This window comes from Triticum urartu, chromosome 4 (assembly GCF_003073215.2).
Source record: "Triticum urartu cultivar G1812 chromosome 4, Tu2.1, whole genome shotgun sequence".
In the NCBI taxonomy this organism is placed as follows: domain Eukaryota; kingdom Viridiplantae; phylum Streptophyta; class Magnoliopsida; order Poales; family Poaceae; genus Triticum; species Triticum urartu.
In genome coordinates, this window is record NC_053025.1 from 445,824,459 (window position 1) to 445,896,547 (window position 72,089).

The following is a 72,089-nucleotide window of genomic DNA, read 5'->3' on the forward strand; positions in this document are numbered from 1 at the left end:
CCGCTCTTCCTCCTTTTTTTCTTCGCTCTCCTCCTCATCTTTTTCATCCAATGAGCTCACAGTTTCATCAATTCCTTCTTCCATAGATTCCTGCAAAATATTAGTCTCTTCTAGGACAGCGGAGACTTTCTCAATAAACGCATCAATATCGGAATTGTATTCATAATTCTCATAACAATATTTCAATATAGCAAAATTTTCAGGCCTATAAACATCATCATCAAAAGCTTCATACTTTTCAAACAAAGATTCAATTTCATAAGCACCCTTAAAAGCAACAAATTCTTATATTTGTTCCACATCATAGTAATCATATATACCTCTAGCATAAGAAGCCAAGGTTTCATTATCATTAAATTTGCATGGAAAGGGAAGGTGTGGAGCCTTCGTCCTAGACCAATAAGTATAATCATATCTCAAGCATAGTTGCCTAGCATACCAATGCAACATATAAATTTGATCCCATAATAGTTTCCCTTTTTGAGTCAAGCGATAATCCCTAAAGTATTCACGTTGATCCAACGTGTCTCCCATTACCAAATTGAATGGGGTTTTCTCTAGATTATCAAAGTAGTACATAATATCCGTCACATAATGAGCATCGAGGGTTTTATGCGGTTCCTCATCTCCATGAGCAGCAAGTACACCTATTTTTTGGTATTTCGTGTTCCATATCCATTACTAAAGATAAAGAATAACTTATAACAGCAAATAAAAACTACTTAGTGATAAAGCAAACAAGCACACACGAGAATATTCACCCCACGCTATTGCTCCCCGGCAACGGCGCCAGAAAAAGGTCTTGATAACCCACAAGTATAGGGGATTGCAATAGTTTTCAATAAGTAAGAGTGTCGAACCCAACGAGGAGCTAAAGGTAGAACAAATATTCCCTCAAGTTCTATTGACCACCGATACAACTCTACGCACGCTTGACGTTCGCTTTACCTAGAACAAGTATGAAACTAGAAGTACTTTGTAGGTGTTTTTGGATAGGTTTGCAAGATAATAGAGAACGCGTAAATAAAAAGTAGGGGCTGTTTAGATAAAGACACAACTAAGTTAGTTTTAGTAAAGAGCTTTTTGTTACGAGAAAGTTATTTGTCCCTAGGCAATCGATAACTAGACCGGCAATCATTATTGCAATTTTATATGAGGGAGAGGCATAAGCTAACGTACTTTCTCTACTTGGATCATATGCACTTATTATTGGAACTCTTGCAAGCATCCGCAACTACTAAAGATCATTAAGGTAAAACCCAACCATAGCATTAAAGTATCAAGTCATCTTTATCCCATACGCAACCACCCTCTTACTCAAGTTTGTGTTTCAGTCACTCACGCAACCCACTATAAGCGAATCATAAATGTATTGCAACACCCTACAGCAGGAATCCCTCACGCTTGCGCGACACGGAGAGCACCATAGGACAGCACCAATAATAAAACATGCAACTCAAACTAATCGCGATCATCAAATTACCCATAGGACAAAATGGATCTACTCAAACATCATAGGATAGCCATACATCATTGGGATATAATATATAGCGTTGAGCACCATGTTTAAGTAGAGATTACAGCGGGTAACAGAGATGTTACACTGCTGCATAGAGGGGGGGGAAGAGTTGGTGATGATGGCGGTGAAGTTGTTGGTGAAGATTGCGGTGATGATGATGGCCACGACAGCGTTCCGGCGCCACCGGAAGAGAAGGGGAGAAGGGGGACCCTTCTTCTTCTTCTTCCTTGACCTCCTCCCTAGATGGGAGAAGGGTTTTCCCTCTGGTCCTTGGCCTCCATGGCGTGGGAGGGGCGAGAGCCCCTCCGAGATTGGATCTGTCTCTCTATCTCTCTCTGTTTCTGCGTTCTCAGATTCTACCCTTTCACCATTTCTTATATTCCCGGAGATCTGTAACTCCGATTGGCCTGAAATTTTAACACGATCTCTATCCGGATATTAGCTTTCTTGCGGCGAAAGAAGGGCATCAACTGCCTTACAGGGTGGCCACGAGGGCCCAGGGCGCGCCTGACCCCCTGGGGCGCGCCCCCCTGCCTCGTGGCCCCCTCGGGCATCGTCTCGCGTGGATTTTTTTCCCCAAAAATCACATATATTCCAAAAAAATCTCTGTCAGTTTTTATCCCGTTTGGACTCTGTTTGATATGGATTTACTACGAAACAAAAAACATGCAACACACAGGAACTGGCACTGGGCACTGGATCAATATGTTAGTCCCAAAAATAGTATAAAAATTTGCCAAAAGTATATGAAAGTTGTAGAATATTGGCATGGAACAATAAAAAATTATAGATACGTCGGAGACGTATCAGTCCCCACCTCATCCTCCAGTGAGGTTTTGAGATGGAAGCCCCTGACTAGCGGCTCAGATACAGAAATCCTCGTTCTAACTCTCAAACAAGTGCCCCAATCAAAACCATCCTTGTGCACATCAACCTTCACCATCGTCCCAAGCCAGTTGCCTAGGGCATTACCAATATTCCTAGTCCTTTTGTTAGGGAGAAGATCAGTGACCCGGACCCAAATATCCATAGTGTGAAATACCATTTCCGATGGCCTTGTATGTCCCTCATAATCCTTCATGATCACCACATTGAAATCAAATTGCCAAGGGCCACTGTGCATAGCATATTTCCAGTCACCTTCACTTCCAAAATGTACCACAAAAATATTGTCCCCCATGTTCCTGAACTGGGCAACCTTGTGCAGTCCCCAAGCCTTGATCATGGCGTGTCCATGGCAGAAAAAATCATTGGGTGAGGAGAGCACACCTTACCCGCCGCCGACCATTTAACATTCTTCGGCATCGTGTTCTCTGGATCCACAAAAAGGAAGCCTTGCACCTCTTTGTCCATCAGCATCATGCCTCCTAGCCTCGCCGAGAGGTTCGTAGTAGGGTCCGGAGTCCTGCTCATGATCGGGTATTTGGAAGAACCCCCATCGGACGGACCACCAGCATTCTTCACCGGCATGGACACCGCGCCCCGGCCTCTACCGCCGGCGCCGTTCTCATGTGGATGCCCCCCCCCCCGACGAAACATCCACCGGAGGAGACTTTAACCCTGAAGCACTTGCCGCTGTCTTCCCAGATGCGATCTTGTCAATGGAAATCACTCCTTTCTCCATTGGCGTCTCCGCTATTGGCACCGCCCCCTAGCGGAGTCTCTCAGTCGGTCTACACCCAAGGGCTATGTAGCCGCCTCCCTCGCTGCCACCGAATACACACCACCCCCGCGAGAGAACCCCTAACCCTAGCATAGGAATTTGATCACCATGCAATCGCCCCCTGTCGCCTTAGAGCTGCACTATATGGTGGACCCGCTCACCGCATTTAGAACTTGTTATTTTGCTAACAAGACATCTAACTTAATACGTAAAACATTTTAAGAATGAACTGGGCTAGAGCGCGATCGACCGTCGTGTCCCCAAATCTGGCCTCTCTCCATCCTCATCCTATTCTTCTCCCCAACGAGAGTAGAGCCTACACTAAACATAAGCTGATCAAGCTTTTTGATGATTTCAGGAACAGTCATCATGCATTGCGGCCATTAGCATCTATCGGCTTTTCTTCTTTTCCCTTTGGGAAAAGACTGCAATGGTTTCGATTGCTCCGGCATCAGGAAGGAAGCTTGGGATCTGATCAAGATGGAGTTTAATATGTAGTTTCCAGATACTGTACCAACAAATCATAGCAAGGCAGATCACCCTATGACAGTGTCAGTATGGGTTGATGGTATGTGTAACTTTCTTTTCTTTTGTGTAAGTTCACATCGACCCTGCTCTACCGAGTCTTTCTTCGTCATTGCAAATGGGTCCAGAACTAGTTTTTCTTTTTTTGAGAAAAGCCCAAATCTAGCCGGGGAGTCTCGATTTGGGCTTTGGAGCCTGAATTGTGCATCTCTCTTTGCCTTTTCTCTTTTCCTTTTGCTTTTTTGAGATAGAGATATAGTATAATAAAAACCACGGGTCAACTTGCAATTTTTTCACGTAACTCACTTTAAGTTATCTTATATATAATATATGAATATATTTAGAATGAAAAAGTAGTATATATAGTACCACATGGTAGTATATGAGACAGCTGGGAGTATGTACTCCTATCTTCAATATACCTCGTACCACCCCCCCCCCTCTCTCTCTCTATATATATATATATGAAGAGGTATAAAAGATTCATCTATATGGTATGTGACGAGCGGGAGTACACATACTGCCCGCAGCCGCCTCCACCTGCCGGACCCCGTCGTTTAGCCACAGCCGCTCCTGGTCATGGCGGCCGAAGCCCGTCTGTGCGCACTCGCCTGTCCCGGTCTGCGTCGGCGCCAGCATCCCGCGCCGCTGCATGCCCGCACGCAAGCGCCGCGCATGCCCTGCGCCGCATCCGCCTGCCTGTGGCCACACCCCTGCCACACTCCACGCGCCCGGCCACCAAGCCACGCCGACCACGCCCTGCACCTAGTCACGCCCGTTGCCCCTGCCCTTGTGAGCTGTCGCGCCGTTGCCTGCAGCTTGCCCCCCCCCCCCCCGCTACACCGCTTGCCACCGTTGGTCGCCACTTCTGTTGGCTCTAGCTGTCGGTGACCCTTAGCCGTGCGTGCCCGCATACAGAGCCCGTAGAGCCGGGTGTGCCACTTCCTAGTGGGCCCTGCCTAAATTTAGATTAGGGGCTAATCCTTTTTTATTTTAAAACTAACCCCACTGACCCGTGGGCCACTCGTTTGCTAACTTAATTAAAAGTAATAAAACCCCCTGTTAAAAGTTATGTTTCACTTACACGTGGGCCCCACTGGCCCTGTTGACCAATCAACGTTGACTGGTTGACCTGCTGACTAGGCAGTTGACCTGGTCAATAGGGGCCCACTGCCAGCCTCATAGCCCTCTGTTGTGTACATTTTTTGTGTGCACCTAACAATTTAACCATTTAATTTCGAAATTAAAAAAATTACAGTAATTCATGAAAATGATTTAAACTTTAAAATATTCATATAAAATAATCCTTACGCCAGATAAAAATGATTTAGATATGAAAGTTGCTTAGAAAAATACAACGAATCCAAATATGCAATCCATTCATCTTTCACATGCCTCTAACATGATGAACATGGATCCTTCCCCTCCGATTCATCTGTCCGAAAATTGCCAAATGCGGGAAAACATTCCCAGATGTTTTCTCGCTTCGTCTATAATGTGTAGCACTACGTTAGGTCATCCCTAGCATTGCATATTGCCATTTCATGCATCATGATACATTTGATTGCTTTTATATTGACTGTTTCTTCATCCTCTTTTATGCGGTATACACCGAGACTGACGCTGCTCCTGTGTACGACTACACCCCTGACGTCCATCCACTTACAACAGAGCTTCCAGGCAAACAAAACCCCCTCGATCATTCTATATCACCCATTTCCTTCTCTCTCATCCTTGCATTAGATTTTGCTATTGCATTTAATTGATCCTATTCTGATGCATAGCCTAATTTTGTAACCCGCTATTGTTACCTTACCTATTATCCTATATGCTTAGTATAGGTTTGTTAATGATCCACCAGTGACCCCTTACCTTGTCCTTGCTGCCCCCGCTTCGTGATCGATGGCTCGATCAACGTGATTGATGTCCAGAGCCCGACACATCACCTCACACCCCTTTAGTTGTGTGACTCTGCAGAGCTACTATTGAGTGCCGAGGGTGATACCTCACATAGAACTTCTAATGAGATCTATGTAGTGTACCTAATCGGTCATGGTCTACGGAGGGTGATTTCTCCTTCACCGCTCCCGATAATGACTCATGCAACACCTCAAGTGTGAACCCTTAGAGGGTGATTCCTTCGAGTTCACCTTGACGGTTATATCGAGTAGGAATCCATCGAGGGTGATTCCTCGGGTTTCCCCCTTGATGTTATGGACACACGGTTACTTTGACTTTACCCCAGAACCATGATGAAGTCGGGTCGACTCCGAGGGGTACTCGCAAGAGAAATGTGAAGTCGGGTTCACCGTGAGGGTACCCGCGAGTGATGTGGAGTCGGGTTGATCTAGAGGATACCCATGAGTAATTGCACAGTACGACCGAGCATTCTTAGCCATTTGCTGTAAGTCCGTGAGACGGGGCGACGGGACCAAATATTGTGGATCATTGATCGTCTTCGCGCGCTCCCAAGACACTGACGGTTTGGATATGTGATCCGAATAGGCCTTTAGCCTTTTTCGCACTAACTGCACACGGGAATAAGCATGGGCACTCTGCGTCATACGATTCTCCGAAAGCTCTTCGGATGTTAGAGATTGAGCGGCACACGCCCGGGTGGTTCGCGCAAGCACCTGGTTTGTATAAAGAGGTAGCCAGGACTGATCCCGGCCATCCACGCAACGCGCAGGAGTGCAAAGGGTGATGGGCCCAAGACCCCTGAGTGCTTAGGATGTAGACCAGCGTGCCGGCCTCTATGTTGAGCCTAGGTAGGACTACGATGTGTCGATCAGCCGAGGCCGACATGACCCAAGAAAGTGTGTTCGGTCATAGTTAATCGAGCATGTTGGGTAAGTTTGTGCACCCCTGCAGGGAAGTTAATCTATTCGAATAGCCGTGTCCACGGTAAGGACGCTCAGAGTTGTATCCTGATCTACACAACTAGAACTGGATGCTGGAGATGATAATGGATATGATGGCTCCGGGATTGCTTTCTCACAGGGAGTCGAGGAAGGATCTCTGGGCGATACCACAACATACTTGGTACTTATATTATGCTAATTGCACTCTTCTAATGCTACAAGATGCTTCAAGATCCCAGTCTTCGATAAGCTAGGCCTTCCCTTCTCTTCTGGCATTTCTGCAGTTCAGTCCAAATATATAGCCCCATTCCTTGATACAGATGCATACTTAGTATAGATCTGATATAATTCTTGCGAGTACTTTGGATGAGAACTCACGGTTGCTTTCCTACCTCTTTTCCCCCATACCTGATTGTTGTGTTCAGATGACAGAGTCCAGGAGCCAGCTGATCCCGCTGACGATTACTACTAGCCCGCGGAGCCTACTACTGCGTGGAGACCGCCGACGACCAGGAGTAGATAGGTGGCTCCCATGCAGGAGGTCTGCGCCTTTAGATCCACGATGTCTTTGTTTTGCTAGCCTTCTTAAGGCAAACTTGTTTACTTATGTATGTACATTGATATTGTTGCTTCCGTTGACTCTTGTGTACTCGAGCTTATGTATTTGAATCCTCGAGGCCCCTGGCTTGTAATATAAAGCTTGTATTATTTTAATTTTTGTTTAGAGTTGTGTTGTGATATCTTCCCGTGAGTCTCTGATCTTGATCGTGCATATTTGCGTGTATGACTAGTGCATGGTTAAGTCGGGCATCACAGACGATGGCTCCCCCAGGCGTTGTCACCGGCCACGAGGGCCGAGCACTGATGGATCCTATGTTGTCTCCCCCATGCACTGTCACTGGCTAGGAGGGCAGGGTACTAGCGGCTCCTATGCTGGCTCCCCAGGTGCTGTCATCGGTCAAGAGGACCGGACTTTGGCTCAAGCGGCCCCTGCTGACCTTGGCCAGGAGGGCCAAGGGTTGGAGGACGTGGGCCACACCATCCAGCGTGCGATTCATGAAGGAAATATGCCCTAGAGGCAATAATAAAGTTATTATTTATTTCCTTATATCATGATAAATGTTTATTATTCATGCTAGAATTGTATTAACCAGAAACATAATACATGTGTGAATACATAGACAAACAGAATGTCACTAGTATGCCTCTACTTGACTAGCTCGTTAATCAAAGATGGTTATGTTTCCTAACCATGGACAAAGAGTTGTTATTTGATTAACGGGATCACATCATTAGGTGAATGATCTGATTGACATGACCCATTCCATTAGCTTAGCACCTGATCGTTTAGTATGTTGCTATTGCTTTCTTCATGACTTATACATGTTCCTATGACTATGAGATTATGCAACTCCCGTTTGCCAGAGGAACACTTTGTGTGCTACCAAACATCACAACGTAACTGGGTGATTATAAAGGAGCTCTACAGGTGTTTCCAAAGGTACATGTTGGGTTGGCGTATTTCGAGATTAGGATTTGTCACTCTGATTGTCGGAGAGGTATCTCTGGGCCCTCTCGGTAATGCACATCACTTAAGCCTTGCAAGCATTGCAACTAATGAGTTAGTTGCGGGATGATGTATTATAGAACGAGTAAAGAGACTTGTCGGTAACGAGATTGAACTAGGTATGGGATACCGACGATCGAATCTCGGGCAAGTAACATACCGATGACAAAGGGAACAACGTATGTTGTTATGCGGTCTGACCGATAAAAGATCTTCGTAGAATATGTAGGAGCCAATATGAGCATCCAGGTTCCGCTATTGGTTATTGACCGGAGACGTGTCTCGGTCATGTCTACATTGTTCTCGAACTCGTAGGGTCCGCACGCTTAAGGTTACGATGACAGTTATATTATGAGTTTATGCATTTTGATGTACTGAAGATTGTTCGGAGTCCCGAATGTGATCACGGACATGACGAGGAGTCTCGAAATGGCCGAGACATAAAGATTGATATATTGGAAGCCTATGTTTGGATATCGGAAGTGTTCCGGGAGTACCGGGAGGTTACCGGAACCCCCCGGGAGCTATATGGGCCTAAGTGGGCCTTAGTGGAAAAGAGAAGGGGCAGCCCAAGATGGGCCGCGCGCCCCTCCCCTCCCTTGGTCCGAATAGGACAAGGAGAGGGGGCCGGCCCCCCTCTCTCTTTCCCCCCTCCACGAATCCTATTCCAACTAGGATTGGGGGGGAATCCTACTCCCAGAGGGAGTAGGACTCCTCCTGGCACGCCTCTCCTAGGCCGGCCGCACCCCCCCTTGAGCCTTTATATACGGAGGCAGGGGCACCCCAGAAAAACACAAGTTGATCCACGTGATCATATTCTTAGCCGTGTGCGGTGCCCCCTTCCACCATAGTCCTCGATAATATTGTAGCGGTGCTTAGGCGAAGCCCTACTGCAGTAGTACATCAAGATCGTCACCACGCCGTCGTGCTGACGGAACTCTTCCCCGACACTTTGCTGGATCGAAGTCCGGGGATCGTCATCGAGCTGAACGTGTGCTAGAACTCGGAGGTGCCATAGTTTCGGTGCTTGATCGGTCGGGCCGTGGAGACGTACGACTACATCAACCAAACGCTTCCGTTGTCGATCTACAAGGGTACGTAGATCACACTCTCCCCCTCTCATTGCTATGCATCACTATGATCTTGCGTGAGCGTAGGAATTTTTTTGAAATTACTACGAAACCCATCAGTGGCATCCGAGCCTAGGTTTTATATGTTGATGTTATATGCACGAGTAGAACACAAGTGAGTTGTGGGCGATATAAGTCATACTGCTTACCAGCATGTCATACTTTGGTTCGGTGGTATTGTTGGACGAAGCGGCCCAGACCGACATTACGCGTACGCTTACGCGAGACCGGTTCTCCCGACGTGATTTGCACATAGGTGGCTTGCGGGTGACAGTTTCTCCAACTTTAGTTGAACTATGTATGGCTACGCCCGGTCCTTGCGAAGGTTAAAACAGCACCAACTTGACAAACTATCGTTGTGGTTTTTGATGCGTAGGTAAGATTGGTTCTTGCTTAAGCCCGTAGCAGCCACGTAAAACATGCAACAACAAAGTAGAGGACGTCTAACTTGTTTTTGCAGGGCATGTTGTGATGTGATATGGTCAAGACATGATGCTGAATTTTATTGTATGAGATGATCATGTTTTGTAACCGAGTTATCGGCAACTGGCAGGAGCCATATGGTTGTCGCTTTATTGTATGCAATGCAATCGCGCTGTAATGCTTTACTTTATCACTAAGCGGTAGCGATAGTCATGGAAGCATAAGATTGGCGAGACGACAACGATGCTACGATGGAGATCAAAGTGTCGCACCGGTGACGATGGTGATCATGACGGTGCTTCGGAGATGGAGATCACAAGCACAAGATGATGATGGCCATATCATATCACTTATATTGATTGCATGTGATGTTTATCTTTTATGCATCTTATCTTGCTTTGATTGACGGTAGCATTATAAGATGATCTCTCACTAAATTATCAAGAAGTATTCTCCCTGAGTATGCACCGTTGCGAAAGTTCTTCGTGCTGAGACACCACGTGATGATCGGGTGTGATAGGCTCTACGTTCAAATACAACGGGTGCAAAACAGTTGCACACACGGAATACTCAGGTTATACTTGACGAGCCAAGCATATACAGATATGGCCTCGGAACACGGAGACCGAAAGGTCGAGCGTGAATCATATAGTAGATATGATCAACATAGTGATGTTCACCAATGAAACTACTCCATCTCACATGATGATCGGACATGGTTTAATTGATTTCGATCACGTAATCACTTAGAGGATTAGAGGGATGTCTATCTAAGTGGGAGTTCTTAAGTAATATGATTAATTGAACTTAAATTTATCATGAACTTAGTCCTGGTAGTATTTTGCAAATTATGTTGTAGATCAATAGCTCGCGTTGTTGCTTCCCTGTGTTTATTTTGATATGTTCCTAGAGAAAATTGTGTTGAAAGATGTTAGTAGCAATGATGCGGATTGGATCCTCATTGCTGCACAGAAGAATTATGTCCTTGATGCACCGCTAGGTGACGGACCTATTGCAGGAGCAGATGCAGACGTTATGAACGTTTGGCTAGCTCAATATGATGACTACTTGATAGTTTAGTGCACCATGCTTAATGGCTTAGAATCGGTACTTCAAAGACGTTTTGAACGTCATGGAGCATATGAGATGTTCCAGGAGTTGAAGTTAATATTTCAAGCAAATACCCGAGTTGAGAGATATGAAGTCTCCAACAAGTTCTATAGCTAAAAGATGGAGGAGAATCTCTCAACTAGTGAGCATGTGCCCAGATTGTCTGAGTACTACAATCGCTTGAATCAAGTGGGAGTTAATCTTCCAGATAAGATAGTGATTGACAGAATTCTCTAGTCACCATCACCAAGTTAGTAGAACTTCGTGATGAACTATGATATGCAAGGGATAACGGAAACGATTCCCAAGCTCTTCGTAATGCAGAAATTGACGAAGGTAGAAATCGAGAAAAACATCAAGTGTTGATGGTAGACAAGACCACTAGTTTCAAGAAAAGGGCATAGGGAAGAAGGGGAACTTCAAGAAGAACAGCAAGCAAGTTGCTGCTCAAGTGAAGAAGCCCAAGTCTGGTCCTAAGCCTGAGACTAAGTGTTTCTACTGCAAAGGGACTGGTCACTGGAAGCGGAACTACCCCAAGTGATTGGCAGATAAGAAGGATGGCAAAGTGAACATAAGTATATTTGATATACATGTTATTGATGTGTACTTTACTAGTGTTTATAGCAACCCCTCAGTATTTGATACTAGTTCAGTTGCTAAGATTAGTAACTCGAAATGGGAGTTGCAGAATAAACAGAGACTAGTTAAGGGTGAAGTGACGATGTGTGTTGGAAGTGGTTCCAAGATTGATATGATCATCATCGCACACTCCCTATGCTTTCGGGATTAGTGTTGAACCTGAATAAGTGTTATTTGGTGTTTGCGTTAAGCATGAATATGATTTGATCATGTTTATTGTAATACGGTTATTCATTTAAGTAAGAGAATAAATTGTTGTTCTGTTTACATGAATAAAACCTTATATGGTTACACATCCAATGAAAATAGTTCGTTGGATCTCGATCGTAGTGATACACATAATCATAATATTGAAACCAAAAGATGCAAAGTTAATAATGATAGTTGAAACTGCAACTATCCCTAGGTGGTTTTGGTAATTCATAACAACATATAGCTCATTGAGCTAATGCTATTCCAAGATGATTATTTCAGGAAAGCTCAATGATTGGCATGGCATGGATGTGAAAGTGGAACCCTCAAAATTCTAAGGAAAAAGGATTGGCTCAAGCTCAAAAGCTCAAGACTCTTCATTTTATATTTTAGTGATCCAAGATCACATTGAGTCTTTAGGAAAAGCCAATACTATCAAGGAGGGATGAGGTGTTGTTTAATGAGCCTCTTGCTTCATGTGCTTAGTGATATGCTCCAAAAACCCTCAACTACTTTCCCATATCCACATTTGACCTAAACCCTAAGCCAAACTCGGTCCTACCGATTCTTCCTATCCGGCGCCACCGAGTTTCACTTGTCATTAGCCACTGCCAAACCCTAGCAATTCGGTTCTACCGATAGGGATCTCGGTCTCACCGAGATGGGATTGCAAACTCTCTGTTTCCCTTTCGTAACTTTTCGGTCTCACCGAAAGAGCGAATCGGTCCCACCGAGATTGCAATGTAAATTCAGTGTTTCCCCTTTGTAACTTTTCGGTCTCACCGAAAGAGCAAATCGGTCCCACCGAGTTTGCCTGACCAACTCTCTGGTTAGCTAATTACCAAATTCGGTCTCACCGAGTTTGTGTAATCGGTCTCACCGAGATTACGTTATGCCCAAACCCTAACCATATCGGTCCTACCGAGTTGCATGTCAGTCCCACCGAAAATCTCTAACGGTCACTAGGTTTACATTTTCGGTCCGACCGAGGTTGTTGATTCGGTCCCACCGGGATTGGAAAACTGTGTAACGGTTGGATTTTGTGTGGAGGCTATATATACCCCTCCACCCCTCTTCATTCGAGGAGAGAGCCATCAGAACACACACACAATTCCTACTCATATGTTCTGAGAAGAGAACCACCTACTCATGTGTTGAGACCAAGAAATTCCATTCCTACCATATGAATCTTGATCTCTAGCCTCTCCAAGTTGCTTTCCACTCAAATCTTCTTTCCACCAAATCCAAATCCTATGAGAGAGAGTTGAGTGTTGGGGAGACTATCATTTGAAGCACAAGAGCAAGGAGTTCATTACCTACACACCATTTGTTACTTCTTGGAGAGTGGTGTCTCCTAGATTGGCTAGGTGTCACTTGGGAGCCTCCGACAAGATTGTGGAGTTGAACCAAGGAGTTTTTAAGGGCAAGGAGATCTCCTACTTCGTGAAGATCTACCGCTAGTGAGGCAAGTCCTGTGTGGGCGATGGCCATGGTGGGATAGACAAGGTTGCTTCTTCGTGGACCCTTTGTGGGTGGTTGCTTCTTCGTGGACCCTTCGTGGGTGGAGCCCTGTGTGGACTCACGCAACCGTTACCCTTTGTGGGTGGAGCCCTGTGTGGACTCTCGCAACCGTTACCCTTGGTGGGTTGAAGTCTCCATCAACGTGGATGTAGGATAGCACCACCTATCCGAACCACGGGAGAAACATCTGTGTCTCCAATTGCGTTTGAATTCTCCAAACCCTTCCCTTTACATTCTTGCAAGTTGCATGCTTTACTTTCCGCTGCCAATATACTCTTTGCATGCTTGCTTGAATTGTGTGATGATTGCTTGACTTGTCCTACATTAGCTAAAATCTGCCAAAAACTAAAAATGTGAAAAGGTTAAGTTTTTATTTGGTCAAGTAGTCTAATCACCCCCCCTCTAGACATACTTTCGATCCTACAAGTGGTATCAGAGCTTTGGTCTCCATTTGCTTTGATCTCCATAGCTTTTGGTGGTCGTAGCCTTGGTTTCACAACCTAGGAGAGTATGGCGTCTAGCAAGGGAAATTATCACCGTAGAGGTCCCTACTTTGATGGTACTAATTTTGCTAGTTGGAAGCATAAAATGAAAATGCATATTCTTGGACATAACCCCGCCGTTTGGGCTATTGTGTGTGTTGGTTTGCAAGGTGACTTCTTTGATGGGAGAGAACCAAACCGTGAAGCTACCGCGGATGAGTTGAAGATGTTGCAATACAATGCTCAAGCTTGTGATATTCTCTTCAACGGATTGTGCCTCGAAGAATTCAACAAAATCAGCCGTCTTGAGAATGCGAAGGAAATTTGGGACACTTTGATTGATATGCACGAAGGTACCGACTCCGTCAAGGAATCCAAGTTGGATGTGCCTCAAAGCCAACTTGACAAGTTCAGGATGAAGGATGGTGAAGGTGTCGCTGAAATGTACTCTAGGCTTGCTCTCATCACAAATGAGATTGCCGGCTTAGGAAGTGAAGAGATGACCGACAGATTCATCATCAAGAAGATTCTAAGAGCCTTGGATGGAAAATATGATACCGTGTGCACATTGATCCAAATGATGCCCAATTACAAAGATCTCAAGCCAACGGAGGTGATTGGAAGAATTGTTGCTCATGAGATGTCACTTAAGGATAAAGAGGAACTTCACAACAAATCAAGTGGTGCCTATAAAGCCTCATGTGAAGCCCCTACATCATCAAGTGAGAAACAAGACTTCAATGAAGAATTGAGCTTAATGGTGAAGAACTTCAACAAGTTCTACAAGAGTAGAAGCAAAGATAGAAGCTTCAAGTCAAGGTCCTACAATGACAAAAGATCTTCTAGTCGAGAGCGAAACTGCTACAGTTGTGGAAGACCCAGACACTATTCCAATGAGTGTACGACTCCCTACAAGAGAAGAGAAGATTCTCCAAAAAGAAGAAGCAAAGAATCACCACCAAGAGAGAGGAGGAGTAGAGATGATCGTTATGAACGAAGATACTCACGGAGAAGCAAGGATTCGGAAAGGAAGGAAAAATCATCAAGGAGCTACACAAGACGAAGACATCAAGCTCATGTTGGTGAATGGGTATCCGGCTCCGACTCCGACAGCCACTCCGAGAGGAGTTATCACTCCGACTCCGAAGATACTCAAGATGAAGGTGTTGCCAGTCTAGCACTTGTGTCAACCAACTCCTACGACATATTTGACTCATCAAATGAAGGAATTGGAAGATGCTTCATGGCCAAAGGTCCTAAGGTAACACACCCCGAGTATGTTGATTTCAATAGTGATGAAGATGACTTGTTAGGTGATGATTTGCTTGTTGACAACTCTAGTGATGAATACTATGATGAAACGTCAATTAAACATGCTAATCAAGATAAAACGAATGATAATGATAAGGAGAAGATTGAGGCTCTAACTAAAGAACTAAACACTCTTAAGTTAGCTCATGAAACTATCTTCGAAGATCATCGAGAACTTTTAAGAGCTCATGAGAGATTACGCTTTGAAAAGCTCAATCTTGAGCAAGAGCATGAGTTCTTAAAAGCAATCAATGATGATCTCCGCAAGAAAAGTTCTTCTCACATTGCCAAGCGTTTACTCTTATCCACTTACATGCCTCAAGTCAAGTCTAGTAACAAGAACAAGAAAGATTCTTCCTCTAGTAGTAACAATGATCATGCTAAATCCAATATTGTTGCTTCTAGTAGTTCTCTTGATTCCACTAATGATTCTCTTAGCCAAGTTACACTTGAGCAAGAAAATAGCTTATTGAAGGGAATTATAGAGAAAGGAGTGTACAAAAGCCTTGCCGGGAGTAAGCAATTCGAGGAAATTGTGCGCAAGCAAGGAATGCACCGGAAGAATCAAGGTGTTGGTTTTGAACGAAAGTTCACTGTCAATGGAGTTGAGTGGGAAGAAGATCAATACCCCAAGACAAAGTTTGTTCCTCAACAAGAGAAGTATGCTACTTCTTTCAAGGGGACACAAGCTCAAGATGATCTTCCACCACAAGACTACAAGCAAAAAGGCAAGGACAAGCTTCAAGAGGAAATTGATGCATTTGAAGAAGCTCCTAAGACCTTAGTCAAGTGGATTCCCAAGACTACTTCAAGTTCCACTTCATCAAGTACGACTACAACTCCAAGGATTCCCATCAAGATGGTGTGGATCCAAAATAAGAAGAACTAGAGAGTTCTTGAGGGTGACTCCGCCAACATACTTCACTCTTATCATTTTGGCAAGAACAAGTGCAATCAACTTCCACATCTTGCACTAGTTCAAGGAGTCACAAACCCTCTCGTTGGTAAGACAAGGGACAAGGTAACCTAAAAGTTTTCATGGACATCATCTTGTGTGCATCACTCTATGTCTATGGATATCCTTGTTTGTTCCTTGTGGGACTAACCCATGTAGGTATTGAAAGTGCAATTCACTCAAATGGATAGCTCCAAGTGATCTACATCAACATTGAGCATCCACATCTTCAACATCTACATGAAGTCATCATCGACAAAACCCAAGGTTAGTTCATCCCTCTTAGGGGGGATATCACATCTAGGGGGAGCTTTACTCTAAGACTTGAGCTAAAGCAACTCTAAAGATATGAACACAACAATGCTTTATGTAAAAGTGGTAACCCCACTTGAGCTTAAACGATGAGTATGACCTATGATCAAGTGCTCTCACTTGACTCCTAAGTCAATATACTCATATATAGATGACCTTGTCATCGCAAATTGCTTGATAGATGCTAGAATTGGTTGTGCATGCCTTGCCACATATTTCATTTGCCATCTTATTGTGTGAGCATGCTGGTTGCATATTTTACTCATTCGAGGACATCCACTTGTTTTTTTGATTGTTTAGTTTTATTTCTTTTGCCAAGTGGATGGACAAGAATGCCTAAGTACCTCCTCTAGCTATCTATGCTTTTCTCGTCTCAAACTCTATTCATGCTGCATCACAAAATTTGATCAAGTCAGATTCGAACCACTCTGTGTGAGGAGCACTCGGAGTCCCCGATTCATCATAGACTTAAACTTCCAAAACCTCTTTATGATTCTCGGTCTGACCGATACCCCACTTTCGGTCCTACCGAGATCATTAAGTTGATCTAGGTTTTCGATCACGGTGCAACCGATTTGAACATTTCGGTCCCACCGAGTTTCAGTAACTGCCTGTAGTTATGAATCTTGGTGCCACCGAGTTGTTCCACTCGGTCACACCGACAGGGTCGGGCTATATATAGTCACGGGCAAAATTTGGAAATTTCTCCGAACCCCTTCGCCCGCGCGATAGCCTGCTCTGCCAACGTGGTCTCCGGATCGTCTTCTCGCCGCCAGCCGCCTCCAGTCGCTGGTCTCCGTCGCCGTCAACGGGAATTCTGCCCCGCCGTTGCCGCCGTAGCGAGTCTCCGCCGAACTAGGGTATGGACTCGATCACAGTGCTATTCCCCGTCCGATTCCTAGCACATTGTGTTCTTCATGATTCTTGCCACGATTGAAACACTCCTATCCAGTCAATACACCCGTAGATTAGCTTTGATTCGAAAATTTTAGGGTTAGGTTTCCGCCGAAACCATCTCGGACCCACCGAGTTGAAAAACTCGGTCCCACCGATTTGGCTTATGCCATTGCACAAGTGAGACTCGGTCTGACCGAGAATTACTTATTGGTGTGACCGATTTTGGAACTCTGTGAAACCCTAGCAGTCTCGGTGCCACCGAACTGTGACTCGGTCCTACCGAGTTCACTAGTTTAGGTTCCAAAACTGCTTCGGTATCACCGAGTTTGAAAATCGGTAGATCCGAGATGATTTCAGTGGGAAACTAAAACTAAGTTTTTGGATCATTCTTTTTGCAAAAATCTCTGCATTTTGTGATGCTCATCTTTTCTACCTCATCTATAAACTGTTCACAGGGTCAGCAGTCAGAGTTTGCAGCATGTCTGATCAAAGTGACAGCCAGAACATGTCAGAGCAGCAGGTGCACATGAGTGAGGGCACTAGTCCCTCCAGCTCTTCAGATGAGGGCAGCAGGAGCACCCCTAGCAACTTGCCAAAAGCTGCCACCAGACAGAGGAAGAAGAGAACTTCTGATTCCGAAGATGAAGATTATGTGGCAGAGGAAGAGGCCACATCCAAGAGAGTTGAGCCAGCTCAGGGGACAAAGCCAGGGCTGAAGATCAAAAGGCCAGCAGGCAGGCAGCCAATGTCAAAGGCCAGAATGTCAACTGAGAAGCCCATAGAGCCAGTTGCAGCTGAGGGCAAGAAAAGAAAGGAAAGGGTGAAGAAGACTATGGCTAGAGTGCTTGGCAAGGCTTCCATCATGGAAGAGGAAGAAGAAGAAGAGGTAGCTGCACCAGCACCCAAGGAACCCAAGCTGATGGGTGATGCCATAAGATCAGGGGCTACTGCATCTAAGCCCAAAGCTGCCTCCAAACCAAAACCAAAGAGGAATACAAGGAGCATTCCTGCAGCTGAGAAGAACAAGGCCCCAGTGCCTGAGACTGTTGCTGAAGAAGAGGATGAAGAGCAAGTTCTTAGAAAGCTCAAGCCCAAGATCCCAGACCACAATGATGCTCATCCTGTGGCTGAGGATATGAAGCTCAGGAGAGATTCAGGGCTGAGGAAGTGGAGAGAAGCAAACCCGTATGCTTCAAGGAGAAGGACAGCGGTTGACTACAGGTTTCACACCAAGGAGCAGCAGGATTTTTGTGAGACAGTGCTGCTAGATAAGAAGCCCATTGTCTATGATATGCGATGGGTTGATTGGCAATACATTAAGGACAATGAAGAGTACTACCCAGGAGTTCAGGACAGCTTCAAGGCGTGTGGAGTAGAGGACTTTGTTGGGCAGAAGCTCACAAAGTGGAACGAGGAACTCATCATGCAGTTCTACTCCACAGCTCACTTTTATCCAGATGGTAGGATAATTTGGATGTCAGAGGGTACAAGGTACCAATCCACAGTTGCTGAGTGGGCACAGATCATTAATGCCCCAGAGGAGCATGATGATGATTTGGACATATATGCCAAGAAGAAGATGGACCATAACTCTATGTCCAATATGTACAAGGAGATCCCAAATGAAGCACTTGATACTTTCAAGTTTGGCTCAGTGCATTTCCTTCTGTCAGGTCTGCCTACGATCAATTGGATACTAAGGCACACCTTATTGCCCAAGTCTGGAGATCACAAGATGATCAGAGGCCATGCTATCAACTTGCTACATGTATTTGATGTGCCTCAGAAGTTCAAGGTGATGAGCCTCATAGTGGAAACTATCAAAAGGACTGCAGTAGATCAGAAGAGGAGTTGCGGATATGCCCCTCAGATCCAGGAGCTCATTAACTCCAAGATGGGCACGGGCATATATTTATTGGACAAGGAACACCTGCCCATCCGTCCAGATTTTGAGGACAATCAAGTTGTCATGACTGAGAACGAGCCATCATCTGCCCAAGCATACGCAAAGAAGGAGAAGGCAAGGAAGGAGAAAGCTGCCAAGATGCCAACTCAAGAGGAGGCATCTGAGTATTTCTTGAAGACCAAACAAGAGCAGCTTGGTTACCTGATTGCATCCACCCTGCGGATTGAGCAAGGACTAGCCACCCTAACTCAAAACCAGGCAAGCCTAGAGAGAATCATGGAACAAAAGTTCTATGACTTGGATGTCAAGGTAACGGAGATTCAGTCTGTAGTGGAGCAGCTCCAAGATGATATGCAGGAGAGGAGAGGCATGACTACCACTCATGCCTTTGCCAGAGTGCCACGAGGTCCGAGGTCGTCTGCTGTGCCAGTTGCTGACACAAGAGCCACCACCTCAGCACCAGCTACAGCCTCAGTTCCACCAGCTCCAGCATCTACTTCAGCTCCAACTCCAGCGTCTACTTCAGCGTCTACAGAAGTCTTCGTCCTTGGAGTGATCCGGACTCCACCACCACCAGAAGATCAAGCCTGAGCGTCGATCTAGCACTATGCATTTTCTAGGAACTTTTTGGTAACTTATTGCCAAAGGGGGAGAAAAATGTATAGATCATAGGCTTCGAGAGAGAGAGTGTTGCTTTTCTCTCTTGCTTTATTTGGTGGTTTTTCGAACTTGTTTGATTTTGAGTGCTTGAGATACTACGTCATTATTTGTGAGACATTGATGATCATGTGTTTGATCATAAGCTACACTTAATGCTTGCTTAATGCTGCTATCTTATCTATCTTATGTGATCTTTCACTATTCTTGGTGATGAGTGCATGTATTTCATTCTTATCATTATTAAGCGCTCCACCAAGATGTATGTGACATGGAAGAGTAAACCATGACTCTAACTCCTTGTGCATTTGCAGTCCAAAGCAAATTTTAAATATGCACAAATTTAGGGGGAGCTCTTACTTATCACATACTTCTCAAAGCGACGATATATTTCATGCTTATTATCATTTGTCGAAGCTTTGATCTATATGTTGTCATCAATTACCAAAAAGGGGGAGATTGAAAGTGCAACTATCCCTAGGTGGTTTTGGTAATTCATAACAACATATAGCTCATTGAGCTAATGCTATTCCAAGATGATTATTTCAGGAAAGCTCAATGATTGGCATGGCATGGATGTGAAAGTGGAACCCTCAAAATGCTAAGGAAAAAGGATTGGCTCAAGCTCAAAAGCTCAAGACTCTTCATTTTATATTTTAGTGATCCAAGATCACATTGAGTCTTTAGGAAAAGCCAATACTATCAAGGAGGGATGAGGTGTTGTTTAATGAGCCTCTTGCTTCATGTGCTTAGTGATATGCTCCAAAAACCCTCAACTACTTTCCCATATCCACATTTGACCTAAACCCTAAGCCAAACTCGGTCCTACCGATTCTTCCTATCCGGCGCCATCGAGTTTCACTTGTCATTAGCCACTGCCAAACCCTAGCAATTCAGTTCTACCGATAGGGATCTCGGTCTCACCGAGATGGGATTGTAAACTCTCTGTTTCCCTTTCGTAACTTTTCGGTCTCACCGAAAGGGAGAATCGGTCCCACCGAGATTGCAATGAAAACTTCATGTTTCCCCTTTGTAACTTTTCGGTCTCAACCGAAAGAGCAAATCGGTCCCACCGAGTTTGCCTGACCAACTCTCTGTTAGCTAATTACCAAATCGGTCTCACCGAGTTTGTGTAATCGGTCTCACCGAGATTACGTTATGCCCAAACCCTAACCATATCGGTCCTACCGAGTTGCATGTCAGTCCCACCGAAAATCTCACGGTCACTAGGTTTACATTTCGGTCCGACCGAGTTTGTTGATTCGGTCCCACCGAGATTGGAAAACTGTGTAACGGTTGGATTTTGTGTGGAGGCTATATATACCCCTCCACCTCCTCTTCATTCGAGGAGAGAGCCATCAGAACACACACACAATTCCTACTCATATGTTCTGAGAAGAGAACCACCTACTCATGTGTTGAGACCAAGAAATTCCATTCCTACCATATGAATCTTGATCTCTAGCCTCTCCAAGTTGCTTTCCACTCAAATCTTCTTTCCACAAAATCCAAATCCTATGAGAGAGAGTTGAGTGTTGGGGAGACTATCATTTGAAGCACAAGAGCAAGGAGTTCATTACCTACACACCATTTGTTACTTCTTGGAGAGTGGTGTCTCCTAGATTGGCTAGGTGTCACTTGGGAGCCTCCGACAAGATTGTGGAGTTGAACCAAGGAGTTTGTAAGGGCAAGGAGATCGCCTACTTCGTGAAGATCTACCGCTAGTGAGGCAAGTCCTGTGTGGGCGATGGCCATGGTGGGATAGACAAGGTTGCTTCTTCGTGGACCCTTTGTGGGTGGTTGCTTCTTCGTGGACCCTTCGTGGGTGGAGCCCTGTGTGGACTCGCGCAACCGTTACCCTTTGTGGGTGGAGCCCTGTGTGGACTCTCGCAACCGTTACCCTTGGTGGGTTGAAGTCTCCATCAACGTGGATGTAGGATAGCACCACCTATCCGAACCACGGGAAAAACATCCGTGTCTCCAATTGCGTTTGAATTCTCCAAACCCTTCCCTTTACATTCTTGCAAGTTGCATGCTTTACTTTCCGCTGCCAATATACTCTTTGCATGCTTGCTTGAATTGTGTGATGATTGCTTGACTTGTCCTACATTAGCTAAAATCTGCCAAGAACTAAAATTGGGAAAAGGTTAAGTTTTTATTTGGTCAAGTAGTCTAATCACCCCCCCTCTAGATATACTTTCGATCCTACAATAGTGCAACTTATTTGTAGCACTGCCATTTAAGTCATATTGGTGTAAAGCGCATGAAGAAACTCCATGCTGATGGGATTTTGGAATCACTTGATTATGAATCATTTGATGCTTGCGAACCATGCCTCATGGGCAAGATGACTAAGACTCCGTTCTTCGGAGCGAGCAACTGACTTATTGGAAATAATACATACTAATGTATGCGGTGCGATGAGTGTTAAGGCTCACGGCAAGTATCGTTATTTTCTGAACTTCACAGATGATTTGAGCAGATATGGGTATATCTACTTGATGAAACATAAGTCTGAAACATTTGAAAAGTTCAAAGAATTTTAGAATGAAGTGGAAAATCATCGTGACAAGAAAATAAAGTTTCTACGATCTGATCGCGGAGACAAATATTTGAGTTACGAGTTTGGTCTTCAATTAAAACAATGTGGAATAGTTTCACAAACTCATGCCACATGGAACACCACAGCATAATGGTGTGTCCGAACGTCATAACCGTACTTTATTGGATATAGTGCAATCTATGATGTCTCTTACCGATCTACCACTATCGTTTTGGGGTTATGCATTAGAGACAGCTGCATTCACGTTAAAAGGGCACCATCTAAATCTGTTGAGACGACACCGTATGAACTGTGGTTTGGCAAGAAACCAAAGTTGTCGTTTCTTAAAGTTTGGGGTTGCAATGCTTATGTGAAAAAAATTCATCCTGATAAGCTCAAACCCAAATCGGAAAAGTGTGTCTTCATAGGATACCCAAAAAGTTACTGTTAGGTACACCTTCTATCACAGATCCAAAGGCAAGACATTCGTTGCTAAGAATGGATCCTTTCTAGAGAAGGAGGTTCTCTCGAAAGAAGTGAGTGGGAGGAAAGTAGAACTTGACGAGGTAACTGTACCTGCTCCCTTATTGGAAAGTAGTGCATCACAGAAAACTGTTTCTGTGACACCTACACCAATTAGTGAGGAAGCTAATGATAATGATCATGAAACTTCAGAACAAGATACTACTGAACCTCGTAGATCAACCAGAGTAAGATCCGCACCAGAGTGGTACGGTAATCCTGTTCTGGAAGTCATGCTACTAGATCATGATGAACCTACGAACTATGAAGAAGCGATGGTGAGCCCAGATTCCGCAAAATGGCTTGAAGCCATGAAATCTGAGATGGGATCCATGTATGAGAACAAAGTGTGGACTTTGGTTGACTTGCCCAATGATCGGCAAGCAATTGAGAATAAATGGATCTTCAAGAAGAAGACTGACGCCGACGGTAATATTACTGTCTACAAAGCTCGACTTGTCGCAAAAGGGTTTCGGCAAGTTCAAGGGATTGACTACGATGAGACCTTCTCACCCGTAGCGATGCTTAAGTCTGTCCGAATCATGTTAGCAATTGCCGCATTTTATGATTATGAAATTTGGCAGATGGATGTCAAAACTGCATTCCTGAATGGATTTCTGGAAGAAGAGTTGTATATGATGCAACCGGAAGGTTTTGTCGATCCAAAGGGAGCTAACAAAGTGTGCAAGCTCCAGCGATCCATTTATGGACTGGTGCAAGCCTCTCGGAGTTGGAATAAACGCTTTGATAGTGTGATCAAAGCATTTGGTTTTATACAGACTTTTGGAGAAGCCTATATTTACAAGAAAGTGAGTGGGGGCACTACAACATTTCTGATAAGTATATGTGAATGACATATTGTTGATCGGAAATAATGTAGAATTATCTACAAAGCATAAAGGAGTGTTTGAAAGGAATTTTCCAAAGAAAGACCTCGGTGAAGCTGCTGACATATTAAACATCAAGATCTATAGAGATAGATCAAGACGCTTGATAAGTTTTTTTCAATGAGTACATACCTTGACAAGATTTTGAAGTAGTTCAAAATAAAACAGTCAAAGAAAGAGTTCTTATCTGTGTTACAAGGTGTGAAATTGAGTAAGACTCAAAACCCGACCACGACAGAAGATAGAAAGAGAACGAAAGTCATTCCCTATGCCTCAGCCATAGGTTCTATAAAGTATGCCATGCTATGTACCAGATCTATTGTATACCCTACACTGATTTTGGCAAGGTAGTACAATAGTGATCTAGAAGTAGATCACTGGACAGCGGTCAAAATTATCCTTAGTGGAATAAGGATATGTTTCTCGATTATGGAGGTGACAAAAAAGGTTCATCGTAAAGGGTTACGTCGATGCAAGTTTTGACACTAATCCAGATGACTCTAAGTCTCAATCTGGATACATATTGAAAGTGGGAGCAATTAGCTAGAGTAGCTCTGTGCAGAGCATTGTTGACATAGAAATTTGCAAAATACATACGGATCTGAATGTGGCAGACCCGTTGACTAACTTCTCTCACAAGCAAAACATGATCACACCTTAGTACTCTTTGGGTGTTAATCGCATAGCGATGTGAACTAGATTACTGAATCTAGTAAACCCTTTGGGTGTTGGTCACATAAAGATGTGAACTATTGGTGTTAAATCACATGGTGATGTGAACTAGATTATTGACTCTAGTGCAAGTGGGAGACTGAAGGAAATATGCCCTAGAGGCAATAATAAAGTTATTATTTATTTCCTTATATCATGATAAATGTTTATTATTCAAGCTAGAATTGTATTAACCGGAAACATAATACATGTGTGAATACATAGACAAACAGAATGTCACTAGTATGCCTCTACTTGACTAGCTCGTTAATCAAAGATGGTTATGTTTCCTAACCATGGACAAAGAGTTGTTATTTGATTAACGGGATCACATCATTAGGTGAATAATCTGATTGACATGACCCATTCCATTAGCTTAGCACCCGATCGTTTAGTATGTTGTTGTTGCTTTCTTCATGACTTATACATGTTCCTATGACTATGAGATTATGCAACTCCCGTTTGCCAGAGGAACACTTTGTGTGCTACCAAACGTCACAACGTAACTGGGTGATTATAAAGGAGCTCTACAGGTGTTTCCAAAGATACATGTTGGGTTGGCGTATTTCGATATTAGGATTTGTCACTCCGATTGTCGGAGAGGTATCTCTGGGCCCTCTCGGTAATGCACATCACTTAAGCCTTGCAAGCATTGCAACTAATGAGTTAGTTGCGGGATGATGTATTACAGAATGATTAAAGAGACTTTCCGATAACGAGATTGAACTAGGTATGGGATACCGACGATCGAATCTCGGGCAAGTAACATACCGATGACAAAGGGAACAACGTATGTTGTTATGCGGTCTGACCGATAAAAGATCTTCGTAGAATATGTAGGAGCCAATATGAGCATCCAGGTTCCGCTATTGGTTATTGACCGGAGATGTGTCTCGGTCATGTCTACATTGTTCTCGAACCCGTAGGGTCCGCACGCTTAAGGTTACGATGACAGTTATATTATGAGTTTATGCATTTTGATGTACCAAAGGTTTTTCGGAGTCCCGGATGTGATCACGGACATGACGAGGAGTCTCGAAATGGTCGAGACATAAAGATTGATATATTGGAAGCCTATGTTTGGATATCGGAAGTGTTCCGGGTGAAATCGGGATTTTACCGGAGTACCGGGAGGTTACCGGAACCCCCCGGGAGCTATATGGGCCTAAGTGGAAAAGAGAAGGGGCAGCCCAAGATGGGCCGCACGCCCCTCCCCTCCCCTCCCTTGGTCCGAATAGGACAAGGAGAGGGGGCCGGCCCCCCTCTCTCTTTTCCCCCCTCCATGAATCCTATTCCAACTAGGATTGGGGGGGGATCCTACTCCCAGAGGGAGTAGGACTCCTCCTGGCGCGCCTCTCCTAGGCCGGCTGCACCCCCCCCCCCTTGAGCCTTTATATACGGAGGTAGGGGCACCCCAGAAAAACACAAGTTGATCCACGTGATCATATTCTTAGCCGTGTACGGTGCCCCCTTCCACCATAGTCCTCGATAATATTGTAGCGGTGCTTAGGCGAAGCCCTGCTGCAGTAGTACATCAAGATCGTCACCATGCCGTCGTGCTGACGGAACTCTTCCCCGACACTTTGCTGGATCGGAGTCCGGGGATCGTCATCGAGCTGAACGTGTGCTAGAACTCGGAGGTGCCGTAGTTTCGGTGCTTGATCGGTCGGGCCGTGGAGACGTACGACTACATCAACCAAACGCTTCCGTTGTCGATCTACAAGGGTACGTAGATCACACTCTCCCCCTCTTGTTGCTATGCATCACTATGATCTTGCGTGAGCGTAGGAATTTTTTTGAAATTACTACGAAACCCATCAATTCATGGCTAGGAGGGCCAATAGTTGTTGCACCTGGAAGTTTTCAACCCCTCACAGGCACTAATTACTGCTACCGGTCACCAGGGATGTCCTACTGGCCAGGAGGGCCAGGGGATCCATCCGCTGGGTGTGGTTGGCCTTGCCCCTGCTGTGGTTGTAGCTACTTCCTACCAAAACCAGCTGATGTTCAAGCCAGGAGTGCTAGAGGCCTTGTCAAGGGTTGTTGCTGCTAGGCTGGTTGATTAGGCCATGGCAAATGACACTGCATCGTTTATTTTTACTGCTGAAAGAAATCCCAAGCAGGGCTAGCCTAAGAGGAAGGAGAGCAAAAGTAGAAAGAAGGGAGGGAGTGAGAGATCAGAGAGTGCACGTAAGGAAATAATAGGTAAAAAAAGGAGAAATCCCTTTGGTGCCCCACCTACAGGTAGCGATTTACACTTTTCTTTTGAGAAAGAGATGCATAGCTATGAAACACATGTTGTATGGTGAGGTGAGTGTTTCCTCAAAGCGAAGATGCATGGATAGGGTAGAATCTACGAAGGATGTTAATGGGGTAATCAAACATGAAGCAAAGGAAATAGAGGAGGAGGAAGCCTACATGCAACAGAGAAGGGAATCTATTGGAGATGATGGCGCATCAGTGAAGATCCTAGGCTGGAACTGTCGTGGTATGCAATCCCCCATGGCAGCTCACTAGCTCTTCGAGCTCCAAGGGCGTATCAAAGTGGATTTGATTTTTCTTTCAGAGTCGCACTTGAATAAATGTAAAGCTGATGAGCTACGTCATTTGTTATATTTTGATTCAATGATTGTAGAGGAGAGTGATGGTCAGGCCGGTGGCCTAGTCTTTTTTTATCATAAGATGAGTAAAGTTATTTCGAACTATGTGTCGCCTCATTTCATTCATATTGTTTTTATGAATGAAGATAATATACAGTGGTGGTTTACAGGTTTTTATGGTCATCCGACTTGGAGTGAGCATAACTTGTCTTGGGATAATATTCGAAACTTACACAATAAGGGTAATCACCCCTGGGTGGTCTTAGGACATTTTAATGAAATTTTGTTTTCAACGGAAAAGGAAGGCGGAAATGTGAGACCTAATGCTATGATGAGAGATTTTCTTAATTGTTTAGGGGAGTGCTTCCATGAGGAAATGGGATGTATTGGTGAGCCTTTCACCTGGAGGAGAGGTGAAACTAGGGAGAGACTCGACTGAGTGGTTTGCAATGTGGAATGGGAAAATAAATTCCCTCGGGCTACGATCATAAACGAGGACCATGTTCACTCTGATCATCGTCCCCTCGTCCTGGATACCGAATATTTTGATGGCAATATTTTTAATCGCCCAATGGGATGAGTGAAACAATTAAGCTCGATGGCTCAAGGAAGAGACAGTTGGAGAAATTGTATGTGCAACATGGGAAAAAGCAAAGATGAGGGGTATTCGGCCATCTCTCATTGAGCATACATGAGCGGTACAGGCGGATCTGCACAGTTGGGACTGTAATACTCTGAAAGGACCAAAAAAGAATTGATAAATTAAAGAAGGAATTAGAAAAGCTACGCAGAGGACCTATGTGTACGGATTCCCTAGCACGACAAAAGGAGATTCTTGCCCTTATTGAAAATCTTTAGAAACAAGAGGAGATTTACTGGATCCAACATGGTCGTGCAAACTGGCTATTGCATTGGGACCGTAACACCTCTTTTTTCATAATTTGGCAATAGCCAGTAAAAAAGAAATCAAATTAAAAAATTACTTGGTGACAATGGGGTGTGGGTGCAAGATATGGAACTGGAGGATCACATTAGAGGGTATTTACATCAGAAATCTCCCAACCGAATCCGGAAGTTCTATCTCTTGTCAAAAGGAAAGTGACAGATGATATGCATAATGCCCTTATGGCCCCATATACGGCAAAGGAAGTTAGGAAGGCCCTTTTTGATATTGGTGATTTAAAGCGTCAGGACTAGATGGTCTACACGCTATTTTTTGCAAGATATTTTGGTCTATGTTGGGAGAAGATCTAAGAGGGGAGGTCCTCCAGGCGGTGAATACATGTTCTATACCAGCAGGATGGAATGATACTACAATTGTAATGACCTCGAAGGTTAACTCTCCGGAAAAGGTAACACAATTTAGACCAGCCAGTTTGTGCAATGTGGTGTATAAGGTTATTTCAAAAATGATTGTTGCTCAATTGAAGATAGTTCTATCAGATATTATCAGCCCAACTCAGAGTGCTTTTGTCCGTGGAAGAATGATTGCAGACAATATTTTAGTGGCATATGAGTGTTACCACACAATAAAAAAGAAAAGGGCGGGTGAAGAAGGTTTGTGTGCAACCAAACTAGACATGCGCAAAGCATATCATCGAGTGGAATGGTCTTTTTTAAATGATTTTTAAAAAAAACTGGGTTTCCAAGAGAATTGGGTGAACCTAATTATGCAATGTGCTTCCTCTGTGGAGTATCGGGTCCGTTATATTGTGTGGAATATATGAGAGTTTTAAAACCACTAGAAGACTGAGGCAGCAGGATCCTCTATCTCCTTATTTGTTCATGTTATGTATAGAGGGCTTAACTGCCCTCTTAGCAAACGCGAATGAGATGGGCAATATTTCCGGTATTAAGGTTAACAGAGAAGGCCCTTCCGATTCCAATCTCCTCTTTGCCTATGATTCTTTGATCCTTATGCGAGCAAATGCCATGAATGTGGAGGCTTTGAGATTAGTTCCGGGTTCTTATTGTGCCGCCTCGGGGAAAATGGTGAGTGTAAAAAAATCTAGCATATTCTTTAGCCCCGATATAAAAGTGGAAAACAAGGTGTAAATTTGTGCTATTTTGAGAATTATGACTGAAGCACTCAATGACAAATATTTGGGTTTACCTGCCAATGTGGGTATGGACATGTTTTCAGTTCCTGATTGATCGGATTATTATGAAAATTAGTGGATGGAAATAAAAATGGTTATCTACTGGAGGAAAGGAATTTTTGCTCAAATATGTTGTTCAAGCTATTTTAACTTATGTCATGTCCGTCTTTAAAATTCCTAAAAAAATTGTAAAGGAATCATTAAACATGATGTTGCATTTTTGGTGGGATGACGAGGACAACCAGAAAAGGATGCATTGGATGGCGTGATGGAAGATGTGTGTTCTGAAAGACCAAGGAGGAATGGGTTTTCGGGACATACACTATTTAATCTGGCTTTGTTAGCCAAACAAGCTTGTCATCTCATTGATCATGTTGATTCCCTATGTGCCACAATCTTATGAGCCAAGTACTTCCTAGAGAGTGATTTGATGAATGCAACTTTAAAGAAGGGCTCCACTTTTACTTGGCAAAGCATTATGGCAAGAGTAGACTCTCTTAGAAATGGTTATATATGGCGAGTTAGAAATGGGAAAAATATTGATATATGGGGAGATGCATGGATCCCGAGTAGTGCAAATAGAAAAATTATTACCCCTAGACGAGGGCATCTTCTATCAAAAGTTGTTGATTTTATTGATCCAGTCATGAATGTTTGGGATGAAGATTTGGTGAGACACACATTGTGGCAAATTGATGCCCAGCGAGTCCCGATGATCCCTCTCCCTATGCATAATATGCCAGATTTCATTGCTGGGAGCTGCAAAAAAATGAGTTGTTCACTGTTCAATCAACTTATTTGGAGGAATGGAATAAACAACACGGGAGAAAATTGGGATACACAAACGGTATGGGCAGAGTAAGGTCAATCCTATTTGGGGTAAGATATGGAAACTAGCTTGTCCAGCGAAGGTAAAAATCTTTATCTGGCGTATGTTACATGGGAGCCTCCCATGCCGTGTTACGCTCGCCAATAGACACATGAAAAATTCGTCCATTTGCCCATCATGCTCGAATGGGCCAGATGATACAAAATATGTGTTGTTTCTGTGCCAAAAGGCTACAGAGGTGTGGGATAAGTTGGGTATGTAAGAAGCGGTTAAAAATGCTTGTGTTGTTGATCATGCGGGAGAGGCAGTTTTTGAATTTTTACTCCGCATGACATATCAAGAACTATCTATATTAGGCCCTTAGAACGCATAGGAGCTCATTGCTATAACCGCATGGTATTTGTCGACATTCTGGGAACGGGGGTCCCCAGACTTGCCTGCCTGCGGCCCGCAACGTGGCTCCTCCAGCGGCCCTGTACGGCCCATCTTCACCAGCAAACACCCAAGACCCTCGCGAGGGGCCAAGCCTCGCGACCGGAACCCGAAATCCGACAGTATTGATGGAAATATGCCATAGAGGCAATAATAAAATGATTATTATTATATTTCCTAAATCATGATAAAGGTTTATTATTCATGCTAGAATTGTATTGACCGGAAACTTAAATACATGTGTGAATACATAAACAAATACCATATCCCCAGTGAGTCTCTACTAGACTAGCTCGTTTATCAAAGATGGTGAAGGTTTCCTAACCATGGACATGTGTTGTCATTTGATAATGGGATCACATCATTAGGAGAACGATGTGATGGACAAGACCCATCCGTTAGCTTAGCATAATGATCATTCAGTTTTATTGCTATTGCTTTCTTCATGTCAAATACATATTCCTCCGACTATGAGATTATGCAACTCCTAGATACCGGAGGAATACCTTGTGTGCTATCAAACATCACAACATAACAACATAACTGGATGATTATAAAGATGCTCTACATGTATCTCCGAAGGTGTTTGTTGAGTTGGCATAGATCGAGATTAGGATTTGTCACTCCGAGTATCGGAGAATTATCTCTGGGCCCTCTCAGTAATACACACCATAAGCTTGCAAGCAAACAACTAAGGAGTTAGTCATGAGGTGATGTATTACGGAATGAGTAAAAAGACTTTCCGGTAACGAGATTAAACTAGGTATGAAGATACCAACGATCAAATCTCGGGCAAGTAACATACCGATAGACAAAGGGAATAACGTATGTCGTCATAACGGTTCGACCGATAAAGATCTTCGTAGAATATGTAGGAGCCAATATGAGCATCCAGGTTCTGCTATTGGTTATTGACCGAAGAAGTTTCTCGGTCATGTCTACATAGTTCTCAAACCCGTAGGATGCGCACGCTTAACGTATTCGAAGACGATATTGTATTATATGAGTTATGTGATTTGGTGACCGAATATTGTTCGGAGTCCCAGATGAGATCAAGGACATGACGAGGAGTCTGGAAATGGTTGAGAGGTAAAGATTTATATATAGGACGATAATATTCGGACACCGAAAGTGTTCCGGAGTGTATCGGGTATTTATCGGAGTACCGGAGGGGTTACCAGAACCTCCAGGGGGAATATATGGGCCATATGGGCCATGAGAGGGGAGCACACCAGCCCACAAAGGGGTGGCGCCACCCCCTATGGCATGTGGCCGAATTGGAGAAGGAAAAGGGGGGGTTTGGCCCCCCTTCCTTTCTCCCTTCCCCTTCCCTTTCTTCTTCGATGAAATAAGGAAGGGGCGCCACTCGAGGAAACCCCAAGTAGGATTCGGATCCTACTTGGGGCGCCCCTCGTTGCCTCTCCTCCCCTCCCACCTATATATATATACACTAGCAAAAGGGCCCGTGCGTTGCAACGGGAGAAAAATATTCCCAAGAATCAGGCTCTCTTTTCTTAGTGAAAATTCACTGGTCAATGCTAATATGTGTTTCCAGGCAGGTGCATGATGTTTAGATCATAAGATATTTAATAGCGTAAAACAAAAAGGTCATTGCTAGCAATTTTAATTACAAAAAGTAACTTCTTTTAGGATTTGTCTTGTGTTTTCAGGGATTAGAAGTATATGAAAATATAGGAATGCATCAATATATCTCATCCGAGATAAGGACAATTCTTGAGAAAAATGATTGAAAATTTGAAAAACAAATGTTAGTCATGCATGCTTGCATAGTTACCATAGATGGATGAATGCACTGATGCATAATTTTTTATCAGTTATCACTTCAACGTTAATAGGTTGTAAACATTTTGCATATACCAAACTCAAAGCCTATTTGAATATTGTAAATGGTATATAATTGACTCAACCAATATCATAACACCAATAACTATATTAGCATAGATATGTATTCACCCGCAAAAAAAGCATACATATGTATTGGCTGAGCAAGTAACAAAAGAATTTAGTCCACATATGTATGTTTATGCACAAAAATCGGGGAAAGTTGTTGTCATAACAGGCATAACAATAGGAGTTCTGTACCAACATGGGTGTGTACTAACATTCAGAATGCATGGCAAAATGAATAGCTACAACACCTACACAAAATTCACTCAAACTGAATAAAGCTACTTTTGAGAACACTAAAGTTCTTTTGAGCTCCTCAATTGATCTCTCCAATAGCTTGACTTCTTCATCCTTCTCCTTTCACCTGCTATTTGTAAGAGTACAAAAGAAGGGTTCTAAAAGAAGAAAAATGGAAGCATTATTAAGAGCAGAAAACATTAATCAAATAGCATGAACACCTGGCTGGCGTCCGTAGCAATTACTTCCCTTTTTTGCCACTGGCAAAGCATCTCCAGCTTTTCTCTCAGAGAGGCACCTGGGAGTCACATTATTGCTTCTCTTCTGAGAGCTTGGAGAAGTTATTCTGTAAATTTTGAAGCAAATCGTTCCTTTCATCGTCAAGTAAATTTCTCAGCTCAATCAACACTTCCTCCAATATTGGAGTGGCATTTCTATATGGGCTAACTCCTATTTCACAGAGCAATAAATCCGTTCAATATGGCTGAGCTGAGGTCGCAAATCAGTGTTCACTATAGAAACTGCATTTGGTTTGCAAACTACACTTGCTCGCTGCTCCTCCAACACCAAAATCTTTTTTTTACTCTTCATAATTTAAGAATGTGCAGGATTAATCAATTTAAACTCACTAGATTGGATGGATGGAGTGTCTAAATAGTAGGATTAAACAATTTGTCCTTTACTGATTGATTAATTAGTGTACTAAACATTTTTCTGAATCTTTGCTTTAATGGATGTGCATGATTAATCAGTTAACACTACAGTGGGGGAGGACATCCTGATGGAGCGGCGCAACCTACTTGACCAGCAAGCCCCACGCCTTCAAATTATTTTAGGAGATCTAACAACATTAAACAAGAAGCATCATCTCATTAAAGCCCTCTTTGTTTATTTTATCGGAGGCTCAGAAGAACTTAGTCTCTTCAAAATAAGGAGCATCATCCATGGTCGATTTCTGGACCAAAATAACTACATGCATAAACGGACTCTCATGCCAAGTTGCAAACAGATTAGGGAAAACACCCACAAACTTGAATAAAACGTTGTGATTTTTCAGCAAAAATAATGTTATGTGATCGAAATGAAACAATTGTTGTTTAGATATATCAGTTTCGATTGAATCTACTATGGCATTGACAGAAGCAGTAGACATCCAGCCATAAACATATCACTGGCCATAGGTTTTATTTTATTTTTTGGCATGCACTGGCTATAGGTAGATAACATAAGAGCTAGGATCCAACAGTTAGGCAGAACAAGTAAGACACTAAGTCGCATAATCAAACTATGCCCATTTGCACACATGTAAATAGTTTGAACATACTGAAACACAAAGAAAGTAAATAGTAGATTATATTGTCCTAAGGTGATCTTGCTTGATAGCATTATCTAGAGAATATCAGAAGGAGAAACATAACTAACCTTGACCTGTTTGTAGCGATCCAGATTTTACACACTCTGGTCGTTTCATCTAAAATCACATGAAAAAGTGTTGCTTTTGTTTGGCCGCTGAAAGGGAAAGTACCAATCTCCACTTCGATCCTCCCTCTGTAATATTAAGAAAAGCAGTCAACAGAGCATCGCCCTCCCACCATGCCTGTTCTGATAGACACACAAAAGAATACACAAAGCATCTTCCATCAGTTTTTATAACTTGCTAGAAATACATGCAAACGTCATCCAACAAATGAACGGCTTGTGCAATTTGTTTGCAAGCAAATAGAACGAATTATTGCAAACCTAAACATAATTCTATTGTCTATGCATCTTTTCTCTCAGCTCTACAAAGAAATTCGTCTAGCAATTTCTAAAAAGAATTTGAATGAAGCTACTGTACGTTTGTAGACAGCCACACAACAAATTGAAGGTCACAGGAGCAACAAAGCATCAGGGATCCTCCTGCGGTCCACACGGTCCTCAACGATAGAGTTGCCTGGTCAGTGGGCTGCCAACAGAGCATCGACCAGAGCGTGAATAATCAATGGAGTTTGTAATCGTAGCCCTACACACGAAATTCCATGAGCATGGATAAACTGATCTTGTGATTTGGTAGAAGCAGCAAATTATAGTACCGGCTGAATGAACAGCTTGTGCCATTTATAGATAAACTGAAACCCTCACGTAGTCAGCCAGTACTATAATATGGTAGTAGCAGCAGGCAGCTCACCATCTGGAACCCAGCCACCAAGGTACCACCGGTCTCCGCTATACCGGGGCTCGTCCTGGAACTCCTTCGGCGCACTTCTGGAGGAACCTCGCCAGCTTCTCCGGCAGCGTCACCGGTGGCAGCTCCCCCTCTAGTCGCCGGATCCCTTTGTAAAACAGACTCAGTTCGATCAGAGAGGAGGAAGCTAGGGACGTGGTGCGGTGCGAGTAGTAGCGAATTAGCGCCGTCTCTTCCATCCTCAGCCGCCAGCTCGCCGACCGCCCTCTCCATCCCCGGCCTCGATCTTGCCGGCACCCGCCCACTCCATCCCCGTCCGCGATCCCGCCGGCGCCACCCTCCAATCCCCTTACTCGAGCCCGCTCGTCTCGAGCGCAGCACGCCATGCCATGCCTCCCGCGAGGTCGCCGACGCGCAGATCGGCCCTCTCGAGCTCCTGGAGCCGGACGCCAGCGCCGCACCCTCCCATCATCTGCCTCCCACGAGGTCGCGACCAGTAGATGGAGGGGAGCGGTGAACGGCGAAGAAAGCCGCGGGTAAGGAGGAGATGGGATTGAGAGGCAGGAGAAGGCCGGCGGCGCGTGGTGAGGGGCCGAGCGGGGCAGGAGGCACCCGGCGGCGCAAGGGGCGTAGCAAGAGGTGGGCGGGGCGGGGCGGAGCGGAGCGGAGCGCCACGAGGAGGGGGAGTCTGGATAAGATGAAACAGATGAATCGCGGGTTGAATACATACAGATGTAGGTTTTTTTCTTAAACGAAACGTTTTTTCAATGCCACGGGCACCCGAATTAGTACCACCCCGGGTATATGTTTTAAATTCGAACTGAAAGTGTAAATTCACGGAAAAAAACATATTGTGACGGTGAATCCGACAAAGTCAATTCGTGCTTTATTATTAGGGAAAGATATATGTGGGGAGGGGGCACCTAGACACACAACAACAATTGTTAGCAGTGTGCGGCGCCCCCTCCACAGTTTACACTCATATTTTCGCAGTGCTTAGGCGAAACCCTGCGAGGATCACTACACCATCATCGTCACCACGCCGTCGTGCTGACGGAACTCATCTACTATCTCGACACCTTGTTGGATCAAGAAGGCGAGGGACGTCACCGAACTGAATGTGTGCAGAACTCGGATGTACCGTACGTTCGGTACTTGATCGATCGGAGCTAGAAGAAGTTTGACAATATCAACCGCATTGTCAAACGCTTCCGCTTATGTTCTACGAGGTTACGTAGACACACTCTTCCCTTGTTGCTATGCATCTCCATGAATAGATCATTGCGTGTGCGTAGAATTTTTTTATTTTTCCATTCAACATTTCCCAACAGTGGTATCAGAGCCAGCTCTATGCGTAGATGATATGAATGAGTAGAACACAAAGAGTTGTGGGCGGTGATAGTAATACTGCTTACCACCAACGTCTTATTTTGATTCGGCGGTATTGTGGGATCAAGTCGTCCGGACCAACCTTACATGTCCACGCACATGAGACTGCTACCTCTTGAGCATGCGTTGGTTTTCCCTTGAAGAGGAAAGGGTGATGCAGCAAAGTAGCGTAAGTATTTCCCTCAGATTTTGAGAATCAAGGTATCAATCCAGTAGGAGACAATGCACAAGTCACCTAGTACCTATACAAACAATCAAGAACCTTGCAACCAACGCGATAAAAGGGTTGTCAATCCCTTTACGGTCACTCGCAAAAGTGAGATCTGATAGAGATAATATAATAAGAGACCCGGGGGCCATAGGTTTCACTAGTGCCTTCACTCAAGATAGCATGTATTACAGTGGGTGAAAAAATTACTGCCGAGCAATTAATAGAAAAGCTCATAGTTATGAGAATATCTAGGCAATGATCATGAATATAGGCATTACGTCCGTGTCAAGTAGATCGAAACGATTCTGCATCTACTACTATTACTCCACACAACGACCGCTATCCAGCATGTATCTAGAGTATTAAGTTCATAAGAACAGAGTAACGCTTTAAGCAAGATGACATGATGTAGAGGGATAAACTAAGCAATATGATATAAATCCCATCTTTTTATCCTTGATGGCAACAATACAATATGTGCCTTGCTGCCCCTACTGTCACTAGGAAAGGACACCGCAAGATTGAACCCAAAGCTAAGCACTTCTCCCATTGCAAGAAAGATCAATCTAGTAGGCCAAACTAAACCGATAATTCGAAGAGACTTGTAAAGATATCAAATCATGCATATAAGAATTCAGATAAGAACCAAATAATATTCATAGATAATCTAGTTCATAAACCCACAATTCATCGGATCTAGGCAAACACACTGCAAAAGAGTATTACATCGAATAGATCTCCAAGAACATTGAGGAGAACTTTGTATTGAGAGTCAAAGAGAGAGAAGAAGCCATCTAGCTAATAACTATGGACCCGAAGGTATGTGGTAAACTATTCATGCGCTTCATCGGAGAGGCTATGGTGTTGATGTAGAAGCCGTCCGTGATCGATTCCTCCTCCAGCAAATCGCTGGAAAAGGCCCAAGATGGGATCTCACGGGTACAGAAGGTTGCGGCGGTGGAAAAATGGCTTTGTGTCTCTCTGCGATCAATCTAGGGTATAAGAGTATATATAGGCGAAAGAAGTACGTCGGTGGAGCTACGTGGGGCCCATGAGGGTGGGGGGCGCACCTACCCCCTAGGCGCGCCCTCCTGCCTCGTGGCTGCCTCACGGAATTCCAGACTTCAACTCTAAGTCTTTTGGTTTGCTTTCGGTCCAAGAAAGATCATCGCGAAGGTTTCATTCCGTTTGGATTCCATCTGGTATTCCTTTTCTACGAAACTGTAAAATAGGCGAAAAACAGAAACTAGCATTGGGCCTGCGGTTAATAGGTTAGTCCCAAAAAATAAATGAAAGAGAATATTAAATCTCATTAAACTTCCAAAACAGATAATATAATAGCATGGAACAATAAAAAATTATAGATACGTTGGAGACGTATCAAGCATCCCCAAGCTTAATTCCTGCTCGTCCTGGAGTAGGTAAATGATAAAAACAGAATTTTTGATGTGGAATGCTATCTAACATAATTATCAATGTAATTTTCTTTATTTTGGCATGAATGCTCAGATCCGAAAGATTCAAAATAAAAGTTTAATATTGACATAGAAAATAAAAATACTTCAAGCATACTAACAAAGTAATCATGTCTTCTCAAAATAACATGGCCAAAGAAAGCTATCCCTACAAAATCATATAGTATGGCTATGCTCTATCTTCATCACACAAAATATTTAAATCATGCACAACCCAGATGACAAGCCAAGCAATTGTTTCATACTTTTGATGTTCTCAAACTTTTTTAATCTTCACGCAACACATGAACGTGAGCCACGGACATAGCACTAGAGGTGGAATAGAATGGTGGTTGTGGAGAAGACAAAAAGGAGAAGATAGTCTCACATCAACTAGGCGTATAAACGGGCTATGGAGATGCCCATCAATAGATATCAATGTGAGTGAGTAGGGATTGCCATGCAACGGATGCACTAGAGCTATAAGTGTATGAAAGTTCAAAAAGAAACTAAGTGGGTGTGCATCCAACTCGCTTGCTCACGAATACCTATGGCATTTTGAGGAAGCCCATCATTGGAATATACAAGCCAAGTTCTATAATGAAAAATTCCCACTAGTATATGAAAGTGACAAAATAGGAGACACTCTATCATGAAGATCATGGTGCTACTTTGAAGCACAAGTGTGGCAAAAGGATAGTAGCATTGCCCCTTCTCTCTTTTTATCTCATTTTTTATTTTTTATTTGGGCCTTGTCTCCCTTTTTTTATGGCCTCTTTTTTTCGCCCAGCGTCTCATCCCGACTTGTGGGGGAATCATAGTCTCCATCATCCTTTCCTCATATGGGACAATGCTCTAATAATGATGATCATCACACTTTTATTTACTTACAACTCAGGAGTTACAACTTGATACTTAGAACAAAATATGACTCTATGTGAATGCCTCCGGCGGTGTACCGGGATGTGCAATGAATCAAGAGGAAGGTAAATGATGGGTTTATGAAAAATTATGAACGGTGGCTTCTCCACAAATACGATGTCAACTACATGATCATGCAAAGCAATATGACAATGATGGAGCATGTCATAATAAACGAAACGGTGGAAAGTTGCATGGCAATATATCTTGGAATGGCTACGGAAATGCCATAATAGGTAGGTATGGTGGCTGTTTTGAGGAAGGTAAATGGTGGGTTTATGGTACCGACAAAAGTTTCATGGTACTAGAGAGGCTAGCAATGGTGGAAGGGTGAGAGTGTGTATAATCCATGGACTCGACATTAGTCATAAAGAACCCACATACTTATTGCAAAAATTTATTAGTTATCAAAACGAAGTATTACACACATGCTCCTAGGGGGATAGATCGGTAGGAAAAGACCATCGCTCGTCCCCGACCGCCACTCATAAGGAATACAATCAAAAAATAAATCATGCTCCGACTTTATTACATAATGGTTCACCATACGTGCATGCTACGGGAATCACAAACTTTAACACAAGTATCTCTCAAATTCACAACTACTCAACTAGCATGACTCTAATATCATCATCTTCATATCGCAAAACAATCATAAGGAATCAAACTTATCATAGTATTCAATGCACTTTATATGAAAGTTTTTATTATACCCATCTTGGATGCCTATCATATTAGGACTAATTTTATAGCCAAAGCAAAATACCATGTTGTTCTAAAGGACTCTCAAAATAGTATAAGTGAAGCATGAGAGATCAATAATTTCTATAAAATAAAATCACCACCATGCTCTAAAAAGATATAAGTGAAGTACTAGAGCAAAATTATCTAGCTCGAAAGATATAAGTGAGCACATAGAGTATTCTAACAAATTCTGATTATTGCGTGTCTCTCTCAAAAGGTGTGTACAACAAGGATGATTGTGGTAAAATAAAAATCAAAGACTCAAATAATACAAGATGCTCCAAGCAAAACACATATCATGTGGTGAATAAAAATATAGCCTCAAATAAAGTTGCCAATAGACGAAGACGAAAGAGGGTGTCGGCGTTCTGGGAACGACACTACAAAAAAAAAGACACATCCGTGACATTTTGGGCCGAACGAATTTTTTTTCTGTCATACATATGACACTTCTATGACGATAATTGTGACAAAACCCGGTATCATCATAGATGTGGTGGGCTCCTACTTCTATGACAAAAAATCATGACAGAAAATGGGCTTTTCGTCCTGGGCGGGTCGGAGACGCAGCTGCATGACATTCTTTGGTCCGTCCATGACGGAAAAAACCGTGGTAGAAGCGAAGGGGAGGAAAATTTCGGGGATTTCCCGGTTACGGTGGGAGGTCGGGGGCCGAGCGATGCACGTTTCTCTCGTACACGTACGCGCGTGTGTGCAAGGCGTTGGCTCTAACTGAACCCGAGCGAGGCGTTGGGCTCTAACTGAACCCGAGCGATTGCACTGCAGGCTACGCGTTACTGAACCCGAGCGATCGATCGATGGATGTTAACTGAACCCGATCGAGCGATTCCTTCGCTACTGCTGCTAACTGAAGCCGATCGATGCTGCCTTTGGGATGAACAGTGAGCGTTGCGGGGGGGTTTGGATGAACAGTGAGCGGTGGCGTTGCCTCTGGATGAACAGGACCCCGTGGTGTGGTGGAGGGCTGGATGAACAGTAGACGGTGGAGGGGTGCCCGTGGAGGGGTGGTTGAACAGGACCCCGTGGTGTGGAGGGCTGGATGAACAGTAGACGGTGGAGGGGTGCCCGTGGAGGGGTGGTTGAACAGTAGCCGGTGGAGTAGCATGGGGTGGAGGTTGTATGAACAGGAGCCCGTGGAGGCTGGAGGAGGTCGACGGTAGCCCATGGAGCCTGGAGGAGGTCGACGGTGAAGATGAACAGTATCCCGTGGAGTCTCGTTTTGCAGCACGCCGCACCCCTCCCGATGAACAGGACCCCTGTTTCGACCGTAGCGCTCCAACACAAGTCCATTTCGTCCGTTTTGCGGTACGCCACACCCCTCCCGATCAACAGGACCCCCGTTTTGACCATAGGAGGTCCGTTTCCTCCATTTTGCGGTATGCCAGACCCCTCCCGATGAACATGATCCCGTTTCGAACGTGGCCGGTCGAACACAAGGCCGTTTCCTCCGTTGTGCGGTACGCCAGGCCTCGTTTCCATCGCCTGTTCCGTCCAAGCTCTTCCGATGAACACGACCACGCATTCCGTTCCGACCCAGCCGGTTGGCTCCCACGCATTCCGTTGCCTCCCGATGAACACGACGCATTCCGTTGCCTCCCCATGAACACGATGCATTTCGTTGCCTCCCCATGAACACGACGACGATGCTGTTTCTCTGTTTCCACCCAGCCATGTACACGAGCCCTGGTCGTATGTATGCGCGAGTAGGCGTTCGAGACCCCGCCCGTATGTACACATACATGGCCGTATTTTATTTCTTCCATCCTGGCCGCTGTACGTACGTGTACATGCTACGTGCGCGCCTCTACTACGACACGTACGCGCCTCTACTACGACACGTGCGCGCCTCTACATCCACCAGTATATATGTACGTACATGTTCGCGACCAGAATGACAACGCTACGTACGCTTCGACTAGGTGGGTCCCGACTGTCAGGCACTTCTTTGCGTGCGAAGATGTAACTGGTGGGTCCCAGCAGTCAGGGGGGCGAATCGTTTTTTTTGCCCGGACGCACTTCCTTGCGTGCGAAGATGTAGCTGGTGGGTCCTAGCAGTCAGGGGGGCGGATCGTTTTTTTTGCCCGGATGCACTTCCTTGCATGCGAAGATGTAGCTGGTGGGTCCCAGCAGTCAGGGGGAAATGTTTTTTCACAAAATACGATGGTCCGTCCGGTGGGTCCCCGCTGTCAGGTGGAGGAATCATTATTTTGCGCGTAATAAGGAGGCATTTCCTTGCTGCGGTCGTGGACCCAGCTGTCAACCTCTCCATGCACAGTCCACGTCCGATGGAAGTCGTTCCTTGACCACGTTGACCACACCGTGCCGAGAGCACCACGGCGGTGGACGACGGCGAGGACTAGTAAGGGGACGGCTCAGAGCCGGGGAAGACGCAACAGTGGATGCCCATGCGAAGAGGAGTACGAGGGTTCACTAGTTCGGCTGCGGTGTGAGGCTGCTGTCGCCGCAGAATAACAGGGGATGTGGGTGAGTAGAGGGATGGCCTGGCCAGCGATGGGAGTAGTAGGGGCGGTGAGGCCTCCGCGGCATCACAGCCGGCCACGGGAGGCAGGAGCACGCGGCACGACCGACACTGGTTTGGGCGGCTGGAGCAAGAAGACCAGAGGTTGAAGAAGCACTACGGCCGTTGGATGAACATCGTACGGTAACAGGAGCTAGAATCGTTCATATTGACTAAGTTGACAAAGCCCTCCGTCCCCGTCAACTTGGTAGGCCCACAAGTTAGCCTCCCACTATGTTGGGTTCCAGCTGGCAGGGGGAATATTCATTTTTTTGTGCGTAATAAGGAGGCACTTCCTTGCGTGCGAAGATAGCTGGTGGGTCCGACATGTCAGCGGGGGGCACGTTATTTTCGCAAAATACAAAGGCCCTTCTGGTGGGTCCCAGATGTCAGGTGGAGGAATTATTATTTTGTGCGTAATAAGGAGGCATTTCCTTGTGTGCGGCCGTGGACCCAGCTGTCAGCCTCTCCACGCACAGTCTACTTCCGATGGTGTCGTTCGTTGACCATGTTGACCACGCCATGCTGAGCGCATCTAAGGTGGTGGACGACGGCGAGGCCCCGGACAGCAACGAGCCGGAGATGGGAAGACGCGGGAGTAGAGTCGCAGATGGAGAGGTGTACGAGGGTTAACTGGTTCTAGTGCGGTGTGGTTCGGTAGTCGGTGGAGAAGAACAGGAGGTGTGGAGGGGTGGAGGGGTGGCCTGGCCAACGGTGGAGTAGCGCTTCATATCGAAGCGTGCTAAATAGAGCTGCTAGTAGCAGGAGGCGGGAGGTGGTCCCGGCGGCGCTGGAGGAAGAAGATGAGAGATTGAAGATGGATGCCGGTCATTGGATGTAAATCCAACGGCTAACATGTCAGAATCATTTGTTGACTAAATTGACAACGACTTGCGTTGGCTTCGACCTATTGGCCCACATTTCAGCCTCCAAAAATGTGGCACGCATTCAACCCATTTTTTTTAGAATTTACAGTCTTTTTTTGCGCGGTAGAATTTATAGTCAATTTGATCTTTTTTTGAATTACAGCCACTAGCTGGGCTGGGTGAACAAATAATGTAGCGTCCATGCGGCCCATTTATTTTATTTCCTAAAAAATTACAGGCCATTTGCACTTTCTCGAAATACACGATTTTGCTGGGCTGATTCTGATTATAATGTTGGGTTAGGCCAGCAATGTTATCAAAAAATAAAAAGGGGCTGAGCATTTTGTTATAAATATATTTAAATAATAAGTGATATTATTACATTCGTCCTTAAATATTATCAAGCTTTTGTACACAATCACTAGGATTTTCGTGCCAAAACAATCCAGGATTTTATTTGTTAAGAAATTATTTTTATAAGTTAATAAGATGTGGGATATTGTTTTCTTACATATGTAAGTATCTGTTAAATATATGATGACAGTAAAATTAATATATAATAACATATAAAATAATTTTTTAAGAAAAACAGGGAGCATCTCCCTGATTCCATTGCTGAGAACGAAACCACAACATATTCTGATACAGCAACTCAAAGAGCAGTTCGAAAGCAAAGGTAGAAAAGCTACAAACTAGGGGGGTGGATGAACAAGTTCTCTGAATAACACAAATCACCCGAGCGGTGCCAAAGGAAGAGCGGATAGAGCACTCAGATGACACAAGGAGGGTCCAGCGAAGCCTTCATGGTCTTCAGCTGAGGGGCCGTGTCAGCCTGCGGCGACCAGTAAGCAAGCGGAGACACCGGTCTGGAAGGCATAGCATGGTGGATGTCCCTCTTTTTCAGCGCCAGGTGCCCATCATCTTCATCAGAGATCTTGAGACGAGCCCACGGGTCCAGCCCCAGAGCAGGTCGAGCCTTGTTCAGCCACAAGTGATCGCCAACGGTTTCTGGAGGGATCTTGTTAGGGTTTCCACGAAGCTCATCAATTTGTCCTTGTCCGATCCGGAGGAGAGAATTGCCCAGTTCCTCACCATGTTCCTGATCAACCTCAAGACCTGCGGAATGGAAATCCAGGAGGTGTTACTGAAAATCATAGCATTTCTATATTTCCAGAGGCACCAAAGGATAGCTGAGCTAACAGTATTTAAAATTGAGCACTTTTTGGTAGCAATCCAGAATCTGGCGACAAATTCAAAGGATGAGCCAATCTGACTAGAGAAATATTCCTCAATGTGGGCCCAGAGATGTTTAGCAACTATACATTCAAAAAATAGGTGAGAACAAGACTCTTGTTCCAAGTAGTAAACACAATTAAGGGGTTTGATGATGTGTCTCTTCCTAAGGTTATCCCTAGTCATCAATTTGTTTTTGGAGAGAAGCCAGAGAAATACATGAATTTTAGGGGGAACTCTCAATTTTCAGAAAGCAGGGATAAACACGTGTTGAACCCCTCTAAAGTTGATAACATGATAGAGGGAGCTGGAGGAATACTTCCCCTTATTGTCCAGCTGCCAATCAGGAGATCCGGCTCGGCAGTAAAGGTAATGCTTTTGGCAATTTCCTCTAACTGGAACCATTGTTCTATGAGGCTACCACTAAAGTTCCTTCTAAAAGAGAGTTTTAGGCATTGACCGTCCCAAACTTCATTGACACTTTTGTTAAGATCATTGCAGACAGAGTAAATAGGTCAAAATTGGACTGCTAGGGGGGATGTGCCAAACCAAGTATCTTCCCAGAACCTGGTTCTGCTCCCATCCCCTATGTTCCATCTGTAGCCAAATTTCACAGCATGCATAATAGATTTTAATCCTTTCCAGAATCTAGAGGTCTTAGGGTTGGAGGAAGGGACAAAAATATTAGGTTTATTTCCTAGGTATTTATGGGCAATAAGAAACTTCTAGGGTTTCAGGTCTTCCTCATAGAATCTTTTAATCCAAGACCCTAGAAGACAGATGTTAATTTCTTGGAGGTTAGGTATGCCTAGGCCTTCAAAATCTTTTTTCATAGAGACTAGGGCCCAATTAGCAGGGTGTAGCTTCCTATTTCCCTAAAAATCATTCCACAAGCAATGAGACATCTAACAATTGATGAGGTTCACTGCCCATTTAGGGAACTTGAAGATGGAGAGGAGATACACTAGAATGCTAGCCAAACAAGCTTGTATGAGGATCAATCTACCTCTGTAAGAGAGAAGTTTGCCCCTCCACCCAGCAATCCTTTTAATAATTTTATCTAGAAGGGGTTGGATATCCTCTCTCCTCAGTTTATCATAGTGGAGAGGGATACCTAGGTACTTAATGGGGAAGTTACCTTTATTACAGACTAGAATAGAGAGGAAGTCAGCTAACTCCTGATCATCCATGTTGGTAGGGATGAGTTCACTTTTAGAGTAGTTGATTCTCATGCATGAGACTTGTTCAAAACAGGTTAGAGCAGTTTTCAGATTGCTAGCATGTGTGGAGTCATTGTCTAAGAAAAGGATGGTATCATCTGCATATTGAAGGCAGATGATGCCACCAGGGCAGACCTCAGGACAGAGCCCTGCAATCAGACTATGATCAGTAGCTTTGCTCAGGATTTTAGTAAGAACGTCCACTACTAAATTAAACAAAAGTGGGGAGATGGGGTCACCTTGCCTAAGGCCTTTACCAGCAAGGAAAAAATCACTTTCACAGTTATTTAACTTGACCCCAACAGGCCCCCATGAGTAAGTTGCTGGATCCAACTAGTCCATTTACCCCCAAAACCTCTAAGCTCCAGGAGTTTCATAAGGAAATCAAGGTCAACTTTATCGAAGGCAGTCTAAACTAGAACTACCATCTAGAGAAAAATTCTCACAAACAGAGCCTTCAGATCTGTTTTGGTGAGGGTAAATAAAGGAAGAGCATTCAATGCCATCATTAAGAGAAGTAACATCTACAACAATCTTAGCAGCAATGGTATTGAAGGAAGGATCATTAAAGTTGGAGAAGGAAGTGTGTTTCATACCCTATGGTTTTTGCACTTCCAGGTTCTGAACCTCTTTGAGCTGTTGAGCCTTTTCAATAATGGTTCTTTTGTCACCAGCTACCCTCGCACTGGTTCTGGTGGCTTGAACAGGACCCCATTTGGGAAGGTGCTTCTCCTTAGGAAGGGCAAGGAAGTCAGAGTTGTATTTTGAGTCCAAATTGTCTGGGTGTTCAGTTGTTTCAACAAGTGCCTCTTGATCCTCTTGTAGATCTACAGAACCTTCTAATTCCATCAGATCATCATCTTCCAGGAGCTCCATTTCCCTGAGGAGGTTGAATCCATCAGTTTCATCAAGCACAGAATTCAAGAACTTTTCCTGGATGCTGAGTTGAGGAGTGTATGGAGAATCAGGGAGGTGTGTCTTGAGGACTGAAGTGGGTGTAGTTTCTCCAAGCATCTGATTGTGGCCAAAAGACTGTCCTCTGATGTTAGGGGCCCCAGAATTGGCAGCAGGCCCTTTATCTGATTCAGATCTAGAGCTCATGTTGGCTTCAGCATCTTCAGTAAGATTGGTACCAGTTTCAGCTGCAGAGACATATGTACCAGTAGAGAGGTTGGTGGAGGTGCCAGTTTCAGTGGGGGTTAAGGACTCCACCTCAATGAGTAGCCTGTAGATTTTGTTCCCAACTCCAAAAAGCCTTTCAGCAGGGATTTTGGAGGGATCTTTACATAAGATTTTGACCCTAACAGTTTCATAGAATGACTTGAAATTATGCTGCCAATCCATATCCAGTAAGACCCCCAGAGTGGAAGTGATTTGATCCAGCATAGTCCAGTCACACCACTTGGGGGTTCAATTTCCTGATCTTGATCCAAGTTTCCTGGAGGTCCTCTTCAGCCTCAATCCTGCCTTTCCAGACTTCAACATTGACTATAACATTGTCTTTTTGGAGACCAAAACAGGGGTATCCAGCAACTTGAACTACATCTATTTCAGGAGGGAATTTGACCAAGAATGTCCACTCATCCAGGGCATTGATTGGCCAGGGCCAGTTGGTTTTGTAAATGTCTGCAAACTCAGTGGCAAGTTCCTGCTTGGTCACTTCACCAGCTTCTACCAGAACAATCCCCATATTCTTCAGGGAGCCATGATACTAAGCATTTTCATCAGGTGGGTCTATGTGGTAGAACCCTAATCCTGGAGCAGCACTTCCAACATATCTAGCAGAACTGTGGGTTTTCCTTCTGACAGGGCAATTCTCAACTTTATGGGTAACCATTTTGCATATAAAACAACTCTTGGGCTTGACACATTTATTCAAATGATGCCTTGGTTCCCCACAGTTGTAGCAGATCACCTCAGAGTATGCCATAAGGCCCGAAGCAGGGGCAAGAGCAGTTTTCTGGATGTCCTGTCTCTTCTTTTGCTGATTTTTGCCTTGAGATTTCCCACTGATCTGAGAGTCAGAACCACCAGCATATTGATCTTGGGCAATTACAGGAGCCTGCCCAGATTGTGACCCCATTTGGGGCGGAGGTGGGCTGTACCACTGCCTAACCGGCGCTCCCCCCATTGTGATAGGGGAAATTCATCAGAGTTCCTGGTTCCTTCTCATCCTCCAGCCAGATGTTGTCTCTCAGGAGGCAGAAATAACCACTGAACAGCTCAATTGAAGCAGATTGCATGCCTAATTTCAATCTTCTGCAGGTTTGGGGGAGAGGTAAGGTAGGGGATCCACCCGCTCCGACTCCGGTGGCGTGCCGGTGGGCATGAGTCTAGTCAAGCATTCCCATCTCGCAGCATGGCGTGGATCTCCTGAATTCACTTCTCCTTTCGCCCATCGAACGAACGCAATCGGCGGCTCCCTGGGGTGGGGCATCCTGTGCTTCTCTGAGAAATCTCCTTCGAAGTAGATCCACAGGGCTAGATTCAGCAGCTCCCAATCCACATGATCCTTGCACATATGAGCATACCTGCGCGAGTGAGAGAACGGATTCGGTCCATCCTCGGCTTCCTCCCTCATAGCTTCCTCCTCTGCTTCCCTCCATTCGCGCGTGCACTGGGTCCAGGAGAGAGTGTCGTCGCGGATCCGCATCGCCCGCTCCCTCCATCTCCCTCGAGTCTCCCGCAGCACCGCCGGCGCGACGGAGTTGAGCGGCTGGAGCATCTGCGGGAAGGCTTTGTAGACATGTGGGAGATGCATCTTGTATATCTGCCTGTCTTCCAGCCATTCCCCCGTGGATATGGCCGGCGACTCCATGAGGCGCACGAGCGGACTTGCTGAGGGGGGCAAGCGCGCTCGGAGTCAGGAGGCGGGGGGTGGCGGCGAGATCTATGGCGGCGGCGAGGGTGGAGGTAGTGGCGGGGGCGGCGGCGAGGGTGAAGGTGGTGGCGGGGGCGAAGGGGATCGCGAGAGTGGTCATCTATTTGCCAATTATGTGAACTGAACAGTCAACATATAAAATAATTTAAATATATATAATATAGTTAGAAGGGAAACATAAGTTGGACCTGGCGTTCCTATTCTTATATAGAAAAATAGAATAGACCTCTGCGTTTTCTTCAAAAAAATACATAAATTGGGCTGCCAAAAATAAAACCTCGGATGGGAGGTCCATAGGCCGGTCGATACATGACGGCCCTTAGAAAAATACAAACAGGCCTATGGACCTCCTGTCCGAGGTCGTGGGCTGCGCATGTTAAAAATGAAAGCCTAGACGGGGCAGCCCCAAACCATGTCCAACACTTGCCAAAACTTCGTCCCTCGTTTTCTTTGTGTTTCACACACTCGTCATTGTGTGGGCATTTTGACTGTGCATCATATGAAGATGTTCTATGCATGAATGTTGATCAGCATGATGTTAATTGGCTTGTAGTTCCATTTTCGACCATGAATAAAACTTCCAACATGATGTGAACCCTGTTTGAAAAGGCCGTGTTAATATAAATGCTCTGCCTTTGAAAGTTGCAGTTTCTTATCTGAAACTGAACTTGCAGTTTCTTATCTGAAACTGAAACTTGCAGTTTCTTCTCTGAGAATCACATTGTCTGCACTTTTATACTCCTATGAAACTACATTTTTTTAAGTGCTAAAAATAGATATCTAGAATTCATGCTTAATACTGTAAATATGAAATTCAAAAGACATTCATATCTAAAAGTACTCTCAAAATACACAACACAAAACACAATTCACAACCTGCAAATACTGACAACCCTAAGCTCCTCCTGACAATTGACAACCTGCCCGACTATTGGGCAAGGGGGGCAGCCCCCTCCTATTCCTCGGCGGCAGACATCCGCCCCGTGAGACGATGTGAATGGCGAGGGAGACGATGGCGGGGAAGCGTCATCGGGCCAACTACTTTTCTCCTCTTGCAGTTGGGTTCGGTCGATGAAGACTCCACCGGCTCGCTCTGGCAGGACACCCTCACAAACGGCACCCTGTAGATGCTCGATCCTTCAATCTCTGGTGGATGCTCCATCTGGGATCGATACTCCCACCACCGCTCCCTCACGACCGGATTCGATGAATCTGTTTGCTCCATGGCCCAGAGGAGCAGCTCTATGTACTCCGGCGCAACTCCCTCCGGGAGTATCGCCGCCTTTTCGCTCTGTTGCAGATATTTGGCCATGGATGTCGCCGTCGCCGCTAGTTGGTCCTTGTTGTCAAACCAAGACTGTATCTCCAACATCCTAGCTAGCTTCACAGGGTCGCCGTCTGCGATCCTCACGTATCGGTTGTACTCCTCCATCAATCTACTTCTCCACAGCACCTTCACTCGCCGGCGGTGGTTTTTGAATGGAAGAGGAGAGGAGCAGCGCTGGTTTTGGATCAGAACAGGAGAGGAGCGACGCTGGTTTTGGACTGGAATAGGAGAGGAGGGGCGGTGGTTTTGAAATGGAAGAGGAGAGGAGCGGCGCTGCATTTAGATTGGAACAGGAGAGGAGCGGCGGTGGTTTAAGAGGAGAAGAGCGGAAGAGCGGCGCTGGTCTTGGAAGTATTTTTTTGTTGTTTTGCATATTTTGGGTCAAAGTTTGACCACGTACTGTATTTGACAAACAAAATGTGAATGCATGTCACCAAAAATTGTATCGTTTGGTTCGTATCTGAATGTACTTTCAAATTATATTATTTTTGCAACGTATAACATATATTTTATGTGCGAAAATCATGGTCAATTATGACCCAGAATAAAAGGGAGACTATTTAATGTGGGGTTGCTTTCTTAATTGAAGGGTAAATTGATTTTGATTTTGATCCAGTCACAGCGTGCCGGCCCTCTCGTCCAATCCTAAATCGCTGTCGCACGCTCCTCTCCCTCTTCTCCATTGCAAAACCACCTCCTCTCCTCTCCATCATCTCCATTCCAAAACCACCGTCTCGCCTCTCCCTCTTCCGATCTTCTCCATTGCAAAACCACCTCCTCTCCTCTCCATCATCTCCATTCCAAAACCATCGTCTCGCCTCTCCCTCTTCTCTATTGCAAGACCACCGTCTCTCCTCCGTTTTCTAGACGCTTTGCTCCATGGCGCGGGCGCAAAATTAGTATACTGTATACTATTTAAAAGTCAAGGGCGGGGCTTTTCCTGCGCGGTAGGCGGCGGGGCAGTTCTGCCTAGTCGGTTCGACAGAGACGCGAGAAGACGAGGGAGTAGGCTGCTGCAAACGTAGGGATGTGTGATTTGACAGCGAGTTACTGCTGGACAGGTGGGGCCCCGTGATTTGACTTGCCATTATCATTTTAACTGCGGCGCTACGACCGACGTGAGTCTCCTGATTCCTGACCACCTCCATACAGGTGCCTCTCCCAATGCTCCACCATGTATTAGAGGCTGGCTCTTGCATGAGAGCCCACTTCTCCACTTTTTCCTTGCCTCTCTTTCCTCCACATATGCAAAAATGCCATGTAAAGCGCACTATTGTACTTACTTTTACTTGCTCCTACAAGTGCTTAAGCTTGCCACATAGGCGTAAAGTCTGATGTGGCAAGTTAATCAAGAAGAGAGAGACTAGTTTGGTGACCCAAGGAAGAAACGGTGCTAAGCGCGTGTACCTAGGTGAAAAGACAATTTTGAGTCTATAGCTAATTAAATGAAGCAAACTTAGCAACACCATTTCATTGGAAGAGGTCACTCCTTGGCAAATGCAATAAATACTAGTACTCCCTGTGTCCCATAATATAAGAATGTTTTTGGCACTACACTAGTGTCAAAAACATTCTTATATTATGGGACGGAGGGAGTACGAAGAAAGAGATAGAGAGGAGTAAAAAATACACTTATAGCCAACCTTATAGCCAACCTTGTTGTAGTATGAGTGACTAACTGATGACTATGTATGATATGCCAACATCAAATAGCCTAACGCACCGTGTTAAATCTCCAAGGGCGCAACCGTGCGAGCGACGCGACGATAGTGGTAGGCGCGACCATGATATGGGCTGCTGGCAGCCCTTGGATCTGAGATCAAACGGTCGCATGCTAAGTTGCTGAAAATTTGCAGAATAACCCTCCAGGATAGGATATTCACTCATAGGTCTAGAATCATGCCATGCAACCGTTCGATCTTAGATCCAAGGGCTCTTGGAAGCCCGTATCATGGGAGAATGGAAAGCCACTACCCTGCCGTTCGCACGCTGGCAGTTCGCTCCTACTCGTCCCCGCACGTCCTTCAATACTACAGTGGTTCGCTCCTAGTCATCCCGTCCATTCACATTACGGCAGTTCCACTAATCCTAACCCTCCTCCCAAATCCATGGTGTCCCAAATCTCCACGATCGGCGGTGAGTACAAGGTTAGAACCATCACCGGCGATGAGTTCGACGTCATCTACACCCGTTCTTCCGCGACGGTGAAAGGATGCCTTTCTCGCTTCAGACGCATGTTCGAAAACTCAGATGATGAGTGGGTCGCTGGGCTAGATGTTGAGTACACCACAGTCCTGAGACCAGAGAAGGATCTAAAGGACGAAGAGAGGAAGAAACCCGCTGTGATCCAGGTTTGCGTACATAATGTTTGCTTGGTCTACCACATATGCCATGCCGACGTTGAGTGCCAGGATTTGAAGAACTTCCTCAAGGACAAAACAGTGAAATTCGTTACTGTAGACTTTAAGAACGACAGGGATGTCCTGCGTCGGATAGGTCTCGTTGTAGGCAACCCCTTCGACCTCCAGAAGAATCGCCTGGTGTCCTCTCGTCAGCCGTCAATGCTGACCCTGGCAGGAGCCATGGTTCATCCTTCGTACGGTAAACTGGAGAAACCTCCATACACGTTTCATCGTCATGCATGGTAGCGGAATGTACTAGATATAGACCACATCCACTACGCTGCAATGGATGGCTACCTTTGCTTCAATATCTACAAGGGTTGGATGAAGAGCAATAGCCAAGTGTACGGTTCAAGCAAAGAAGTATCGGCCAAGAGTAAGAGGGACAAGGATGAAGTCGAGGACGTGGACGAGGACTCCGAGTAAGGTGGCAGTGTCATTGCTCATGGTGGTTCTAATGCAGTGTCTACCAGAATAGTTGCAAAGTTTAATTTCAGGTGTGCTTAATTTAATTTGAGGGGTGTGTTGGGCTGAGCCCCCAGCAGAACTATTATGTTTCTTCTTGTTACTTTAACTCTTCAGTACGTACATACTAGTATTTCTTACATTTCATCTTTTAGTTGGTATAGTACTACCACTCGTTTCTTCACATTATATACGTACAATATATATGGCCAACATCATATAGCCAGCAGTTTAGTTGTCAAAGAATTTCAGGGTGCTTAGTTTTGTCAAAGAATTCCAGGATGCTTAGAAGGTGCTTGGATCCAAGGGACTTATTTTAGTCTGACTAAAAATAGTCTCTTTAAGAGGCTAAAGTTCCAAGAACCCCTGACTAAAGAGGGGCTAAAACTAGTCTTGAGACTATTTTTTTAGTCAGGGATACCCCTACTAAAATGTGGATTAGTCCTCTCTCTACTCATTTAAATCCTATCCTTTAACACAGACGAGTTCTGGATTGGAGGGTTTGGAGGATAATAAATGCTCATTAACTTGATTTTAGCCTTTTTAGTATTTGGATCCAAGCATGGGTGAGGCTGGCATGTTTTAGTCCCACTACTTTTAGTCATGGGACTAAAACGTATCCAAGCACCCTCTTAGTTTTATTTGAGGGGTGGGTTGTGCTGGACACCATTATTGTGACTAGCCTTTTTAATAGTACTATATTCATAATTTGGCGTCGAGCGCTCTCTATATGTACCACCTTTTTTTAATTTCAAGTTTTGCTCCATGGCATAATCCATCGATACTACTGTTGTACAAAAGTATACATTTTTAAAAGGCTAGAGGGCGGGGCAGTCTAGCTTGGTCAGTTTCACGAGAGGCGAGGGCCTTTGTGATTTGACGGCTCATTACTGTTGGAAGGCGGGGCCTTGTGATTTGACTGCTCGTATAAATGTGCTGACGACCTGATCGAGGAGGAGCAAAGAACCATGCGGTATACTCAAGTTTTCCACTGGAGTAGTACTGCGACGGAGGAGCACGAAACACGGCAGCCCAGTGCCATATGGCGATAAAAAAATGATCTAATTTGCTAGTCATCTCATTGTTAGCATTGTTCTATTCATTCCCTAAAAAAACCATTGTTCTATTCATGCCTCACAGAGAACGTGACACGTGCGGCGAAACACCCAAAGCAAGAGATGAAACACAGGAGCAAAATAAGAAGGAAGATTATCACCCCAAATGATCTAATTCGCCGCGGAGTCGTAACTGCTTCTTCATCTCCTCCACGACCTCCATCTCCTGGCGCGTCTCCTCCGCCATCTTCTTCATTCTATCCATGATGCAGGATTTCTTGATGCGAGCCTTCATCATCTGTTCCACGGCCGCATTATGTACCTTGACAGCAGCCGGGTGCTCGATGCGGAGCTTCGCCAACTCCTCCTTCTGTTCCATGATGAGGTCCTGCAGCATCTTCATCGAGGAACTACTATTCTCATGCAGCTTCTTCCAGCCGGCGTTCTTCTCCTTCAACAGGTCGATCCCGTGGTAGAGCTTCGCCTTGTCCTCCTGAAGTCGCAGGATTTCGCTGGTCGCCTTCTTCTCCGAGGCAATGCTCTTCTTCAGCGGCATCACCAAGCCGGCGGTCAACTCCCCCTGCTGATTGAGCTCAGCAGGCATGTCGTCGAGGCTCTCCTTCAGCAACTCCATCAAGCCTTGGATGAACTCCTTCTGCTTATTGAGGTGCTTATTGAGCTGATCGGGCATGCCGCCGAGGGATAACGACTCCAGCTCCGTTGGCTCGGTATGTTCGCATCCGCGGCTAGGGCGCTCCTGGGAGCCATCGCCTACCCGTGAGAGATCTTTCGAGGTCTCTGCGTGGTGGCAAGCCCTCTCTTTTTTTCCGCAGCCTTGGTTGCCGCTCCCTTGTTACGAGTAGTTCTCGACCTAGAGCTCTGCTCACCGGCCATGGCAACGACGGACAAAGAAGAAGCACTTATGAGGACGAAAGGTAGAGTAATTTTCGGTTAGGTAGTTCCCCTTTTTATAACCTAAGTACTAGCACTAGTACTAATACCTGCATAGTGGGAACACGTTCAGGTTTGGTACATACTAGTAGGTGTGAGCAGGCTTTCGAATGTGATGGGAACAAGGTAAATATTAATTGATGGTTTTGATTTCGAGGCCCGAAACGGCTCCCGATGAGTTTAGCGGAACATAAATTTCAAGTACTACACTGCTCAAATGCGTAAATATTATCTTACTGTCAAAAATTGGCACAAAATACGAAGGAGACCAATGGAAGTACTACTATCAACCCACGATTTAACTACTCGCATGTGCACAGTGGAGTAATAATGTCTTTCTTCCGTCCTCACGTCCACTCAATTTGCATGTGCTGTATTAATTGACCATCAATGAAGTGAACGACTTTACACGCGTCAAATTATCACATGGGGTGGATCTTGGTACAAAATTGCGTCCGCCTGTGTACCCGCGTGTGCGTGCGAGGGAATGAGTGCGTGCGTGGCGTGCGTGCACATCTTCGCTTCGTGCATGTACCGCCAGTATGGCTCAGGGAGGACGAGTACATTCTTCTGGAACCAGCAGCACATCACTGTGATCAATCCACGCAAGGAGGTCGCGACAACGCCTCCACATGTGCCACGTGGCTTCATGAACTGTAAGAGAGACACTGTGTAGCGTGCCATTGGTATTCTAATTTACGTGTTTTGCACATACTCGAAGTACTAGTAAGGTACACGTGCATTGCACGCATCAGATTTTGCAACCAAATTATGAATAAATACCACAATATAGCATGTAAGCTCTGAGTCATATATGCCTGATGTAGCCCTTTGTTTAATTCTTATAGTTCATCTCATTCAAAATCAATTAGTTTTTATAAAAAAGCTAAGAACGCGGGAATAGGAAAAACATGGGATTATAGTGGAATGTCGTCTTGAATCCTACAGGATTGTACGAGTGTTTGATTGTGCATAGAAAAAACGCATAATTCTTTCAAAGAGGTTTGAGTGGATGGGATGTTTCCTATGAAATCTAGTGCAAATGAATCATATGGAAAAATTCCTATGGTTTACAATCCTACGAATCAAACAACCAAGATAGGAAAAATTCCTAATGATTAGAATCCTCCAAAATTCCTTTGAGAATCCTTTGAATCAAAGAATCCCTTAATCTATTTTATGATTCATGGAATTGTGCGTTGTAAAGCATAAATTAAAACAAATAATGGCAATTCAACTAGAAAAAAAGTTTGGGCAATTATGATACGGAAGATTCTAGAACAAAAGAGAACCACTGTTGTTTTGAGGTTTGTGCATTATGCTTAAGTTCAACCATGGAGTCTGCTAGATTGTACATGTGGCAAAATCTGGTGGGGGGCTAGAAGATGGTGCGAGGGGCCGAGTGGAGGGAGACTATGAAGGAACGCACAAGTGCGAGATCGATATTTAGAGAGAGGGGGCAAACACATGCGCTGTTGCGCGCAGTGGAGGAGCCATGAAAAATAAATGAGCTAGGGGGCCAAGCATTGCTAATCCTTTACGAGGAGGGTCAACTCATGAACTTAAACCATTTTTAGCAGCAATTGTCTAATGATCACATTCTTATTAGCCTCGATATATAGTGATGTTAGGGGGGAGGGGGCAGGGCCCTTACTGCCCCTGTCTTCGCCATTGTGCACGCGTCTAAGAGATGAAGCGGAAGGCATGGATGAGAGGGGGACGTTGGATATATAATTAATGTGGGTGTATTAGCTATATATGTTAATCCTATATAGAGAGGTATACATTGATCGATGTGGACGTGGGAAAGAGGGTGAGACCTCACTAGATATATCGATTGATCGGTTTGTGTGGAAAACTATGAAAGACCTAGCTATATACACACATACATAGAGGAACATCGATCGTTGCGCATGCACACGTGAGAGATAAAGAATGCCCGATATGATGGAGAGGGGGATGTGTGTGGGTGTGTGCCTTCATGGGAGACCGACCTGGAGAAAAAGATTGCATGCGTGCGATGGATAATGCCGACTAGTAGTGTGTGTGCATGCATGCACGAGAGGAAGTTAGTGGTACAATTATAAAGAGAAGACTACTGTGCGGGTGTAAAAGAATAGGTGAGGTCATAATTGTTGGGGAACGTAGTAACTTCAAAAATTTCCTACGCACACGCAAGATCATGGTGATGCATAGCAACAAGAGGGGAGAGTGTTGTCTACGTACCCTCATAGACTGACAGCGGAAGCGTTGGCACAACGCGGTTGATGTAGTCGTACGTCTTCACGGCCCGACCGATCAAGCACCGAAACTACGACAACTCCGAGTTCTAGCACACGTTCAGCTCGATGACGATCCCCGGACTCCGATCCAGCAAAGTGTCGGGGAAGAGTTCCGTCAGCACGACGGCGTGGTGACGATCTTGATGTTCTACCGTCGCAGGGCTTCGCCTAAGCACCGCTACAATATTATCGAGGATTATGGTGGAGGGGGGCACTACACACGGCTAAGAGAACGATCACGAAGATCAACTTGTGTGTCTATGGGGTGCCCCCTGCCCCCGTATATAAAGGAGTGGAGGAGGGGAGGGCCGGCCCTCTCTATGGCGCGCCCTAGGGGAGTCCTACTCCCACCGGGAGTAGGATTCCCCTTTTCCTAGTCCAACTAGGAGTCCTTCCATGTAGTAGGAGTAGGAGACAAGGAAGGGGAAGAGGGAAGAGAAGGAAGGAGGGGGCGCAGCCCCTTCCCCTAGTCCAATTCGGACTAGGCCTTGGGGGGGCGCGCGGCCTGCCTCTCCCTCTCCCCTAAAGCCCAATAAGGCCCATATACTTCTACCCCTGTATTCCCGTAACTCCCCGGTACTCCGAAAAATACCCGAACCACTTGGAACCTTTCCGATGTCCGAATATACTCATCCAATATATCGATCTTTATGTCTCGACCATTTCGAGACTCCTCGTCATGTCCCCGATCTCATTCGGGACTCCGAACTCCTTCGGTACATCAAAACTCATAAACTCATAATATAACTGTCATCGAAACCTTAAGCGTGCGGACCCTACGGGTTCGAGAACAATGTAGACATGACCGAGACATGTCTCCGGTCAATAACCAATAGCGGAACATGGATGCTCATATCGGCTCCTACATATTCTACGAAGATCTTTATCGGTCAGACCGCATAACAACATACGTTGTTCCCTTTGTCATCGGTAGTAGAGGCATACTAGTGACACTCTGTTAATACATCATCTCGCAACTAACTCATTAGTTGCAATGCTTGCAAGGCTTATGTGATGTGCATTACCGAGAGGGCCCAGAGATACCTCTCCGAACAATCGGAGTGACAAATCCTAATCTCGAAATACGCCAACCAAACATGTACCTTTGGAGACACCTGTAGTACTCCTTTATAATTCATGTCAATTACATCATTCTCCTAATGATGTGATCCCGTTAATCAAATAACAATTTTTTGTCTATGGTTAGGAAACATAACCATCTTTGATTAACGAGCTAGTCAATGTCTATGTATTCACACATGTATTATGTTTCCGGTTAATAGAATTCTAGCATGAATAATAAACATTTATCATGAAATAAGGAAATAAATAATAACTTTATTATTGCCTCTAGGGCATATTTCCTTCAGTCTCCCACTTGCACTAGAGTCAATAATCTAGTTCACATTGCCATGTGATTTAACACCAATAGTTCACATCATTATGTGACCAACACTCAAAGGGTTTACTAGAGTCAATAATCTAGTTCACATCGCTATGTGATTAACACCCGAAGAGTACTAAGGTGTGATTATGTTTTGCCTGTGAGAGAAGTTTAGTCAACGGGTCTGCCATATTCAGATCCGTATGTATTTTGCAAATTTCTATGTCAACAATGCTCTGCACGGAGCTACTCTAGCTAATTGCTCCCACTTTCAATATGCATCCAGATTGAGACTTAGAATCATTTGGATCAGTGTCAAAGTTTGCATCGACGTAACCCTTTACAACGAACCTTTTGTCACCTCCATAATCGAGAAACATATCCTTATTCCACTAAGGATAATTTTGACCGCTGTCTAGTGATGTGCTTCCTAAATCACTATTGTATTCCCTCGCTTAACACAGTGTAGGGTATACAGCAGATCTGGTACACAGCATGGCATACTTTATAGAATCTATGGCTGAGGCATAGGGAATGACTTTCATTCTCTTTCTATCTTCTGCCATGGTCGGGATTTGAGTCTTACTCAATTTCACACCTTGCAACACAGGCAAGAATTCTTTCTTTGACTGTTCCATTTTGAACTACTTCAAAATCTTGTCAAGGTATGTACTCATTGAAAAAACTTATCAAGCGTCTTGATCTATCTCTATAGATCTTGATGCTCAATATGTAAGCAGCTTCACCAAGGTCTTTCTTTGAAAAACTCCTTTCAAATATTCCTTTATGCTTTCCAGAAAATTATACATTATTTCCGATCAACAATATGTCGTTCACATATACTTATCAGAAATGCTATAGTGCTCCCACTCACTTTCTTCTAAATACAGGCTTCACCACAAGTCTGTATAAAACTATATGCTTTGATCAACTTATCAAAGCGTATATTCCAACTCCGAGATGCTTGCACCAGCCATAGATGGATCACTGGAGCTTGCATATTTAGTTAACACCTTTAGGATCGACAAAACCTTCTAGTTGCATCGTATACAACTCTTCTTTAATAAATCCATTAAGGAATGCAGTTTTGTTTATCCATTTGCCAGATTTCATAAAATGCGGCAATTGCTAACATGATTCGGACAGACTTAAGCATAGATACGAGTGAGAAACTCTCATCGTAGTCAACACCTTGAACTTGTCGAAAAACTTTTTTTGCGACAATTCTAGCTTTGTAGATAGTGACACTACTATCAGCGTCCGTCTTCCTCTTAAAGATCCATTTAATCTCAATGGCTCGCCGATCATTGGGCAAGTCAATCAAAGTCCATACTTTGTTCTCATACATGGATCTCATCTCAGATTTCATGGCCTCAAGCCATTTCGCGGAATCTGGGCTCATCATCGCTTCCTCATAGTTCATAGGCTCGTCATGGTCAAGTAACATGACCTCCAGAACAGGATTACCGTACCACTCTGGTGCGGATCTCACTCTGGTTTACCTACGAGGTTCGGTAGTAACTTGATCTAAAGTTACATGATCATCATCATTAGCTTCCTCACTAATCGGTGTAGTAGTCACAAGAACAGATTTCTGTGATGAACTACTTTCCAATAAGGGAGCAGGTACAGTTACCTCATCAAGTTCTACTTTCCTCCCACTCACTTCTTTCGAGAGAAACTCCTTCTCTAGAAAGGATCCATTCTCAGCAACGAATATATTGCCTTCGGATCTGTGATAGAAGGTGTACCCAACATTTTCTTTTGGGTATCCTATGAAGACGCACTTCTCTGATCTGGGTTAGAGCTTATCAGGTTGAAACTTTTTCACATAAGCATTGCAACCTCAAACTTTAAGAAATGACAGCTTAGGTTTCTTGCCAAACCATAGTTCATACGGTGTCGTCTCAATGGATTTAGATGGTGCCCTATTTAACGTGAATGTAGCTGTCTCTAATGCATAACCCCAAAACAATAGCGGTAATCTGTAAGGGACATCATAGATCGCACCATATCAAGTAAAGTACGATTACGACGTTCGGACACACCATTACACTGTGGTGTTCCAGGTGGCGTGAGTAGTGAAATTATTTCACATTGTTTTAACTGAAGGCCAAACTCGTAACTCAAATATTTTACTTCTTTATTTTTGTTACGATGATTCTCCACTTCACTCTGAAATTCTCTGAACTTTTCAAATATTTCAGACTTGTGTTTCATCAAGTAGATATACTCATATCTGCTCAAATCATCTGTGAAGATCAGAAAATAATGATACATGCTGCGAGCTTCAATATTCATCGGTCCACATACATCAGTATGCATGATTTCCAACAAATCTGTTGCTTGCTGCATTGTTCCGGAGAACGAAGTCTTAGTCATCTTGCCCATGAGGCATGGTTCGTAAGCATCAACTGATTCATAATCAAGTTATTCCAGTTTCTTCATGCGCTTTACACCAATATGACCTAAACGGCAGTGCCACAAATAAGTTGCACTATCATTATTAACTTTGCATCTTTTGGTTTCAATATTATGAATATGTGTATCACTACGATCGAGATCCAACGACATTTTCATTGGGTGTGTAACCATATAAGGTTTTATTCATGTAAACAGAACAACAATTTATTCTCTTACTTAAATGAATAACCGTATAAACATGATCAAATCATATTCATGCTCAACGCAAACACCAAATAACACTTATTTAGGTTCAACACTAATCTCGAAAGTATACGGAGTGTGCGATGGTGATCATATCAATCTTGGAACCACTTCCAACACACATCGTCACTTCACCCTTAACTAGTCTCTGTTCATTCTGCAACTCCCGTTTCGAGTTACTAATCTTAGCAACTGAACTAGTATCAAATACTGAGGGGTTGCTATAAACACTAGTAAAGTACACATCAATAACATGTATATCAAATATACTTATGTTCACTTTGCCATCCTTCTTATCTGCCAATCACTTGGGGTAGTTCCGCTTCCAGTGACCAGTCCCTTTGCAGTAGAAACACTTAGTCTCAGGCTTAGGACCAGACTTGGGCTTCTTCACTTGAGCAGCAACTTGCTTGCTGTTCTTCTTGAAGTTCCCCTTCTTCCCTATGCCCTTTTCTTGAAACTAGTGGTCTTGTCTACCATCAACACTTGATGTTTTTCTCGATTTCTACCTTCGTCAATTTCTGCATTACGAAGAGCTTGGGAATCGTTTCCGTTATCCCTTGCATATCATAGTTCATCACGAAGTTCTACTAACTTGGTGATGGTGACTAGAGAATTCTGTCAATCACTATCTTATCTGGAAGATTAACTCCCACTTGATTCAAGCGATTGTAGTACTCAGACAATCTGGGCACATGCTCACTAGTTGAGAGATTCTCCTCCATCTTTTAGCTATAGAACTTGTTGGAGACTTCATATCTCTCAACTCGGGTATTTGCTTGAAATATTAACTTCAACTCCTGGAACATCTCATATGCTCCATGACGTTCAAAACGTCTTTGAAGTACCGATTCTAAGCCATTAAGCATGGTGCACTAAACTATCAAGTAGTCATCATATTGAGCTAGCCAAACGTTCATAACGTCTGCATCTGCTCCTGCAATAGGTCCGTCACCTAGCGGTGCATCAAGGACATAATTCTTCTGTGCAGCAATGAGGATCCAATCCGCATCATTGCTACTAACATCTTTCAACACAATTTTCTCTAGGAACATATCAAAATAAACACAGGGAAGCAACAACGCGAGCTATTGATCTACAACATAATTTGCAAAATACTACCAGGACTAAGTTCATGATAAATTTAAGTTCAATTAATCATATTACTTAAGAACTCCCACTTAGATAGACATCCCTCTAATCCTCTAAGTGATTACGTGATCGAAATCAATTAAACCATGTCCGATCATCATGTGAGATGGAGTAGTTTCATTGGTGAACATCACTATGTTGATCATATCTACTATATGATTCACGCTCGACCTTTCGGTCTCCGTGTTCCGAGGCCATATCTGTATATGCTTGGCTCGTCAAGTATAACCTGAGTATTCCGTGTGTGCAACTGTTTTGCACCCGTTGTATTTGAACGTAGAGCCTATCACACCCGATCATCACGTGGTGTCTCAGCACGAAGAACTTTCGCAACGGTGCATACTCAGGGAGAATACTTCTTGATAATTTAGTGAGAGATCATCTTATAATGCTACCGTCAATCAAAGCAAGATAAGATGCATAAAAGATAAACATCACATGCAATCAATATAAGTGATATGATATGGCCATCATCATCTTGTGCTTGTGATCTCCATCTCCGAAGCACCGTCATGATCACCATCGTCACCGGTGCGACACTTTGATCTCCATCGTAGCATCGTTGTCGTCTCGCCAATCTTATGCTTCCATGACTATCGCTACCGCTTAGTGATAAAGTAAAGCATTACAGCGCGATTGCATTGCATACAATAAAGCGACAACCATATGGCTCCTGCCAGTTGCCGATAACTCGGTTACAAAACATGATCATCTCATACAATAAAATTCAGCATCATGTCTTGACCATATCACATCACAACATGCCCTGCAAAAACAAGTTAGACGTCCTCTACTTTGTTGTTGCATGTTTTACGTGGCTGCTACGGGCTTAAGCAAGAACCAATCTTACCTACGCATCAAAAACCACAACGATAGTTTGTCAAGTTGGTGCTGTTTTAACCTTCGCAAGGACCGGGCGTAGCCATACATAGTTCAACTAAAGTTGGAGAAACTGTCACCCGCAAGCCACCTATGTGCAAATCACGTCGGGAGAACCGGTCTCGCGTAAGCGTACGCGTAATGTCGGTCTGGGCCGCTTCGTCCAACAATACCACCGAACCAAAGTATGACATGCTGGTAAGCAGTATGACTTATATCGCCCACAACTCACTTGTGTTCTACTCGTGCATATAACATCAACATATAAAACCTAGGCTCGGATGCCACTGATGGGTTTCGTAGTAATTTCAAAAAAATTCCTACGCTCACGCAAGATCATAGTGATGCATAGCAATGAGAGGGGGAGAGTGTGATCTACGTACCCTTGTAGATCGACAACGGAAGCGTTTGGTTGATGTAGTCGTACGTCTCCACGGCCCGACCGATCAAGCACCGAAACTACGGCACCTCCGAGTTCTAGCACACGTTCAGCTCGATGACGATCCCCGGACTCCGATCCAGCAAAGTGTCGGGGAAGAGTTCCGTCAGCACGACGGCGTGGTGACGATCTTGATGTACTACTGCAGTAGGGCTTCGCCTAAGCACCGCTACAATATTATCGAGGACTATGGTGGAAGGGGGCACCGCACACGGCTAAGAATATGATCACGTGGATCAACTTGTGTTTTTCTGGGGTGCCCCTGCCTCCGTATATAAAGGCTCAAGGGGGGGTGCGGCCGGCCTAGGAGAGGCGTGCCAGGAGGAGTCCTACTCCCTCTGGGAGTAGGATTCCCCCCCAATCCTAGTTGGAATAGGATTCGTGGAGGGGGGAAAGAGAGAGGGGGGCCGGCCCCCTCTCCTTGTCCTATTCGGACCAAGGGAGGGGAGGGGCGCGCGGCCCATCTTGGGCTGCCCCTTCTCTTTTCCACTAAGGCCCACTTAGGCCCATATAGCTCCCGGGGGGTTCCGGTAACCTCCCGGTACTCCCGGAACACTTCCGATATCCAAACATAGGCTTCCAATATATCAATCTTTATGTCTCGGCCATTTCGAGACTCCTCGTCATGTCCGTGATCACATTCGGGACTCCGAACAATCTTCAGTACATCAAAATGCATAAACTCATAATATAACTGTCATCGTAACCTTAAGCGTGCGGACCCTACGAGTTCGAGAACAATGTAGACATGACCGAGACACGTCTCCGGTCAATAACCAATAGCGGAACCTGGATGCTCATATTGGCTCCTACATATTCTACGAAGATCTTTTATCGGTCAGACCGCATAACAACATACGTTGTTCCCTTTGTCATCGGTATGTTACTTGCCCGAGATTCGATCGTCGGTATCCCATACCTAGTTCAATCTCGTTACCGACAAGTCTCTTTACTCGTTCTATAATACATCATCCCGCAACTAACTCATTAGTTGCAATGCTTGCAAGGCTTAAGTGATGTGCATTACCGAGAGGGCCCAGAGATACCTCTCCGACAATCAGAGTGACAAATCCTAATCTCGAAATACGCCAACCCAACATGTACCTTTGGAAACACCTGTAGAGCTCCTTTATAATCACCCAGTTACGTTGTGATGTTTGGTAGCACACAAAGTGTTCCTCTGGCAAACGGGAGTTGCATAATCTCATAGTCATAGGAACATGTATAAGTCATGAAGAAAGCAATAGCAACATACTAAACGATCAGGTGCTAAGCTAATGGAATGGGTCATGTCAATCAGATCATTCACCTAATGATGTGATCCCGTTAATCAAATAACAACTCTTTGTCCATGGTTAGGAAACATAACCATCTTTGATTAACGAGCTAGTCAAGTAGAGGCATACTAGTGACATTCTGTTTGTCTATGTATTCACACATGTATTATGTTTCTGGTTAATACAATTCTAGCATGAATAATAAACATTTATCATGATATAAGGAAATAAATAATAACTTTATTATTGCCTCTAGGGCATATTTCCTTCATGAATCGCACGCTGGATGGTGTGGCCCACGTCCTCCAACCCTTGGCCCTCCTGGCCAAGGTCAGCAGGGGCCGCTTGAGCCAAAGTCCGGTCCTCTTGACCGATGACAGCACCTGGGGAGCCAGCATAGGAGCCGCTAGTACCCTGCCCTCCTAGCCAGTGACAGTGCATGGGGGAGACAACATAGGATCCATCAGTGCTCGGCCCTCGTGGCCGGTGACAACGCCTGGGGGAGCCATCGTCTGTGATGCCCGACTTAACCATGCACTAGTCATACACGCAAATATGCACGATCAAGATCAGAGACTCACGGGAAGATATCACAACACAACTCTAAACAAAAATTAAAATAATACAAGCTTTATATTACAAGCCAGGGGCCTCGAGGATTCAAATACATAAGCTCGAGTACACAAGAGTCAACGGAAGCAACAATATCAATGTACATACATAAGTAAACAAGTTTGCCTTAAGAAGGCTAGCAAAACAAAGACATCGTGGATCTAAAGGCGCAGACCTCCTGCATGGGAGCCACCTATCTACTCCTGGTCGTCGGCGGTCTCCACGCAGTAGTAGGCTCCGCGGGCTAGTAGTAATCGTCAGCGGGATCAGCTGGCTCCTGGACTCTGTCATCTGAACACAACAATCAGGTATGGGGGAAAAGAGGTAGGAAAGCAACCGTGAGTTCTCATCCAAAGTACTCGCAAGAATTATATCAGATCTATACTAAGTATGCATCTGTATCAAGGAATGGGGCTATATATTTGGACTGAACTGCAGAAATGCCAGAAGAGAAGGGAAGGCCTAGCTTATCGAAGACTGGGATCTTGAAGCATCTTGTAGCATTAGAAGAGTGCAATTAGCATAATATAAGTACCAAGTATGTTGTGGTATCGCCCAGAGATCCTTCCTCGACTCCCTGTGAGAAAGCAATCCCGGAGCCATCATATCCATTATCATCTCCAGCATCCAGTTCTAGTTGTGTAGATCAGGATACAACTCTGAGCGTCCTTACCGTGGACACGGCTATTCGAATAGATTAACTTCCCTGCAGGGGTGCACAAACTTACCCAACATGCTCGATTAACTATGACCGAACACACTTTCTTGGGTCATGTCGGCCTCGGCTGATCGACACATCGTAGTCCTACCTAGGCTCAACATAGAGGCCGGCACGCTGGTCTACATCCTAAGCACTCAGGGGTCTTGGGCCCATCACCCTTTGCACTCCTGCGCGTTGCGTGGATGGCCGGGATCAGTCCTGGCTACCTCTTTATACAAACCAGGTGCTTGCGCGAACCACCCGGGCGTGTGCCGCTCAATCTCTAACATCCGAAGAGCTTTCGGAGAATCGTATGACGCAGAGTGCCCATGCTTATTCCCGTGTGCAGTTAGTGCGAAAAAGGCTAAAGGCCTATTCGGATCACATATCCAAACCGTCAGTGTCTTGGGAGCGCGCGAAGACGATCAATGATCCACAATATTTGGTCCCGTCGCCCCGTCTCACGGACTTACAGCAAATGGCTAAGAATGCTCGGTCGTACTGTGCAATTACTCATGGGTATCCTCTAGATCAACCCGACTCCACATCACTCGCGGGTACCCTCACGGTGAACCCGACTTCACATTTCTCTTGCGAGTACCCCTCGGAGTCGACCCGACTTCATCATGGTTCTGGGGTAAAGTCAAAGTAACCGTGTGTCCATAACATCAAGGGGGAAACCCGAGGAATCACCCTCGATGGATTCCTACTCGATATAACCGTCAAGGTGAACTCGAAGGAATCACCCTCTAAGGGTTCACACTTGAGGTGTTGCATGAGTCATTATCGGGAGCGGTGAAGGAGAAATCACCCTCCGTAGACCATGACCGATTAGGTACACTACATAGATCTCATTAGAAGTTCTATGTGAGGTATCACCCTCGGCACTCAATAGTAGCTCTGCAGAGTCACACAACTAAAGGGGTGTGAGGTGATGTGTCGGGCTCTGGACATCAATCACGTTGATCGAGCCATCGATCACGAAGCGGGGGCAGCAAGGACAAGGTAAGGGGTCACTGGTGGATCATTAACAAACCTATACTAAGCATATAGGATAATAGGTAAGGTAACAATAGCGGGTTACAAAATTAGGCTATGCATCAGAATAGGATCAATTAAATGCAATAGCAAAATCTAATGCAAGGATGAGAGAGAAGGAAATGGGTGATATAGAATGATCGAGGGGGTTTTGTTTGCCTGGAAGCTCTGTTGTAAGTGGATGGACGTCAGGGGTGTAGTCGTACACAGGAGCAGCGTCAGTCTCGGTGTATACCGCATAAAAGAGGATGAAGAAACAGTCAATATAAAAGCAATCAAATGTATCATGATGCATGAAATGGCAATATGCAATGCTAGGGATGACCTAACGTAGTGCTACACATTATAGACGAAGCGAGAAAACATCTGGGAATGTTTTCCCGCATTTGGCAATTTTCGGACAGATGAATCGGAGGGGAAGGATCCATGTTCATCATGTTAGAGGCATGTGAAAGATGAATGGATTGCATATTTGGATTCGTTGTATTTTTCTAAGCAACTTTCATATCTAAATCATTTTTATCTGGCGTAAGGATTATTTTATATGAATATTTTAAAGTTTAAATCATTTTCATGAATTACTGTAATTTTTTTAATTTCGAAATTAAATGGTTAAATTGTTAGGTGCACACAAAAAATGTACACAACAGAGGGCTATGAGGCTGGCAGTGGGCCCCTATTGACCAGGTCAACTGCCTAGTCAGCAGGTCAACCAGTCAACGTTGATTGGTCAACAGGGCCAGTGGGGCCCACGTGTAAGTGAAACATAACTTTTAACAGGGGGTTTTATTACTTTTAATTAAGTTAGCAAACGAGTGGCCCACGGGTCAGTGGGGTTAGTTTTAAAATAAAAAAGGATTAGCCCCTAATCTAAATTTAGGCAGGGCCCACTAGGAAGTGGCACACCCGGCTCTACGGGCTCTGTATGCGGGCACGCACGGCTAAGGGTCACCGACAGCTAGAGCCAACAGAAGTGGCGACCAACGGTGGCAAGCGGTGTAGCGCGGGGGGGGGGGGCAAGCTGCAGGCAACGGCGCGACAGCTCACAAGGGCAGGGGCAACGGGCGTGACTAGGTGCAGGGCGTGGTCGGCGTGGCTTGGTGGCCGGGCGCGTGGAGTGTGGCAGGGGTGTGGCCACAGGCAGGCGGATGCGGCGCAGGGCATGCGCGGCGCTTGCGTGCGGGCATGCAGCGGCGCGGGATGCTGGCGCCGACGCAGACCGGGACAGGCGAGTGCGCACAGACGGGCTTCGGCCGCCATGACCAGGAGCGGCTGTGGCTAAACGACGGGGTCCGGCAGGTGGAGGCGGCTGCGGGCAGTATGTGTACTCCCGCTCGTCACATACCATATAGATGAATCTTTTATACCTCTTCATATATATATATATAGAGAGAGAGAGGGGGGGGGGTGGTACGAGGTATATTGAAGATAGGAGTACATACTCCCAGCTGTCTCATATACTACCATGTGGTACTATATATACTACTTTTTCATTCTAAATATATTCATATATTATATATAAGATAACTTAAAGTGAGTTACGTGAAAAAATTGCAAGTTGACCCGTGGTTTTTATTATACTATATCTCTATCTCAAAAAAGCAAAAGGAAAAGAGAAAAGGCAAAGAGAGATGCACAATTCAGGCTCCAAAGCCCAAATCGAGACTCCCCGGCTAGATTTGGGCTTTTCTCAAAAAAAGAAAAACTAGTTCTGGACCCATTTGCAATGACGAAGAAAGACTCGGTAGAGCAGGGTCGATGTGAACTTACACAAAAGAAAAGAAAGTTACACATACCATCAACCCATACTGACACTGTCATAGGGTGATCTGCCTTGCTATGATTTGTTGGTACAGTATCTGGAAACTACATATTAAACTCCATCTTGATCAGATCCCAAGCTTCCTTCCTGATGCCGGAGCAATCGAAACCATTGCAGTCTTTTCCCAAAGGGAAAAGAAGAAAAGCCGATAGATGCTAATGGCCGCAATGCATGATGACTGTTCCTGAAATCATCAAAAAGCTTGATCAGCTTATGTTTAGTGTAGGCTCTACTCTCGTTGGGGAGAAGAATAGGATGAGGATGGAGAGAGGCCAGATTTGGGGACACGACGGTCGATCGCGCTCTAGCCCAGTTCATTCTTAAAATGTTTTACGTATTAAGTTAGATGTCTTGTTAGCAAAATAACAAGTTCTAAATGCGGTGAGCGGGTCCACCATATAGTGCAGCTCTAAGGCGACAGGGGGCGATTGCATGGTGATCAAATTCCTATGCTAGGGTTAGGGGTTCTCTCGCGGGGGTGGTGTGTATTCGGTGGCAGCGAGGGAGGCGGCTACATAGCCCTTGGGTGTAGACCGACTGAGAGACTCCGCTAGGGGGCGGTGCCAATAGCGGAGACGCCAATGGAGAAAGGAGTGATTTCCATTGACAAGATCGCATCTGGGAAGACAGCGGCAAGTGCTTCAGGGTTAAAGTCTCCTCCGGTGGATGTTTCGTCGGGGGGGGGGGCATCCACATGAGAACGGCGCCGGCGGTAGAGGCCGGGGCGCGGTGTCCATGCCGGTGAAGAATGCTGGTGGTCCGTCCGATGGGGGTTCTTCCAAATACCCGATCATGAGCAGGACTCCGGACCCTACTACGAACCTCTCGGCGAGGCTAGGAGGCATGATGCTGATGGACAAAGAGGTGCAAGGCTTCCTTTTTGTGGATCCAGAGAACACGATGCCGAAGAATGTTAAATGGTCGGCGGCGGGTAAGGTGTGCTCTCCTCACCCAATGATTTTTTCTGCCATGGACACGCCATGATCAAGGCTTGGGGACTGCACAAGGTTGCCCAGTTCAGGAACATGGGGGACAATATTTTTGTGGTACATTTTGGAAGTGAAGGTGACTGGAAATATGCTATGCACAGTGGCCCTTGGCAATTTGATTTCAATGTGGTGATCATGAAGGATTATGAGGGACATACAAGGCCATCGGAAATGGTATTTCACACTATGGATATTTGGGTCCGGGTCACTGATCTTCTCCCTAACAAAAGGACTAGGAATATTGGTAATGCCCTAGGCAACTGGCTTGGGACGATGGTGAAGGTTGATGTGCACAAGGATGGTTTTGATTGGGGCACTTGTTTGAGAGTTAGAACGAGGATTTCTGTATCTGAGCCGCTAGTCAGGGGCTTCCATCTCAAAACCTCACTGGAGGATGAGGTGGGGACTGATACGTCTCCGACGTATCTATAATTTTTTATTGTTCCATGCCAATATTCTACAACTTTCATATACTTTTGGCAAATTTTTATACTATTTTTGGGACTAACATATTGATCCAGTGCCCAGTGCCAGTTCCTGTGTGTTGCATGTTTTTTGTTTCGTAGTAAATCCATATCAAACAGAGTCCAAACGGGATAAAAACTGACAGAGATTTTTTTGGAATATATGTGATTTTTGGGGAAAAAAATCCACGCGAGACGATGCCCGAGGGGGCCACGAGGCAGGGGGGCGCGCCCCAGGGGGTCAGGCGCGCCCTGGGCCCTCGTGGCCACCCTGTAAGGCAGTTGATGCCCTTCTTTCGCCGCAAGAAAGCTAATATCCGGATAGAGATCGTGTTAAAATTTCAGGCCAATCGGAGTTACAGATCTCCGGGAATATAAGAAATGGTGAAAGGGTAGAATCTGAGAACGCAGAAACAGAGAGAGATAGAGAGACAGATCCAATCTCGGAGGGGCTCTCGCCCCTCCCACGCCATGGAGGCCAAGGACCAGAGGGAAAACCCTTCTCCCATCTAGGGAGGAGGTCAAGGAAGAAGAAGAAGAAGGGTCCCCCTTCTCCCCTTCTCTTCCGGTGGCGCCGGAACGCTGTCGTGGCCATCATCATCACCGCAATCTTCACCAACAACTTCACCGCCATCATCACCAACTCTTCCCCCCCCTCTATGCAGCAGTGTAACATCTCTGTTACCCGCTGTAATCTCTACTTAAACATGGTGCTCAACGCTATATATTATATCCCAATGATGTATGGCTATCCTATGATGTTTGAGTAGATCCATTTTGTCCTATGGGTAATTTGATGATCGCGATTAGTTTGAGTTGCATGTTTTATTATTGGTGCTGTCCTATGGTGCTCTCCGTGTCGCGCAAGCGTGAGGGATTCCTGCTGTAGGGTGTTGCAATACATTTATGATTCGCTTATAGTGGGTTGCGTGAGTGACTGAAACACAAACTTGAGTAAGAGGGTGGTTGCGTATGGGATAAAGATGACTTGATACTTTAATGCTATGGTTGGGTTTTACCTTAATGATCTTTAGTAGTTGCGGATGCTTGCAAGAGTTCCAATAATAAGTGCATATGATCCAAGTAGAGAAAGTACGTTAGCTTATGCCTCTCCCTCATATAAAATTGCAATAATGATTGCCGGTCTAGTTATCGATTGCCTAGGGACAAATAACTTTCTCGTAACAAAAAGCTCTTTACTAAAACTAACTTAGTTGTGTCTTTATCTAAACAGCCCCTACTTTTTATTTACGCGTTCTCTATTATCTTGCAAACCTATCCAAAAACACCTACAAAGTACTTCTAGTTTCATACTTGTTCTAGGTAAAGCGAACGTCAAGCGTGCGTAGAGTTGTATCGGTGGTCAATAGAACTTGAGGGAATATTTGTTCTACCTTTAGCTCCTCGTTGGGTTCGACACTCTTACTTATTGAAAACTATTGCAATCCCCTATACTTGTGGGTTATCAAGACCTTTTTCTGGCGCCGTTGCCGGGGAGCAATAGCGTGGGGTGAATATTCTCGTGTGTGCTTGTTTGCTTTATCACTAAGTAGTTTTTATTTGCTGTTATAAGTTATTCTTTATCTTTAGTAATGGATATGGAACACGAAATACCAAAAAATAGGTGTACTTGCTGCTCATGGAGATGAGGAACCGCATAAAACCCTCGATGCTCATTATGTGACGGATATTATGTACTACTTTGATAATCTAGAGAAAACCCCATTCAATTTGGTAATGGGAGACACGTTGGATCAACGTGAATACTTTAGGGATTATCGCTTGACTCAAAAAGGGAAACTATTATGGGATCAAATTTATATGTTGCATTGGTATGCTAGGCAACTATGCTTGAGATATGATTATACTTATTGGTCTAGGACGAAGGCTCCACACCTTCCCTTTCCATGCAAATTTAATGATAATGAAACCTTGGCTTCTTATGCTAGAGGTATATATGATTACTATGATGTGGAACAAATATAAGAATTTGTTGCTTTTAAGGGTGCTTATGAAATTGAATCTTTGTTTGAAAAGTATGAAGCTTTTGATGATGATGTTTATAGGCCTGAAAATTTTGCTATATTGAAATATTGTTATGAGAATTATGAATACAATTCCGATA

At 44.8% G+C, this 72,089-nt stretch overlaps 1 protein-coding gene across 16 annotated transcripts; it reads right to left on the minus strand.

Moving 5' to 3' along the window:
- Positions 1–32,290: 32,290 nt before the first annotated feature.
- LOC125551962 lies at positions 32,291–35,340 on the minus strand. 16 transcript variants are annotated; one of them, XR_007303340.1, is made up of 4 exons: positions 34,605–35,322; positions 34,275–34,382; positions 33,860–33,985; positions 32,291–32,783 (listed from the first exon to the last, which is right to left on the minus strand). XR_007303340.1 is itself a non-coding variant. In XM_048715387.1 (3 exons), exons 1-3 carry the CDS (start codon positions 34,872–34,874, stop codon positions 33,905–33,907), a joined length of 459 nt encoding a protein of 152 aa, XP_048571344.1. In that variant the 5' UTR covers positions 34,875–35,323; the 3' UTR covers positions 32,291–33,904. The 16 variants fall into 16 exon arrangements, 3 of the variants coding, with proteins under 3 accessions (XP_048571344.1, XP_048571343.1, XP_048571345.1); XR_007303337.1 differs by having other exon boundaries at positions 33,860–34,034; positions 34,275–34,439; positions 34,605–35,321; XR_007303336.1 differs by having other exon boundaries at positions 33,860–34,039; positions 34,275–34,439; positions 34,605–35,321.
- Positions 35,341–72,089: the final 36,749 nt, after the last annotated feature.

What these genes read in the sequence shown, in the direction of transcription:
- LOC125551962 (XM_048715386.1), bottom strand. Translation starts at nt 34,874, where the DNA reads ATGGAGAGGGCGGTCGGCGAGCTGGCGGCTGAGGATGGAAGAGACGGC. An exon ending in TGGTGGCTGGGTTCCAGATG is followed by an intron (nt 34,383 to 34,604) that starts GTGAGCTGCCTG and finishes CTCTGTTGGCAG; the next exon opens with CCCACTGACCAGGCAACTCT. An exon ending in TTGTGTGGCTGTCTACAAAC is followed by an intron (nt 34,035 to 34,274) that starts GTACAGTAGCTT and finishes CTATCAGAACAG; the next exon opens with GCATGGTGGGAGGGCGATGC.